General features: G+C 48.6%; 2 protein-coding genes across 4 annotated transcripts in view; one reads left to right on the top strand and one right to left on the bottom strand.

The window, feature by feature from the left end:
* Positions 1 to 7199, bottom strand: part of DENND1A (DENN domain containing 1A) — a 257523-nt gene extending 250324 nt beyond the window's left edge. For 2 of the 3 annotated variants that reach the window (XM_032232685.1, XM_032232686.1), the window contains exon 1: positions 6937 to 7127. In XM_032232685.1, the coding sequence (XP_032088576.1) occupies positions 6937 to 6953 (17 nt within the window). In that variant the 5' untranslated portion in view covers positions 6954 to 7127. Of the gene's footprint in view, positions 1 to 6936 lie in introns of all 3 variants that reach the window. The other variant, XM_032232687.1, reaches the window with a different exon arrangement.
* A 24343-nt stretch (positions 7200 to 31542) lies between these two features.
* Positions 31543 to 65775, top strand: LOC116519399 (LIM/homeobox protein Lhx2). The gene is made up of 5 exons (XM_032233252.1): positions 31543 to 32174; positions 34677 to 34882; positions 35214 to 35590; positions 48424 to 48629; positions 65062 to 65775. The coding sequence occupies exons 1-5, from the start codon at positions 32055 to 32057 to the stop codon at positions 65347 to 65349; spliced, it is 1197 nt and encodes a 398-aa protein (XP_032089143.1). The 5' UTR covers positions 31543 to 32054; the 3' UTR covers positions 65350 to 65775.
* The last annotated feature ends 4525 nt before the right edge of the window (positions 65776 to 70300 follow it).

The raw sequence follows: 70300 nt of genomic DNA, 5'->3' as shown, positions 1-70300 counted from the left end.
TGATTTAAATTGTGATTTAAATTGACTTGATTTACATCGTGATTTAAACCGACTTGATTTGCATCATGATTTAAAGCAACTTGATTTCAATCGACTTGATTTAAATCATGATTTCAATTCACTTGATTTAAATCGTGATTTAAATGGACTTGATTTGAATCGTGATTTCAATCAACTTGATTGAAATCGAGATTTAAACCGACTTGATTTACACCGTGATTTAAACCGACTTGATTTAAATCATGATTTCAATTGACTTGATTTACATCGTGATTTAAACCAGCTTGATTTACATCGTGATTTAAACCGACTTGATTTACATCATGATTTAAACCGACTTGATTTAAATCATGATTTAAACCGACTTGATTTAAATTGTGATTTAAAGGTTCCGGCTCCTTAAATCCCCAGTTCTTGGTTGATGCTTCCGTGAGAACGAAAAGCAGGATAATCCCTCCAACCCAGTGGTTCTCAACCTGTGGGTCGGGACCCCTTTGGGGGTCGAACGATCCTTTCACAGGGGTCACCTAAGGCCATCGGAAAACACATATTTTCGATTGTCTTAGGAACCGAGACACCAGTTTTATGGTTGGGGGTCACCACAACATGAGGAACTGTATTAAAGGGTCGCAGCATTGGGAAAGTTGAGAACCACGGCTCCAACCAATCAATCTTTCTCACTGAGATATTTTGAGAACTTGCTACCAACTTCAAAATTGCTAAGCAACCGATTCCTATCAGATTCCGGATAAATGTGTATATTGTACTCCAGGCAGCCTGACAGCAGGAAAGAAAATAAGACAGTAACACCTTTCACAACTAGCTGGCTGATTTTCAAGTAGAATTCCAAAACGCGCAAGGAAAAAATGTACATCCCTGACTCATATTGATTGCTTGTTAATTTCCCCAATCTTGAAAACGATTGATCACAATTAATGGCAGGCCAATTATCTGAATAAAGCAAAGCTTGCTGTAGTCCCACTCATTGCGCTGAAGATCTCACAAAGGGGTTACAATCCATTGGACACATAGGATAAAACACTATATTTTAAAAATAAAAATAGACTGTTCTTTAAAAGCCTGGCATAATTGTCAGTTGTCTTAGCAGAGCAGTAGACAATTTTCTGTTGTCTTACGGCAATCACTGCAACAGGAAAAAAAGTGTGTCTAGTCAAGGCTACGGTTTTCCCAGTTGCAATGGATGGCTGTGAAGGTTGGACCATAAGGAAGGCTGAGCACCAAAGAATGGAGGCCTTTGGACTCTGGTGCTGGAGAAGACTCCTGCATTGAGTCCCTTGGACTGCAAGGCCATCCAACCGGTCAGTCCTAGAGGAGATCAACCCTGACTGCTCTTTAGAAGGCCAGATCCTGAAGAGGAAACGCAAAGATTTTGGCCACCTGATGAGAAGGAAGAAGGACTCCCTGGAGAAGAGCCTCATGCTGGGAACGACGGAGGGCAAAAGAAGAAGAAGGGGACAGCAGAGAAAGAGATGGCTCGGTAGTGTCACCGAAGCAGCCGGCGTGAGCTTAAATGGACTCCAGAGGATGGTAGAGGACAGCAAGGCCTGGAGGAACATTGTCCATGGAGTTGCGATGAGTCGGACACGACTTCCCGACTAACTCCACCACACAATAGAAATGCAAAGGTTTTTTATATGGGACAACAGGACCCAGCTAAATGATGATTGCAAAATTCCACGCATCGCAATAAAATGATAAAAAGTAAACAATATTGGTGCCCCATGCAAGAGGGAGGACACATCAGGAAGCCACAAGTCACAAGGCTCTATCACCACCACCACCCCGCCTTTACAGATCTAGTATTATGGGATGGCGCCGATTGGGGAAAGCCGTTGACTACTCAAGCACTGGGGCCCAGCAACATCTGTCTATCAGGAAGGACGTTAGGAAGCACTACATAGCTAAAGGTTCCCCTCACACATATGTGCTAGTCGTTCCCGACTCTAGGCGGCAGTGATCATCTCTGTTTCAAAGCCAAAGAGCCAGCGCTGTCCGAAGACATCTCCGGGGTCATGTGACTGGCATGATTCAACGCCAAAGGCATTGAATCCCTTCCCACCAAAGGTGGTTCCTATTTTCCTACTCGCATTTTTGACGTGCTTTCGAACTGCTAGGTTGGCAGAAGCTGGGACAAGGAACGGGAGCTCTCTCTGTTACGCGGCGCTAGGGATTCGAACTGCTGAGCTGCCGACTTTTCTGATCGACAAGCTCAGTGTCTCAGCCACTGAGCCACTGCGTCCCTACCTATCGGGACCTTAGGAAGCACTCAATAGGTGGGGCAATCTTGACTTCTGGCTGAAAGGGCCCCAACAATCACGGAGGACGATGCTATTTCTGCAAGTTCCTCAAAGCAAGCTGTACCGTCCACAACTCCCAAACAGTCTTCAAGGGCAGATCCATCAAGAGGTATTTTACAGCAGTCTAACCACAAAAGTAGCAGGAAAGCCTCATCTGCAGTTCCCAACCTCCTGAAGTCTCCAATGGGAGAAATTAATCTGGAACAATTCCTCATCTTAAAACTGTTCTTTTAGTACAACGTAACAATGGCACGGGGGGGGGTGGTTAAGCGACACAACCCTTTTTCACACCTTTGCAGCATCCCCATGATCGTACGATCAAAATTCACGCCCTTGGCAACGGGATCCCTACTTACGACCTCTGCTGTGGTCCAAAAGGTCATGGGATCAAAATTCGGAAGCCTGGAAACTAGCATGTATTTATGACAGTTCCAACGTCCCTGGCAGCTCTCCAAGCCAGATAAGTTCTGTGACTGTAAATCCTCCCTTGAAAGACTTTGCTGGATGTGAATGAGCAGAATTCACAGCAAATTAATAATAGGGTTTTTTTTTTAAATAGCAATAGCAGTAGACTTATATACCGCTTCATAGGGCTTTCAGCCCTCTCTAAGCGGTTTACAGAGAGTCAGCATATTGCCCCCAACAATCCGGGTCCTCATTTTACCCACCTCGGAAGGATGGAAGGCTGAGTCAACCCTAAGCCGGTGAGATTTGAACCGCTGAACTGCTGATCTAGCAGTAGCCTGCAGTGCTGCATTTAACCATTGCGCCACCTCGGATAGATAAAAAGTTTGCCTGGATAAAAAGTTTGTGTCAGGCTCTTGGGAAGCCTCAATCAGAACACAATCCATTTTGACAAGTAAAAGCCATGGCATAGCCAGAATCCCTTAACAACTGCGTTACTACCTGATGATCCACGTAACAACAGTGGCAAGAAAGGTCGTAAAATGGGGCAAAACTCGTTCAACAAATGCTTCACTGAACAACAGAAATTTGGGGCTGAAATGTGGTCATAAGTCAAGGACTAGCTGTATTAGCTGTATTTAACCTTGGCAGAATTCAGCTACTGGCTAAGCCAAGGAACTGAATTTTACGATTCAACATTTACATCCACCAGACTAAACAAGGATTAAAAAACAGGCTCCTAGCAAAACATTTACAAGAAACCTGTCAGATTTTGTTGCATAAAAATCAAATCCAGAAAGCACAGACAGATAACTGATTCAGCTGGATTCATTTATATGCATAAGAATAGATTAATAAATGTACAATACCAACAGGTGATTCTTCCAAGTAAACACAAGACAGGAGAGTTACAGGCAAACACAAGCAGTTAGCTTCATTTCAGCAGACAGGCCCAGGCAGACTGCTAGTTTACTTCTCAGAGCAGCAGATTGCTTAAGTTTCTGTTTCAATTCCCTGCACAGAATCAGATCCGTTGAAGCTCCCATTGACTGACTTTGTTGCTATTGCCTATTCATTGGCTGTCCTTGTTCCCATGTGTCTCCCAGCCATGAATATTTTAACAAAACCAAGGTTCAAAAACAAAAAGTGGAAAGACACAATTGCCCCCAAAGGATATTTGTACAGAGATTTTCGCTGGGCTAACTTCTGTTCCAGGGGTGACAACCTGAGGTCTTTTCTGCACGAGAGAGAGAGTTTTTGCACAAATAGAAGGGGCACGAATCGAGGTGTCCACTCTTTGGAACAGAAGTTGCCTTCGGAGGTTGTGGGAGCTTCATCACTGGAGGATTTCAAGAAGAGACTGGACTGCCCTCTGTCAGAAATGGTGTAGGTTCTCCTGCTTGGGTAGCCTACAGGGTCCCTTCCAACCCACAAACACTAACCCCACCCCCATCTATCCATCTAATTATCTATCTATCCAGCTATCTATCTATCCATCAATCCATCTATTATCTATCTATCATCTATCCATCCATCCGTCTGTCTATTATCCATCCATTCTTCCATCCTTCCATCCATGTAATCTACCTGTCCATCCATCCATCCATCTAATCATCTATCTATCCATCCATCCATCTATTATCTATCTATCTATCTATCATCTATCCATCCGTCCATCCATCTCTCTATTATTCATCCTTCTATCCATCCATCCATCTATCTATCTCTTATCATCTATCTATCTATCTATCTATCTATCTATCTATCTATCTATCTATATCTATTTATCTATCTATCTTCTTGTGCCCACTGTCCTCCAACACCTCCCAAACTTGCCTTGGGCTCCTTCCCTTCCCAAAATCCCCACCCACTCCACCCTATTCTGCCCCAAACAAAGCTGGGAGAATAACAGAATAAGAGAGTCGGAAGGGACCTTGGAGGTCTTCTAGTCCAACCCGCTGCTCAAACAGAAGCCTGTACCCTTCTGGACAAATGGGTGTCCAGTCTCCAAGATTGGAGCACCCGCAACTCCTGAAGGCAAACCAAGCCCCCAATTAAAGAAATCTCTCCTTAGTTCTAGATTGCTTCTCTCCTTGGTTAGTTTCCACCCATTGCTTCTTGTCCTGCCCTCAGGTGCTTTGGAGAAGAGGTTTGATCCCCTCCTCTTTAGGGCAGCCCCTCAAATACTGGAATATTGCTATCCTGTCTCCGCTGGTCCTTCCTTTCTCTAGACTGGCCATGCCCAGTTCCTGCATCTGTCTGCACTCTGAAAGGTGCTTTTTCCCCAAGAGGCAACTGGACTGATTTTTTTTCCTTTGGGAGGGGGAGGGGGAGGAGGGGGTAGAGGATAGGTGGGAAAAGGAAGAGTGGGGAGGAGGGTGTGGAGGAGGAAGAATGGGGAAGAGGTGGTACAGGGAAGCGGAGGCTGTGTGGAGGAATGGAGAGGAGGGGAAGGAAGAGTGGGCAGGAAGAGGAGGTGGGAAAGGGGGGGAGGAGAAGAGGGGGAGGAGGAAGAGGGGGAGGGGGAAAGAAGGAGGAGGGAGGGCGAAGAGGAGGTGGGGAAGGTGACGAAGAGAAGTGGGCTGGAGGAGGAAGAGTGAGGAGGAGGTGGGGGAAGGAGGAGGAGGAGGAAGAGGGGAGAAAGAGGAGATGGGGAAGAGGAGGAGGAAGAGTGGGGAGGAGGTGGGAGAAGAAGAGGAGGAGGAGGGATGGAGGAGGAAGAGGTGGAGGAGGGGGAAAGGGGAGGAAGAGTGGGGAGGAGGAAGAAGAGGAGGAGGAGGGTGGGGAGGAGGAAGAGGAGGAAGAAGAGTGGGGGGAAGGAGGAAGAGGAGGAGGAGAGGTGGGGAGGAGAAAGAGGAACAGGAGGAGGAGGAGGAGGAAGAGTGGGGAGGAGGTGGGGGGAAGAAGAGGAGGAGGAAGAGGAGGATGGGTGGAGAGTGAGGGGGGAGGAAGGGGGAGAAGGAGAAGGAAGAGGAGGGGTGGGGGTGGGGAGGAGGAGGAAGGAGAAGAGGAGGAGGAAGGGAGAGTGGGGAGGAGGTGGGGGGAAGAAGAGGAGGAGGAAGAGGAGGATGGGTGGGGAGTGAGGGGGGGAGGAAGGGGGAGAAGGAGAAGGAAGAGGAGGGGTGGGGGTGGGGAGGAGGAGGAAGGAGAAGAGGAGGAGGAAGGGGGAAGGAGAAGTGGGGAGGAGGAGGAAGTTTCCCTTCTCCTCCCAGAAGCTCCACGTTCTTTCCTGCCCTCTTTCCGGAGAGCCCAGCGCTGCCCTCTCTCGGAGCGCGCGGGCGGCGAGGCTTCTGCTCCGGCCCGACCCCCGCGCGCCCTCCGAAGAGCCCGGGCCGACTTCGCCTGCCTAGGGACGCCCCCACAAGGGAGCCAGGCGGGCGGCCACCGCCTCGCAAAGAACCCCACCCCCCCCCCAAGGAGGAAGGGGGGGGGTGGCACCTAGAGCCAGCAAACGGAGGCAGGGAGGACAACCAAGTCGCAGCCCACCCCCTGCCCCATCATCCCCAGTCAGGACGGCTGGGAAGGATGGGGGCTGCAGTCCAACCCTTTCCATCGTCCCAAGGAAGAGGCGGCTGGGGATGATGGGAGCTGCAGTCCTCTCCATCATCCCCAAAGAAGGCGGGGAATTATAGGAGGTGCATTCCAGCCCACCCAATTGGTCCCCAATCAGAGGCGGTTGGGAATGATGGGGGCTGCAGTCCAGTTCGTGCCCCATCGTCCCCAGTCAGGGCAGCTGGGGATGATAGGGGCTGCCGTCCACCCCTCTCCATCCTCCCAAGAGGCAACTGGGGATGATAGGGGGTGCAGTCAAGCCCTCTCCATCGCCCCCAGTTAGGGCAGCTGGGGATGATGGGGGTTGCAGTCCAGCTCTCTCCACCCCCCGTTAGGGCAGCTGGGAATGATGGGGGTTGCAGTCCAGCCCTCTCCATCGCCCCAAGTAAGAGGTGGCTGGGGATGATAGGGGATGATAGGGGGTGCAGTCAAGCCCTCTCCATCGCCCCCCAGTTAGGGCAGATGGGAATGATGGGGGCTGCAGTCCAGCCCTCTCCATCGCCCCAAGTAAGAGGCGACTGGGGATGATGGGGGGCTGCAATCCAGCCGGCCAGCAAAGCTCTAACGTGGGACAGGCTCTTCCCCACACAGCCCCTCCCCCTGCGCCCCCCCGCGCTCTCCTTGCCTGGCGCGCCCTCCCCCTTCCCCGCCCCACACTCACTTAATGCGGGACCCCATGGCGTCGGAGGGGCCCGCATGGACCCCGGGCGGACCGGCGGGCGGGGGTCCCGGCTGGAAGGAGCGGGGGTCGTCACTCCATGCCCGTCCGGAGGACTCCGAAACTGAGGCGCGACCCGCGGACGGACAAGGCGAGCGGGCAGCGGAGGACCGGAAGCGCGCGCGGGGACTGCTGGGAAACGTAGTCTCGCCGCCGGAAGGCTCCCCCCTCACACATACATACACCATCCAGAGGGTCGTTAAACCCCCGCCCCCTCCCCAATACACACACACAGACCCACACTCCGCCGCCCGCCGGCCCGAGCCAAAGAGCGAGCGTTCCCCTGAGCGCGTGCAGAATGCTCTCCACGCTCCGCCTGGCCTCCGCCTGGCCGCCTCTCAGCTGTTTAAGAACTACAACTCCCGGCGTCCCCAGCCCCCCGGGGGTCGACAGCTCGATGGGAATTTGCCGTCCGGGCGCGCGTGGAAGGGGCGAGGGGAAGGGAAAGTGGGGGCGCTAGGGACGCTGGGAAGTGTAGTCTGCAGCCCCCCGCCCACCCACTTCGGGGAGTGGGCGGCAGGTAGGGGACGATGAGCGTTGTAGTACAAGGGCTGCGGGACCGCTGCAACTCTTTCCAAAGCTACAATTGTATCGTCGGTTTTATATCCCAGTTTTATATTGTTTCCAGTTCTTCATGTAACAAGGCCGAGAAGGGGAAAAGGAGGACTTTTAAGTGGAGTGGCAACTCACCTACTTAACAACGGCAAGGGGTTCCCTTAGCCACGGAGTCTCGCTTAGCAACGGAAATGGCTGGGCGCCACTGTGGTCGCAAGACAACGACTGGCTGCGGGTTTTCTACGAACAAATCCCATTTGGTTTCGGTTTGAATTTAGACCTAAGCTTGAACGTTGGGACAAAAAAAAAAGGAAGAGTGCATATATGAGAAAACAAGTATAAGTATGAATATAACATATATACATATAGAAAGAGGGCAGAGAAGAGTAACAAAGAGGATGAGGGGACTGGAGGCTAAAACATAGGAAGAACGGGTGCAGGATCTGTGTGTGATGAAAAGAAGGACCAGGGGAGACATGATAGCAGTCTTCCAATATCTCAGGGGCTGCCCCAAAGAAGATGGAGTCAAGCTATTCTCCAGGGCACCTGAGGGCAGAACAAGAAGCAATGGGTGGAAACTAATTAAGGAGAGAATCAACCTAGAACTAAGGAGAAATTTCCTGACAGTGAGAACAATTAACCAGTGGAACAGAAGTTGCCTCCAGAAGTTGTGAATGCTCCAACACTGGAAGTTTTTAAGAGGATGTTGGATAACCATTTGTCTGAAGTGCTATAGGGCTTCCTGCCTGAGCAGAGGGTTGGACTAGAAGACCTCCAAGGTCCTTTCTGTCATTCTATTCTATTTTATGATTAGGGGACTGGAGACTAAAACATATGAAGGATGGTTGCAGGAACTGGGTATGTCTAGTTTAATGAAAAGAAGGACTAAGGGTGATATGATAGCAGTGTTCCAATATCTCAGGGGCTGCCCCAAAGAAGAGGGAGTCAAGCTATTCTCCGAAGCACCTGAGGGCAGGACAAGAAGCAATGGGTGGAAACTAATCAAGGAGAGAAGCAACCTAGAACTAAGGAGAAACTTCCTGACAGAACAATGAATCGGTAGAACTCTTTGCCACCAGAAGCTGTGGATGCTCCAACACTGGAGTTTTTTTAAGAAGATATTGGAGAACCATTTGTCTGAAATAGTATAAGACTTCCTGCCTAGGCAGGGGGTTGGAGTAGAAGACCTCCAAGGTCCCTTCCAACTCTGTGATTCTATTCTAAGTGCTAACAATGAAAAGAAGGACCAGGGGCGACATGATTAGCACATCAAAATGAATTGGCCAAAATCTCAAACATGGGCTATTCTTGGCTTTCACAATGGTGCTTTTTAAAGAGGAGAAACAATAAGACATAGTTGTTATTTTTAATTCATTTTTTTTCCTGAATGCATTGCGATTAGCTGTGTTTGCAGAATAAATAAATAAACCATAGGTTTTCAAGCCACAAAGGATAAATTCACATTAACTTTAATCTGGCGTGTAAAAGGAGCCAACATTGGTCACACAATGTAAAAACATGGGGAGATTCTAGAAAGCGCAGGGAAAAGCAACCAGGATGATGAGGGGACTGGAGGCTCAAACATATGAAGAACGGTTGCAGGAACTTGGCCTAACTAGTCTATTGAAGAAAAGGACCAGGGGAGACAGGAGAGGATCTTCCAATATTTGAGCGTCTGCCACAGAGGAAGGGGCCAGGCTATTTTCCAAAGCACCCAAAGGCCAGACAAGGAATAATGGATGGGAACTAACCAAGGAGAAATTCAACCTGGAAATAAGGAGGAATTTCCTGACAGTGAAAACAATTACAGGTACGCCTCCACATACAACAATTCATTTAGTGACAGTTCAAAGTTATAACAGCACTGAAAAGGGGGATTTGTGACCATTTTCATACGTATGACCGTTGCAGCATTCCCAAGGTCATATGATCAAAATTCAGATGATTGGCATATCTCTGTTTCTCTCTGTGTGTGTTTCTCTCTCTGTTTCTCTCTCACCTTCTCTCTCTCTGTTTCTCCCTCCCACTCTCTCTGTTTCCCTGCCTCTTTCTGTTTCTCTCCTCTCTCTGTTTCTCTCTCCCTCCCCACTATCTCTCTGTTTCTTTCCCTCCTCTCTGTTTTCCCCTCCCTCTCTTTCTTTTTCCCTCCCTCCCTCTCTCTCTCTGTTTCTCCCTCCTCTCTCTGTTTCTCCCTCCCCCCTCTCTCCAGCTCTCGCTCTCTCTGTTTCTTTCTCTCCTCTCTCTCTCTGTTTCTCCCTCCTCTCTCTGTTTCTCCCTCCCCCCTCTCTCCAGCTCTCGCTCTCTCTGTTTCTTTCTCTCCTCTCTCTCTCTGTTTCTTCCTCCCTCTCTCTGTTTCTCCCTCCCCCTCTCTCTCCAGCTCTCTCTCTCTGTTTCTTTCTCTCTCTCTCTCTCTCTTTCTTTCTCTACTTCTCTCTCTCTACACACGCACACACACACACAGACACAATTAGCTCCATGACTCCCATTCTGCAATGTGCTAATTAAGATGAGTTTTTACGCATCATTTCTCTTAGAATAGCTTGTTAGCAAGGATATCCCCCCCCCCCGTAGAAGATATGATGAGGCAGCTGCCCCTCCCCCATTTGCTCCAGCCTGGAAAAGGGAGAAATGGGGAGGGGGGTTCTCTGGGGATGTAGGCAGTCTCCTGAGAAGCCAACATGCAGGGTCATGGTCCATGGTCCAGACTCAGCTGGGGGAGAGAGTGTCCGAGGGCAGAGAGAGGAACTGAAGGGAACCAGGGGCCAATGCTTGAATCCAGAAGATACCTCTTTGGGGTGGGGTGAGAAATCCGCTGGGGCTGTGCAAAGATGATGCTCCAGGCAGCTAGGGTCTTTTCAGCAGAGGACAAATGGCAGAGGTCCATGGCTGGGGCCCAGAACCCGGGGGCCGAACAAGGGGACGAGGCGAACAGTCCCTTTCTGCCCTGGTGCTCTCTGAGCTTGGTGGTTTTCTTGCCAACGTTTCGTGACCCAATTAAGTAATACCAACAGTGCTAGGAGGGAGTGGGGTGGGGGAGGAAGGAGAAAGGGAGGAGGAGGAGGACTGTGGGGTCCTTGGTGCTCTCTGAGCTTGGTGGTTTTCTTGCAGACGTTTCATGACCCAACTAGGGAACATCATCAATGCTAGAAGGAACTATATATAGAGCAAACTCCACGCCCTTCACAACCCCACAGTTCTCCTCCTCCTCCTCCTCCTCCTCCTCCATAAAGTCCACTCCCATCCAACACTGATGATGTAACCTAGTTGGGTCATGAAATGTCTGCAAGAAAACCACCAAGCTCAGAGAGCACCAAGGACCCCACAGTCCTCCTCCTCCTCCAGAAGAGGCTGGACAGCCATTTGTCTGAAATGGGATAGGGGTTGGACTAGAAGACCTCTGAGGTCCCTTCCAACTCTTATTCCGTTATGAGAACTGAAGAAACAAGAGTTTTGCAAGCTTGGGTTTCAGTTTTATCAGTAGAGAAGGAAAGACGAGGAAACAGAATAGCAGAGATGGAAAGGACCTGCTTGGAGGGTCTTCTCATCCAAGCCCCTGTCTCAAGTAGGAGACCTTACATCAAGGGTGGGATCCTACTGGTTTAATACCCAGTTCACTCAGCATGTGCTTCACACTCTGGTGCTTTGAAAAATAAGTTCAGCCCCTCAAATTTGGGGGTGTTGCTATCATCTCCCCCCCTAGTTCTAGATTAGCCAAACCCAAATCCTGCAACCGTTCTTCAGATGTTTTCATCTCCAGGCCTTTCATCCTCTTAGTTGCTCTTCTCTGCACTTTTTCCAAAGTCTCAACATCTTTTTTTGGTAATGTGGCAACCAAAACTGGATGCGGCACTCCAGGTGGGGGTTTCCTAAGGCTTTTTAATGCAGTACTAACACTTCTCTGCATGCTTCAGTCCCTAGTCTAACATGCAGAAAACCATTTCCGGTTTTTTTTGGAGTATAAGATGCACCGGAGTGTAAGACGCACCAAGAGGCAAGTATAAAAAAAAAGTTTTTGCACTCTGCAGACCTCCCCAAAATGGCCTGTTTTGCACAAAAATGCCCCCCCCCTTTTTTTTTTTCAAAAAAAGGGCATGAATAGCCTTTAGGAGGCTTGTAGAGTGCTCCTGCGGGGGAGCAAAAATGAGTAAAAACTGGCCCATTTTTCACAAAAACAGGCCCTTTTTTGTCAAAAAAAAAGAGGCATGCATAGCCTTTAGGAGACGTATAGACTGCTCCTGGGGGGTGGGAGTGGGGCAAAATTGTGCAATTAAACAGCCCATTTTTCACTCATTTCTGCCCTCCCAAGCCCCCAGGAACACTCTGCAAGGCTCCTAAAGGCTATGCACGGCCATTTTAGTGAAGGGGGCGGGGTTGAGGGAGGCCAAAAACGCTGTATTCAATGTATAAGACGTAACCCAAATGTTGAAGATGTGGTTCTCTCGATGCTACCTATTTCCATATATGGTGGACTTGCCAAAAGGTTAAGGCATTTTGGATAAAAATATGGTGGATTATGAAAAATATCTTTAAAAGAAGGATAAAGTTTATTCCTCAGTTATTTTTGCTAGGTATAAGTATTGACTTTACAGTGGTAGAGACTAACTTGATTCTGTACTTAATAACGGCAGCAAGACTGTTGGTGGCGCAATACTGGAAGAAGGAAGACCTGCCTACAACTCAAGAATGGACATTGAAAGTTACAAATGTAGCCGAGATGGCTAAAATATCGGCATATCTCAAAGATCACTCAAATGAGAGATATAAACGAGACTGGAGAAAATGGATTGACTATATACAAAATAAATATGGGACTAAGAAATTCCAGTTAGCCTATGCTTAAGATCAGGAATGATTTAAATTGTTTAACGTTAGCTTAGCAAGAAGAAGCTAAGATCAATGTAGAGATGTTATTAATTTTTTTTATTTCTTTTTTCTCAATAGATTTTAGACTATGTTTGTTAAAAATCTATACCATGTACGGGTTCTGGGAAGTCGGGGGGGGGAGGAGGTGGGGGGTCAGGGGGTAGGGTGGGGGGAGGGAGGGATAGATATTAGGCTAGACACGAGTGGTAGAGGGGGAGGGGAAGTAGGGTAGAGGGGGACGATGGAGGGAAGATAGAAAGTTGGAGGGTGGTGGAAGAAAGGTGTATGGAGAATGGAAGAGGTATATTAGGCTTTTATTTTCTGGGGTATTGTCGACAAGAGGAATTGATGCAATTATTGTTTAATACTGTATGGTGTATACATGTGAGTGTATGAAAATGAAAAATGAAAAATAAATATATATATACAAAAACAATGTATAAGACACACCCAGATTTCCAGATTTCCCTTTTTTGGGGGGGGAAAAAGGTACGTCTTATACTCTGAAAAATACAGTAAGTTTGCAAGTGTGTGGAATAGTCCCCAGCCCCAACCAAGCATGTGCGTACACACACACACACACACACACACACACACACACACACACACACACACCTTTTGGCCCACGATTGGAGCAGTCCCAGCTTGTTTCTTTCCACCTATGGCTAACAAGCCCCTGGCGTCCATAAGATAATATATTTCCCTTGAAGCACTGTGTATGACCTCTGCATGCCCGATTCACAAAAGAAAATAACACCCCCTTTCACACACACCCCTCCTCCTTCTCAGGCCTATGATCATCTGGACCGCCTCTGCAAAAAAAACCTTAACGAGGAGTGAAAGTCGCCCCCATCCGAAGAAAAGAGGGCTGGCTAATTGACCTAAAATGAACCCCCACACATACACACTTTACACCAGAAAGAGATTTAAATATTTTTTTTTAAAAAAATGCTTTTATTGTACAGTTTTCTTCATTTTACATCTCAGTTCCAGCTTTGCAACAACTTTCTACCGGTTTATATCCACAGTTTATCTAGATAATTCATTCGTCTAGATCAGAGGTAGGTTGCTCCCGATTCGGGAGAAGTCGTAGGGGTGGTGGTGAGAGGCTCCGCCCACTTGCCCAGAGACGCTTTTGCGCATGTGTGCACAAGCACGAGCAAAACAGTAGCACTGGGATTTGCAACCCACCTCTGATCTAGATTATCTAAAAAATATCTAGAACAATAACTACACAATGAATGTCCCCTGAAATAAGCACTTGGTCTTATTTTTGGGGAGGTCTTATTATTTTTGAGGTGCAGGAGCCGGTGAGCGTGGTCACGTCATGGCTGCTGCGGTGTTGCAATATTTTTGGGGAGGGCTTATTTTCAGAGGAAGGCTTATTTTAGCACATGTGCTCAAAAGCCCAATTGATCTTATTATCCAGGGAGGTCTTCTGTTCAGGGAAACAGGGTATTCTCTTTATTATAAGTTTCAGGTAATATCCCAGCATTGGAGTTTCTTTATCATTATCTCCCCATTTTTTTAAATAATATTATCAGAGTCTCTCATAAATCATCAGTGAATTTGAGCCTCTCGGCTCCCTGCCAGTGATTACAGGCGAGGGCAGGTACTAAAATCCAAGCTATAGGAAGGAAAATACATAAATTAGGCTACAATTTCCCCCATCCACCTGTCCCCCAAATCTTGCGACAAAATGTTATTAAAATTTTATAGCACACCCACCATCCAGGGACTTTGGGTAGTGGAAACAGAGTGGTCATTTAGGTGAGAGTAATCTCATTTCTGAAATGTGAAAAGAATATTTTTGTTATTCTCTGGAATAATGTACAAGGTCTCAGTTCATTAGCTTGGCATATAGGCATGTGTTGTCTCTCTATATGGATGGATGGATGGATGGATGGATGGATAGAAGATAGATAGATAGATGATAGATAGATAGATAGATAGATAGATAGATAGATAGATAGATAGATAGATAGATAGATAGATAGATAGATAGATGACAGAGTTAGATAGATTATAAATAGATAAGAATAATAAATAGATTAGAGAGAGATGATAGATTATAAATAGGTAAAATAATAATAAATAGATTGGATTGGATTGAATAGGATAGAATTGTATGCATGGATGGATGGACAAACAACTACATAAGAGATAGAGGGAAATATGATAGATTATAAATAAATAAGATAAACTACATTAGAGAGAGAGAGATTATGCATAGATAAGATAATAATAAATAGATTGGATTGGATTTGATTGAATAGGATAGAATTGGATGGATGGATGGATGGATGGATGGATGGGGAAATCTGGACCATCCTGTAGCCAGCAGTCACCAACTGGTGGTCCGTGAGAAAATGTTGGTGGCCTGCAGAAAAATTATTTGCATTGTTTATATTGCAATAAATCCGTGGTCCTCAAACTACGGCCCCTGGGACGGATATGTGCAATGGACGCTTGTGTTGCTGCAGAGAGTCTCCCCCTTTGGGGTCTTTTTGTGGGGGTCGGAGGGGGGCAGAAATTCCAACTTGGGGTCTGCTTCAGCCTCCTAGTGGGGGGCTTTGGGAAGGCTGGAGGGAAGAGCCGCTGGTGGCGAAGAGCCGAAGGGCCTCGTTCCAGTGGGACGGCATCATGGCCTGGAACTGGCTGACCATCTCAGCCCACTGAGCCTCCAGGCGCCGGCACCTGGCCTTGCACTCCCGCAGGTCTTCCCTCTGCTTGGAAAGCCTATGCTCCTAGTCCTCAGTGAGGTACTTCTGCTGAGCCTTACTCTCGGCCAGATCCCATTTGAACTGAGCTGTTTTGCCAACTCTTTCTCCTGGCGGCTGCTCAGCTCCAGCAATGGCTTCCTGTTGGGGCCCTAAGGAGCCTGGGTGAACAGGCGAGGAGGGGCTGGGAGGGGTGAGTAGAGGCTGTTGAGGCGCTCCTCAATGTGAGTGACATGAGTTGGCCACGCCCACCCAGTCACATGACCACCTAGCCACACCCACTCAACCAGTCATTAGGCAGATCATATTAGTGGTCCACGGGATTTAAAATTATGAATTTAGTGGTCCCTGAGGTCCAAAAGCTTGGGGGGCCCTCCTGTAAACCCAGGACCCCTGCTTCAAAGACAGCTGGGAAAGGGGAGAGCTCGGAGGGGCCCAATTGGTTTTAGAAAGCCCCCAACATTGGGAAGCTCCACAAAACTGAGCACAAGTATCTCGATTGTGTGTTTTGCATGATCTCTCTCTCTCTCTCTCTCCTGCCCTCTCTTTGCCATCTCCCAGCTACCCTTCTTCCATCAGGCGGAGTGGATTCTGGATCAAGAGTAATCTTTTGACCGCCCCACCTGGAAGGGGTCCTTGGTGCTCTCTTGCAGAAGTTACATGAGCAAAGTTTTGTTATCAGTGCTAGAAGGGAGAGGGAGGGAGGGAGGGAGGGAGAAGTCCACATCTTTGTAACACTGATGATGTTAGCTAGTTTGGTTCATGAAACATCTGCAAGAAAACAACCAAGTTCAGAGAGCAACAAGGACTCTCCAGTCCTTCTCCTCCACCACCCCATTCCTTCTAGCACTGATGATGTTACCTAGTTGGGTCATGAAATATCTGCAGGAAAACTACCAACCTGAGAGAGCACCATCTACTCCTCAGTCGTCATCCTCCTCCTCTTCTTCCTCCTGCTCCTGCTCCTCCTTTTCTTCCTCCATCTCTTCTTCCTCCACCTCTTCCTCCTCTCCTCCTCCTCTTCCTCCTCCTCTTCTTTCTCCTCCTCCTCCTCCTCCTCCTCCATCTTCCTCTTCCTCCTCCTCCTGCTCCACTTTCTCCTCCTCCCACCCCTTCCCTTCTAGCATTGATGATGTTACCTAGTTGGGTCATGAAACATCCGCAAGAAAACCACCAGGCCCAGAAAGCACCAAGGACCCTTCGTTTCAACCCAAAGCTACAAATATTCTCCTTTATTGCCACCCCATCTGTACTGGGGGGGTTTCCTCTTGTCCCTCCCCAAGCGACACTTAGGACCCCCAGGATTAATGCTGGAGAAAAACACCCCTAGCTTCCTAGGTGCCTTCTCTCAACCGCCAGGGAGGCTGTCCTGCCCAGAATCAAATGGGCATTTTGGGGGTGGGCAAGGCGGCTGCCTCGGAGGGCAGGCGGGTGCAGGCAGCCTCGGGGGCTCCAGCTGAGTGTGCCTTTATTTAATGAGTGCCGTTTTGCTGACAGATTCATTATTTGTGTTTGGTTGCTTCAAGTCAAAACTGATTAGTTACACTTACGGCTGCAAAGATGTAATGATTTTATTGTTTATCTTCAATTTATTTTGATTAACATCTTGGTTTGTTTCATTGCCAGCGCAATTAGGTGTAGTGTAACAGTGATGGCTTTAATTTTGTTGAAATTAAGATGAATAAGTGATGGAGTATGGCACTTTGTTTAACAAATAAATCACAGTTAAGAGGATTGTATTAGTAATAAACAAAAGAGGGAGGGGGAGAGGGAGGGAGCAGGTCTCATTTAAGTGCAAGGGTCTGTTCACTTAGAGCATGCCAAAAATTAGGGAGGGAGTGGAGGGTGGGCTGGAATTTTTAAGAGAAACACCATTTAAATACAGCTTTCTTTCTCTTTCTTTTTCTCTCTTCTTTCCTTCCTCCTTTCTTTTCCTTCCTTCTTTCTTGCTTTCCTTCCTTTCTTTCTCCCCCTCTCTCTCCCTCTCTCCTTCCCTCCCTCCCTCCCTTTCTTTATTTTTTTCTCTTTCTTCCTCCTTTCTTCCTCCTTTCTTTTCCTTCTTTCTTTCTTTCCTTCCTTCTTCCCTCCCTTTATCTTTCTTTCTTGCTTGCTTGCTTTCCTTCCTTTCTCCCTCCCCTCTCTCCCTCTCTCCCTCCTTCCTTCCTTCCTTCCTTCCTTCCTTCCTTCCTAGAAGGTTAAAAGAGAAAAGGACTTTTAAAAAAATCATTCCACAATTTGCAAAGAAACTTAAATAAAGGGGAAAGATGGGGCGAGGGATGAACTTAATTCTAGGATAGGATGGGACAGTATACGTCAGACAAGGGTGAGAGGGAAGAGGAAAGAAAGGAAGGAAGGATGGAGAGGGAAGGGAAGGAAGGAAAAGAAGGAAGGAAGGAAGGAAGGAAGGAAGGAAGGAAGGAAGGAAGGAAGGAAAATATCCTGGTGTGAATTAAGGGACGCAGGGAGGGAAGAAGGAAGGAAGAAGATGAGAATGAGAGGAAGGAAGGAAGGAAGGAAGGAAGGAAGGAAGGAAGGATTCAATGTCTTTTAATTCACAAGCAGTTCTCAAGTATGTGAGCAGATCCCCCAAATAATACAATTTCAGTGTTTTGACCCAGAAAACACATTTCAGATCTGAAGGTGCTGTCGTGTCCTGTGACAGCACCCTCGCAAAAGTTTGAGGTGCAAGTAGAGGGCAAATCTACCAAACCTAAGAGGCCAGCTTTTGCTCCAAAGCCAAAGGGAAAGAGAAATCTATTGCTCCGAACTCAGAATCTGGAGGGAATTTCGTTCATTGTCCAAAAAGGGGGAGCCCCTTCCCCCTCATTTTATGCCTGCTTTGCTAAGCAGGGAAGGGTTGACCCCAAATTGAGCACAGAAGCTCACTTCCCTGTATTCACCCCTGACTGAGCCCCGAATTTGATCTCGTTTTGGCTTCCACGAAATCTATCTATCTTCTCTCTCAACTACCCATCCATCCATCCATCCATCCATCCATCTATCATCTATCTATATCTCTATGTATTATCTATCTATCTGTATCTATCATCTATCTATCTATTATCTATCTATCTATTATCTATCTATTTATTATCTATCTATTATCCATCCATCTATCTATCTATCTATCTATCTATCTATCTATCTATCTATCTATCTATCTATCTATATTATTTATCTATCTATCCATCCATCCATCTATTCATTCATCGATCTATCATCTATCTATATCTCTACCTATTATCTATCTATCCATCTATCCATCCATCTAATTATCTATATCATCCATCCATCCATCTAATTATCTATCCATCCATCTATTATCTATCTAGCTATCTAGCTATTATCTATCAATCCATCCATCCTTCCATCCATCCATCTATCTATATCTCTATGTATTATCCATCAATCTGTATCTATCTATCATCTATCTATTATCTATCTATCTATCTATATCTATCTATCTATCTATCTATCTATCTATCTATCATCTATCTATCATCTATCGATCGATCGATCGATCCATCCATCCATCCATCCATCCATCCCTCCATCTATAGCCGTCTCAGCCGCCAAATCTCCCTGGATCAAGCAGTGACTGTCCCTGCCTGTCTGCACTTGGATTCCGATAATGAGATAGACTGCCGCTCATTATGGAAGCTCATTAGCTGATAACGGCTGTCCTTCATGAAGGGGAGCGTGGAGGATGAGGATGATGTAAGCCCTTAAGCCCACCCTAATTAAGCCCCACTGTCTTTGGTGGGGGAGCGAGGACGGGGTTGGCAGGTTGAGATCCGCGCAGGAAGGGAAGGGAAAAAAGAAAGGAAGGGAAAGAAAGGAGGGAGGGAAGGAGAGAGAGGAGAAGGGAAAGAGGGAGAAGGAAGGAAGGAAAGAAGGAAAGGAAAGCAGAAAGGAGAAGGGAAACACAGAAAAGGAAGTGAGGGGAGGCGGGAGTAAGGAAGGATTCCCATATTTCGCTGGCCGTGATGATGGAGAGGTGGAAGCCAGCTAATAACCTCAGCTTCCGGAAGGGGCTCTTCCCCTGTCCCGGCCCGGCCCGGCTCAGCGCTTCCCCGGGCGCAACTTCCACGCCGCGTCTCCAAAAGCGCCGGCGGCGGGGGGCAGGCTTGCGCGTCCCCGTCCGGAGCCTCCGCGCGTCCCCTTGCCAGCGCGCCGTGCCCGGGCGCAGGGGCACCGCTCCTCCTCGACTGAGCCGCTGGGCGTCTCCGCGGAGCGCCAGGCAGGTAAGGCGACGGCGGCGGCGGCAGGGGGGCAGCGTCCAGGTGCGCGCTCTTAGGATGCTGGCTCAAGGGGCGTGGAAGCGGGGCGGGGGCGCCTCGGCCGCCGCCCCAAACGGCTGGCTTCCCCGGCCGAGGCGACGAGCGGCGGGACTCCGCGCTTCCTCCTCCTCCTCTCGGTAGGTATCTCGGCGCGGAGGTGGGTGGGTCTGGTTCCATTCGTTCCTTGGGTCTCCTTCACTTCCTTGCCTCTCCCCCCGCCCCAGCGGGAGGGGCAACGACTGTGTAACGACTGGGGGGCAAGCCCGTCGGCGGAGTCTTCCCTTCCATTGTCATGATTTTGCGGAGCGCCTCGTTGCGCGCCCCGGCGCCCCATCCAGAGGATCCTGGATGTCCCCGTCAAAAGATTTTTTTTTTTTACCGCTCATTCGCAGTTTATTCGAATTTGGTTTAAGATCGCTCCTCGGGTTCCCTCTGCGTCTCTCCTCGAAAGGTGGGGGAGGAAAGCGGAGACCCCTAACCTCCCCCCCCCCACACACACACACCTCGCGCCCTCCGTCCGATCCCTCTGGAAACGGGACTTGGTGAGCAGCGAAGGATGGGAGTTCTCCTCTTGCGCCCGTTGCGCTCCTGCGTTTGATTCCTTTTCTTTGGAGTGCTATAAAATTCTCTTTCCGGCTGCGCAACCATTTCTCGCTGGTTTTTTTTTTTAAAGTCCTCCAGTCCTTCGGATTATTTGTCCAGAAAGGCCGGGCCCGGGAGGGGTCCTAAAAGGGTATCCCCCTCTCTCCGTTTTCCCGTCCCTAATATTAGGGGAGGGCGCGTATTTCTGCCCTCGACGAAGAGCTAAAAGTAAATCTCCCTTTGTCGACCAATTCAGATCAATCGCCCCCCACTCCCGCCCCCGCTTTCTTCAGGCACCCCCCCCCCGCCGAATCCATCCACCCAACGATACTTTTTTTTTCCGCTTTGGAAAGGACGGATCCGTCACGAGGCTGCGCGTTCTCCCCAAGGCTTCCTTCTTGGTCTCGGGGTGTGGGGGCGCCGAGACTTCGCTTCGGAGCTCCGCCAGCGCTTTGCGGAGAGGCGTGAGGGGAGAGCCCTCTCTGACGCGCGAGTTGCCCTTGGGTTTTTCCGGAAGAGTTCTGGGGGGGGGGGCTATGTAGAAAGCCACTTCCCCCCCCTTCGCGGGAGAAAGGTGGCGGGCGGGGGGGAGGAGAAAAAAAGACAGGCGGTGGGGAGGTCTTTTCAATATGGAAGGGGAGCCTTTCTTGGGTCTGGCTGTCCCTTGTAAGAAACTAGGGTGCTCTGGAATCTTTAGCTTTGCGCTGTAGAGATGAGCAGAAGTCAAGAAGGAAAGTGGCAGATTACAAGGTTCGGGCAAGGGGAGGGGAGGCAGGAAGCTCACTAATGGGGGGTGTTGCAGTCGAGAGGTTCCCTAAACCTCTCAATCAATCAATCAGAATAGAACTGGAAGGGATCTTGGAGGTCTTCTAGTCCAACCCCCTGCTCAAGCGGGAGACCTTAGACCATTTCAATCAACCAATCAGAATAAAGTTGGAAGGGACCTTGGAGGTCTTCTAGTCCAACAGGGGGCCAGGAGGGAGATGGGCCGATGGAAGCGGCTAGGGCTGTGCGCCCTCAACCGGATCTTCGTGGGTGTTTGCAGCACCTTTACACGCGGTGCTGAGTTTCTTCCCGCCCGACCGGCAACTTCGCTAAAACCGGCCTGGGTGTGGTGGAGGGGACAAGCAGGGCGCGGCGGTACTCCGGATCCAGAGGCATGCAGGGCGAAAGCTGTCGGCCCACTTGGGGCGCAGAAGGGAGAGAGCGCAAATGTTGGTTTAAAGTAAAGCTTCACCTGGCACCTAGGTATGTGCTGGTCGTTCCCGACTCTAGGGGGTGGTGCTCATCTCTGTTTCAAAGCCGAAGAGCCAGCGCTGTCTGAAGACGTCTCCGTGGTCATGTGGCCGGTATGACTCAGCACGGAACACTGTTCCCTTCCCACCAAAGGTGGCCCCTATTTTTCTACTTACATTTTTACGCGCTTTCGAACTGCTAGGTTGGCAGAAGCTGGGACAAGTAATGGGTGCTCATTCCGTTACGCGGCGCTAGGGATTCGAACCGCCGAACAGCCAACTTTTCTGATCGACTAGCTCAGCGTCTTAGCCACTGAACCATAGCGTCCCTTTTTAAACATTGGTCACCCCCCCAAAAAAAAGACGGAGTGAGGGGTCGATCCCACGTCCTTCTTCTTGTAAGACGCATAACCCTAGCGTGGCGTTTTCCTTTTCTCCGGGGAGCGGGGAGCGTTACACCAGCGCGTCCCGTTAGATAAGAGTTGCATAAACCTTCCCTTGGATGGGCGGTTGGGAGTAAGAGCCGCGGCCCCGGCGCGCTTGGGAGAAAAACGCTGCCTGAGCCCGGCAGGGGAGGTGCACCTCTCGCCTTCTCGCGCCGTCCCGTTTCGCAAACGCCGTTCCCGGTTCGGATCTCCGCAAATCATTGTCTTCGTTTGAAGAAACCCACCTAGGGCAGAGAAAGAGCTCCTTCTCTCTCTGCTCTGGGGGGTGGGTGTCACAAGCGGACGCCTTGAGTCCCACCCTCTCTGCCAAGACGTCCCTCACACCCCCACTGCCAGAAACCCCCTTGTCCGGTCTCCAGCCAGCCTGCGCTGTCCAGGCGGGTTGCAAAGCCCCCCTCCGCGGCCCCAGGAAAGGAGAGAGAGAGAGAGAGAGAGAGGATAGAAAGAAAGAAAGAAAGAAAGAAAGAAAGAAAGAAAGAAAGAAAGAAAGAGTGCTAGAGAGAGAAAAGAAAGAGAGATAGTGAGAGTGAGAGAGTTAAGTGAGAGAGAAAGAGAGAAAGAGAGAGAGAAAAGACAGTAAGAGTGTGAGAGAGAGAGTGAGAGAGAGAGAGAGGAGAGAGAGAAAGAAAGGCAGAAAGTGTGTGTCTGTGTGTGTGTGTGTGTGTGTGTGTGAGAGAGAGAGAGAGAGAGAGAGAGAGAGAAAAGACAGTAAGAGTGTGTGAGAGAGAGAGAGGAGAGAAAGACAGGCAGAAAGTGTGTGTGTGTGTGTGTGAGAGAGAGAGAGAGAGAGAGAGAGAGAGAGAGAGAGAGAGATTCTAATAGCCAACCGTCTTTGTCTTTCCTCCCTCGGGATGTGTCCCGCCTCCTCCTTTCTCCCTTTCTGCCGGATGGGCCTTTGGTCTTCCTCCGTGGGCAAAAGACGACGGATTGTGAATCTACCCAATCGCTAATTGCAGCTCACCACGGGAAGGGGAGCCTCTGCTTTGTTTCCCTGCAACTGGCCCTTGCGCGGGATCCTAAGCTCGGCAAGACCACGCCATCCCCACCCCCGCCGGTCGAAAAGAGGAATGGGCTACTTGATCCATTTCTTCGCCCGGCTCCTCAGCCACAGAACAGGCGAGAGAACTCGGCCGGTTGTCGTCGTCCCTCCTTCATTAAGATGGGGGGGGGGAGGGGCTGGAACCCAGCCCGAAGCAGGAGAGGCCCTTTGGGTTCCGGAGCCAAGCTCGCCCCCCTCCAGCCCCCCGCCCTTTTCCTTTTAACCCGCTGGCCTGCTCTTCCAGTGGCAAAAGTAGCTTTTCCAAGCAAAACGAATAAGCTTTCAGGCTTTGGGTCCTGTTTTAAGAGGGAGGGCTTTCACGCGGAACTTTGAGGGGGGCGGAGGGAGCGTCGAGGGGGAGGCGGGGGGAGCGGCGAAAAGAATTGTCCTGGAAATCCGGGAGGGAAAAGAGAAAGAAAAGGTTGAAAGGTTTTTTTTAGCACATTCTCCAGTGGTTAAATGCAGCACTGCAGGCTACTGCTAGATCAGCAGGTCAGCGGTTCAAATCTCACCCGCTCAGGGTTGACTCAGCCTTCCATCCTTCCGAGGTGGGTAAAATGAGGACCCAGATTGTTGGGGGCAATATGCTGACTCTCTGTAAACCGCTTAGAGAGGCCTGAAAGGCCTATGAAGCGGTATATAAGTCTACTGCTATATCCTGTAACCCTTAGGGGGGCGTGGGGGGGAGAAACAAGATTCTTTGGCAGGCGAGATGTCGATTTGTTCTCTCTGTCAACCCCCCCCCCCCGTCTTTAAGCCGAAGGCTTATGGGGAGCCCTCAAACAGCAAGGAGGGGAGAGAAACACCCGTTCCCCTTTTCAACCCGCCTAAAAAAAATCAAGGAAGGGAAAGTCCCCCCTCACAATCCAGTGGCAACGAGTTCCATAGTTCCACCGGCTTCCTTTCAACTTCCCGACCTGCCTAGGGACCCGCAACATCTTGTTAGACGCTCATCCTCGCATTTACAACCTTTTCAGGGTTGGAAAGGAAAGTCGAAGTCAGATCGTAACCCCAGACACAGTTTCCATTCATGACTGTTTCACTCAGTAACGGAATTGCTGGTTTCAATTGGGGTCACTAAACGGGGGACTCCCTAGCCCCTCTTCCTAAAAGAGGACAGGCTGAAATAGTCTTATATGGTAAGCAGAAATTGCGTACTTCAATATCTCAGCTGGCCAGTTGGTTTCAGTCTCATTGCTTTGCGGGTAAGCGAAACTGACCAGAATATGAGCACAACGAGCTTTGTTATTGCTGTTGTTGTTAATTGCGAAGTTGTGTCCGACCCATTACAACCCCATGGACAACGTTCCTCCAGGCCTTTCTATCCTCTCCCATCCTCTGGAGTCCATTTAAGCTCCGGTGACTCCATCCAGCCACCTCCTTCTCTGCCGTCCCCTTCTTCTTTTGCCCTCCATCCTTCCCAGAATGAGGCTCTTCTCCAGGGAGTCCTTCTTCCTTCTCATCAGGTGGCCAAAGCCTTTGAGTTTCCTCTTCAGGATCTGGCCTTCTAAAGAGCAGTCAGGGTTGATCTCCTCTAGGACTGACCGGTTGGGTCGCCTTGCAGTCCAAGGGACTCGCAGGAGTCTTCTCCAGCACCAGAGTCCAAAGGCCTCCATTCCTTGGCGCTCAGCCTTCCTTATGGTCCAACTTTCACAGCCGTCCATTGCAACTGGGGAAACCACAGCCTTGACTAGACGCACTTTTTTTCCTGTTGCAGTGATTGCCGTAAGACAACAGAAAATTGTCTACTGCTCTGCTAAGACAACTGACAATTATGCCAGGCTTTTAAAGAACAGTCTTTTTTATTTTTAAAATATAGTGTTTTATCCTATGTGTCCAATGGATTGTAACCCCTTTGTGAGATCTTCAGCGCCCTGGCAGGGTGATGTCTCTGCTTTTTAGTAGGCTATCTAGATTTGCCATCGGTTTTCTCCCGGGGAGCAAGCCTCTTTTAATTTCTTGGCTGCAACCTCTAGTCTGGTCTAAAGCTTTCCGCACATCTGGCCCAGCCACTGCAGGTCCTCCACCAGAGAAGGAAATCCAGGGGAGAGGCGGTGTAGGGGGGGTGGGAGGTGGGAGGGAATGGGAAGGTTCATTATTTAGTAGTTTTCTGCGAAAGGGTGGACTAATTAAAAGCATGATCTTAAGTGATTCCGACGTCGCGTTCTCCAGCCGGGCAGAGTTAGGGAAGGGGTGATCCGAAGGCAGCTCCAGCTTATTATTTACAAATAAAACACAAATAAAATCGAAAGGAAGGAGTGGGGGGGAGGCGAGGGAAGAGGCCGCCAATTATTAGCTCATCTCAGGTTCCTGAAAGCGAATTAATAGTCCGCTGAAGAGAAAGGGGGGAGGGGCTCTCTTCATTCCCCCTCCCTTACCAAATGAGGAGGGGGCGAAGTGAACGACCCCCTTTCTCTCTAAGGAACCGCTTTTAAAAATTTGTTGTTATGACCGATTAAGGAAGAATTCTAGTCCTGGTTAAGAAAATTATAGACAGACCCCCTCCTCTAACCAGTCCCTCTTTCGGGGCCGGGGGGGGGGGTTGAAAAGATTACACCCCCCCCCTTTCGAATCTCAACCTCTCTGGGACAGATTGACGGAAAATGAAGGGTTCACGTCCTAGGAAAATAAAGACCCCCTTCCAGGCGCTACGCTACGGAATTGGGGGGTCTCCCTGCAGCGTCTCCCCCCCCGCAGGGCTTCGTAGATCCTGCTCCGGATGGGCGGGCGGGACGCGGCCTCGGTTCTCCGTTTCTCTAGACCGCCCCCAGAACAGACGGAGGGAGCATTTGAAACCCCCCAATTAGCCGCCCGCCCGCCTTCCCTCGGTGGATCCTTCCTTTTGTCCTGGCGGTTGGCGGGCTGTTGGGGCGGCAGATGGCGGTGGCCCGGCCGGCAGACGCTCACCTGTCTCCTCCCCAGAGAAGGACAGGTGGATGGGAGGGGCGCCTCCTTCTGGGATGGAGAAGCCCCCTCCCTCCCTTGGAAGGGAGACGCCAGAAGGTTGAGGGAAGCCGCGGCGGGAGTTTTCTTCTTCTTCTTATTATTATTTAAGTCTTTTCCTCTCGTTTGTAGCGCTCTACTCCCGTTTCTTCTTCCCCCAACAAGGCCGGGGAGCCTTGCCCCGTAAGGTGGCCCTGCGCATCCCACGTTCGCGAGGAGGAGGGGGAGCAGGGCTGCCTTAACGCCTGGCCCTGATGGGCCCTTGCCCGCGGGCCCCACGAGCATAGGGGCCCCATCCTAATCTGTGCAGGTTAAATCCTTCAATGCACTTAGGATACACCTTTGTGTCCTATAAATACAGCGACTAAGTATTATTGTGTTTTCCCAGACTAGGTGGCTCAGTGGCTAAGACGCTGAGCTTGTCGATCAGAAAGCTCGGCAGTTCGAATCCTTAGGACAGGTCTCCTGGGTGAGCAGGAGGGTTGGTCTAGATGACCTCCGCGGGCCCTTCCAACTCTGTTACTGTTAAGAGGTTCAAATGTTTATCGTGGTGGCTTCACGGCACGTTTTTAAGGTCTCAGCATCCGATTTTGTCGGAAGTGCCAATACAATGAATATATATGTTTCCTTTTATCGACTTTTTATCCTCACGTTCCTGAAGCCCGAGACCTCCACCCACACGCACCCTCACCCCCGGCCCAGTCCGTCTCTTAGGCACCTAAGACCCCGCAGCTCCAGCACCGAGGCTAAGAGAAGCGCCCCCCCCACCTCCCAAAGCTCCCTTGTCTACAAGCGGAGATCCGCTATTCCGAACGTGGGAACGTGCCAATCTTAACGCCTATGGGCCTGGTGGGCCCTTGCCCGTGGGCCCCCGTACTCATCTGTATACGTTAACCCTTCAATGCCCCTTGTATCCTATAAACACAGCAACGTATCTATTACATTCGACAACATTGTTAAAAAATGAATACTAAGCATGCAGGTTATATGTTGAATTTTGTCGACTATTTACATTTTGATTTCTGGGAGTGGTTGTCGTGCCCCCCCCCAGTACACTTGCTTTGCCCGGGGGGGTCATAATGCTGTTAAGACGGTCCTGGGGGGAGGGGGCGTCGAGCGAGGGGAAACGGAGCCTCCGGAATGGGATCAATGATAACCCCGGCGCTTTAAATCAATCCAATTACCGACCGCAGAGAGACGGCGAGCCGGGCGAAATCGTTAGTCCAGATGAAGCCCGGGATGGGGGTGAACAATGCGGGGGGTTGTCTTGACCGGTCCGGCCTTCCCCGCACAGCCCCCTGGCCCTTGCTCCAGGAAACCCCGGGAAAATCGGAGCGGAGGTCGGTCGGTCGGAGGTTATATGTATCCTATCAGGCTCAAGGTTGATTCAGCCTTCCGTCCTTCTAAGGTGGGTCAAATGAGGACCCAGATTGTTGGGGGCAAGAGGCCGACTCTGTAAACCGCTTAGAGAGGGCTGTAAAAGCACTGTGAAGTGGTATATAAGTCTAAGTGCTATTGCTATAGTCCTTCCTTCCTTCCTTCCTTCCTTCCTTCCCTCCTTCCCATAGCTGTGCCCACTGCCAGCAGTTCCATCCTGACTGGCTCAAGGTTGATTCAGCCTTCCGTCCTTCCAAGGTGGGTCAAATGAGGACCCAAATTGTTGGGGGCAAGAGGCCGACTCTGTAAACCGCTTAGAGAGGGCTGTAAACGCACTGTGAAGTGGTATATAAATCTAAGTGCTATGGCTATATTCCTTCCTTCCTTCCTTCCTTCCTTCCTTCCTTCCTTCCTTCCTTCTCATAGCTCTGCCCACTGCCAGCAGTTCGATCCTGACTGGTTCAAGGTTGACTCAGCCTTCCGTTCTTCCGAGGTGGGTCAAATGAGGATTGTTGGGGCAAGAGGCCAGCTCTGTAAACTGCTTAGAGAGGACTTTAAAAACACTATAAAACGGAATATGTCTAAGTGCTATTGCTAAATGCTAGCCTGCCTGCCTGCCTGCCTGCCTGCCTGCCTGCCTGCCTGCCTGCCTTCCTTCCTTCCTTCCTTCCTTCCTTCCTTCCTTCCTTCCCTCCCTCCCTCCCTCCCTTCCACAACTCTGCCCACTGCCAGCAGTTCCATCCTGACTGGCTCAAAGTTGACTCAGCCTTCCGTCCTTCCGAGGTGGGTCAAATGTTGTTGGGGGCAAGAGGCCGACTCTGTAAACCGCTTAGAGAGGGCTGTAAAAGCACTGCGAAGCGGTGTATAACTCTAAGTGCCATTGCTATACAGCAGCCACTTCCCCCGACCCACCTCCCCAGGAGACGCTTTCTGGGGCGCCCTTGCCCTGCCCCACATGGTTTTTTCCGGTGCCCCGCCCCCCAACAAGAAAGAGCACTTCTCCAGCACTTCTTCTCGGGATGGGGGAGATGGGGTGGGGGTCGTTGCACTGACTCTCACAGCCCCCCCCATCCAAGATTGTTTGGTGGAGATGCGAAGGACTGACCAGGAAAAACGCCCCACCCCCAAGGTTAAAAGCTGATTCCTTTGGGGGATACACAGAAAAGGAACCCGGAAAGAATCCGGAATCACTCCCGTTTCCAGTTACTCCGGCAGTGCGGCGGCCTCCCTGGGTAAGGGACCACGGGGAAGCAGATGAGTAGCTGGGGGGGGGGGTGTCTCTTGATGACACTCCCTGGAATGGCAACAAGGAGATCCAGCCAGCTAGGAAGCTCCGAGTTGTGTCGGTCGTTGCTTCTTTCCCTTCTAGTCTCTCTCTCTCTCTCTTTCCCGCTCTTCTCTCTTCGTCCAACTCGATGTAAGCTCCGCCCAATAGGAAGAGAGGGCGGGGCCTCCTCCCACAGAGTGTTTGGGGGGGGGAGGCTTTCGCTCTTCAGTGGAAACCGGTCGCTGGCTTCTCTCCCCCTGGATCGGAACCAAACAGGCCACCGTCTCTTGGCCTCCTTCCTGGATCTGTCTCTCCCCCCCCCCCAAGGAGAAGGGGAGGGGTAGGGCTGTCTTAACGCCTGGGCCTGATGGGCCCTTGCCCGTGGCCCCCACGAGTAGAAGTGCCCCCCATACTAATCTGTGTAGGCTAACCCTTCAATGCACCTTGTATCCTGTAAATACAGCAACATATTTATTACATTTTACTGCATTTTTAAAAATTAATACTAGCATGCCAATTACATGTTTTATTTTTATCGACCATTTGCATTTTTATTCTTGTGAGTAGTTGTTGAGTAGTTTGGTGGCTCAGTGGCTAAGATGCTCAGCTTGTGGATCAGAAAGGTCCGCGGTTCGAATCCCTAAGGGAGTGAGCTCCCATTACTTGTCCCAGCTTCTGCCAACCTAACAGCTCGAAAGCATGTAAAAATGCAAGTAGGAAGTAGGAAGGAAGGAAGGAAAGGAGGGAAGAAATAAATAAAGAAAGAAGGAAGGAAGGAAAGAAGTGAGAATGGAGGGAGGGAGGAAAGAAAGAAGCAAGGAGGGAAGAAATAAATAAATAAATAAAGAAGGAAGGAAAGAAGTGAGAATGGAGGGAGGGAGGAAAGAAAGAAGCAAGCAAGGAAGGAAAAAAACGTAGGAAGGAAGGAAAGGAGGGGAGAAAAAAAATAAAAGAAGGGAAGGGAACAGTTCCTTCTGTGTTTAGTCATGCATAGCCAAGGAGACAACTTCGGACAGCGCTGGCTCTTCGGCTTTGAAGCTGAGCACCGCCCCCTAGAGTCGTTAACGACTAGCACATATGTCCGAGGGGAACCTTTATCTGTACCTATCCTATAAACACAGTAACATATTTATTACATTTTACTGCATATTTTAAAAATTAATACTAATTTAAAAACATACTAATCTGTGTATGTTAACCGTTCAATGCACCTTGTATCCTATAAACACAGCAACCTATTTATTACATTTTACGGCATTTAAAAAAGTTAATACTAACATGCAAATATGTGTTTACTTTTATCAACCGTTTACATTTTGATTCCTGGGAGTAGTTGTCCTATAGGGCAGTGGTCTCCAACCTTGGCAACTTTAAGACTTGTGGACTTCAACTCCCAGAGTTCCTCAGCCAGCAAAGCTGCCTGAGGAACTCTGGGAGTTGAAGTCCACAGGTCTTAAAGTTGCCAAGGTTGGAGACCACTGCTATAGGGCTCACAGTAGACCGCTTTGCCCCGGGGCGGGGGCCATAATGCTGTTAAGACGGCCCTGGGAGCGGGCGGGGAATCTGGGGTGCATGTTTCTCACTGAATGTCTGTGCCTAGGGGTGGGTTGGGGGGAATAAGGGGGCAGGGGCCCAGCCCCCCCTTTTTTAAAATGCGCAAAAAGAGGCTTTAGAAAGCAAAAAAAGGAGACAATTCTTTTAAATCCGGCTTCGAATACTGATGGTGGGGAGGGAAAGTGGGACGGACACACGGACACACACAAACCCATAACGATGGGCGGGACTGGGGTCCCTCCTTCTTTCCCCCCTCCCCCCAGGCTGTCCTCGCCCTCAACCCCCCTCCCCCAAAAAGCCACCTTGCCCTGGTTCACCCAATGCTTTCCATTCCCCAAAGCTGTGCCAATGCAGGGCCAGCTTCCTAAGGGGGGGGGGCTGATGTGTGCGCGTCCGTCCCCCCCAGAGGGCCAGAAAAGGCTCTCGGCCCCCACCGCCTTCGGAACGATAGAACTGGAGCGGTCTTTCGATGGCCACGCCCCCTTCACTGGGGGGGGGTTCCTTCTTTCCTACATTTTCTTTCTTTCCTTCTTTCCTGCCTCCCTCCTTTCCTCCCTCTCTTGTTCCCTCTCTCCTTTCTTTCTTTCCTCCCTCCCTCCATTACTTCCTTTTTTCCTGCCTCCCTGCCTCTCTCTTCTTTCTTTCTTTCTTTCCTTCCTCCTTTCCCATATTCCTTTCTACGATCTCTTTCTTTCCTTCTTCTTTCCTTCTTTCCTGCCTCCCTCCCTTCCTTCCTTTCTTCCTCCCTCTCCTTTTTATTTCTTTCTTTCCTCCTTTCTTCCTATATTCTCTTTCCTTCCTTCCTTCTTCCCTGCCTCCCTGCCTCTCTCCCTTCTTTCTTTCTTTCCTCCCTCGTCGTTCCCTTCCTTCCTACATTCTTTCCTTCCTTCCTTCCTTCTTTCTTTCTTCCCTCCCTCTTTGCCACTCTCACTTCTTTCCTTCCTTCCTTCCTTCTTTTCTTCCTTTCTTCTTTATTTCTTTCTTCCCACCTTTCCTTCCTTCCTACCTACGTTCTCTTTCCTTCTTTGCTTGCTTCTTTCTGTCCTCCCTCCCTGCCACTCTCACTTCTTTCCTTCCTTCTTTCCTTCCTTCTTTATTTCTTTCTTCCCTCCTTTCCTTCCTTCCTTCCTACGTTCTCTTTCCTTCCTCCCTCCCTTCCTTCTTTTCGAGAGTCCACTTATTCTTTCCCCCCGCAGTTGCCTCTCGCTGACTTAGTCTCCAAAGGAGGTGAGAAGGCGACTTTCCCACCCGAGGGGGACGGGAGTCTGCCTCATTCTTTGCGGGCAGAAAGGAAGCAAAAGGGGGCGTGTGTGTGGGGGGGGGGCGGACAGGGACCAATGAACCTCCTGAGAGAGATCGGAGGGGAGGACGTCTCTGCGAAGAACAATTTCCTCGCCGGCGATGCCCGAGTGGCGAGGGAGCGAGCGGTGGTAGCAAAGTGGCTTCCTGGACGGCGCGGTCCGTCCGACTAAGGCGAGGACGGTTCCCCAGGCGGCGGGGGAGCCTTCGCCCTTCCCGGGCCGAGCCGGCGACCGACGAGCACATGGTGGACGGAGCCGGGCGGGCGGGGAGCAGCCAATGGGCGCCCTGCCCGACGTGATGTCAGAGCGGCGCTAGAAAAGGCGCGGAGCCTTGCGCGGGCTGGGACTGCGGCGGCTTCTGCCCGGAACGCGGCTCCTCCTCCCGGTCCTCCCCCTCCTCCAGCCTCGCGTTCCCGCCCCCCTGCCTCGGTCCCCGAAGCGGCAGCCGGGCTCAGCAGCTGCCGTCGCCACCGCCGCCACTTCCGCGCCTGACGGAGAAAGAGGAGGAGGAGGAGGCGCAGCGGCGGCCCTGCTCCCGGTTGCCTCCCTCCTTGCGCGGATCCGGCCCTTTCCGCTCGCCGCAGCGCCTAGGCCTCTTCCACCACCGGAGCCGTCCCGAGCACCACCGGGAGAAGCGGAGGCGGCCGCCCGTACCTCGTCCGCCGTCCGTGCGCCCGGTCCGGCGGGCGGGCCTGGAGCCCGCGATGCTTTGAGCCCGGCCGTGCCACCCCTCGTTTCTCCGCCGGCCTGGAAACAGAAGCCAGCCGGAGGAGGAAGAGGAGGCGAGACGGGGCGGCCGGACGGGCCGGGGAATGGCACCGCCTCGCCTCCGGTAACCGGGGAGCCAGAAGCGGCGATCGCGGGGAGCGGCGGAGAGGCGCGGGGCCTCCGGCGCGGCCATGCTTTTCCACAGCTTAGCCGGCTCCGAGATGCAGGGCGTCATCGACGAGATGGACCGGCGGAGCAAAGGAGAGGCGCCCGCCATCACTTCGGTCATCGACCGTGGTGAAACCGAAACGGTAGGGCTCGCGGCGGCGGCGGCAGGCCCAGAGCCCCACTTTGTGGCGGGGAAAGACGCCGGGCTAGGGGCTCGGCTTCTCGGCCCCCAGTCGCGGACCCAAAAGCTCCCGAGAAGGCACCTCCAACGAAATACGGACCCTTGCGGGATTTGGGTAGGGGGGAAGGGAGGAAAAAGGGTCGCGGAGCCGCGGAACTGGGAGCGATTCAATCTGGAAAATTTCCAGCCGAAGCGAAGCCGTTGTTCCTCGCAGACTTTAAGCGGAAGAAGCTCGGTTTTTAAGAACCCAAATCCTACCCCCTAAAAGTCATTTTTGATTAACGATTATATTTTTCTGCTCCTCTCTCTAGTTATATCCCCCCCACCGCCTGAAAGACATAAAATTAAGTCAATTCAGGTGGATAACTAAGGCAAAGTTAGCCCACCTTCTTCAACCCAGCCAGAAAAGTGACTTGGCGAGAGAGAGGCTTTATTTTTTAATTACGATGCTTTAAAAATTTCATTTACAATCGCCCACCTCCCCAAATCTAAGTCTCTTGTCTATCTACGGGCTTTGCTTCCTTCCCCCCCCCCAATTTGCTTTGAATGTGTTTGCTTAACTAAGTGGCCTCGGTCGGCAACATTTTAATAGGGGGATTAGCATTTATCGAGGGGTTTTTTTTTTTTTGCGCTGGTTTATTTCCCACTTCTTGAAATCCTTTGCTTTCGGGGGTTTGAATTAGAGAAATGAACATTACCCGGTAAAGCGCCTTCCAGCCGTGTATAATATTTTTAAATAGTGGCGAAAAAAATAACAATAGCATTGTCAACAATAATCTGTGTATAAATAAATGCATGGTGTGAAATGCTATTTAATTGGGGACATTATTTCGAAGTTGAACGAAAAGGGGCCTTTTTCAAATATTTTTCATCCGCGTTGTCTTATTTTTCTTCGACATTTCTTGGCACACAGGAGTCGGGAAAGAGAAGAGAACAGTTTTCCCCGTTTTTCTTTTCTTTTTTGTTTTACTGTTATTATTGTTGTTGCTATAATTCCCCCCCCCCCCATGAGTCTGCTATTTTTTGCCCTTAGCATTTTTTTCCCCTGCAGAGATGCTTTGAAGAGAGAACCCAAGAAATCTATTCACTTATTTTTGCAGAGTTCCGAGCTTGGGCTTCTAACTATTCCGGCAGGAATTAAATAATAGGACAACCAGCTCCCCGCTTCCAAATATTAAAATCTATTTTCAAAAGATTTCCCCACTTTCTCATTTCAAATTAGAGGAACAGTTGTTGTTTTTTTGGCAGGAAAAATAAAATTAATCCGATGCTTAGGGATCTCTATTTAAAAAAATCCCCGTCTCTTCCATTTCTAATTAAAATAATTATTTGTCCTATTTAAAAAAGAAAGATGACAGAAGAAGGGAATTTTCCTCCCCCAATACCTGCCGAAATGGGGTTGGATAAATTAAAATTTTACATTTTAAAATATTTTTATAAGAAAGAGGGGGGAAAAAAGATCCTTCGACCAGCTTGGTTATTTAGGCAGAAGGAGGAAAAAAATCCACCTCGAATAAATTCAAACTTAAACTCCGCGGAAGCTTCCAGTATGGAAGGAACTCCAAGTGAGTTCGCTCGGGGCAAATTTCCGCTGAAGTCGGTTAGAATCTCAGGCAGGGCTGATTGTAGCCAGATGTTTTGCGCTTCTTCGGAAGTGATGCCTGCTTAGCTTCTGTCGTGGAAACGCGCAAAAACACGGGCTTGGCTCTGTACGAAGCGCCCTTCCCTTCCTTCCACTCCTACCCGCTTAAATTTTCTTCATTTTTTCCTTTAAAACAACAACAACGGCAGCAGCAACAATGGGGAAATCTCCGAGGAGTAACGCGAGCGGCCGTTATTTTGTTAGCAGGAGAATATTTATTAGATTGGTGTGTGTGTTTTTTAAAAAAGGAAATATTACTAATTTTTGCTTTCTTCAAAGAGTTGAAAAGGGAGTTCCGAGCGAGATGAAACTGTCACTTTTAGGATTTGCACCCCTATTTATTTTACTGGGTTTTTTTTTAAAAAAAATCCCAACCCCGCACCCCCACCGTTTCGCTTTTCCCGACGCGTCCCCCCTTCCCCCTTTTCGGTGGCACAGTCCGTTACGGCGAGATACGCGCAGAGAGAAACAGAGTGGGTTCAAGACAACGCCGCTAACTCGAGCCCCGAATTCACACACACAGACACACCCCAGTTTCGGCTTCGTAGACACGCAGAAAGGCTGAATTCCCCCTAAAACTGGAGCGAGGATTTTTACAGCTACCCGGATCTGAAAACGCGGCCTCTTCTGCCCAGCTCTGACCTGACCTGGGTTGTGAGAAGAGAGCCAGGGAAGATGGAGAAAAGATTTAGGGGCTCTCGGGCCCCACCCACCCCTCGCCCGGTTTAGGCATTTCCAGGCAAGGCTTCCCGGGCCGGACAGGTGAAGCGAACAGCGTTGGCGTTCGCGGTAAACGCGGCTTTTTCTCCCCTCTTTCCGCAGCACGCTATGCCGTCGGTCAGCAGCGAACGGGCCGCCCTGTGCGCCGGCTGCGGGGGAAAGATTTCGGACCGCTACTACCTCCTGGCGGTGGACAAGCAGTGGCACATGCGTTGTCTGAAGTGTTGCGAGTGTAAACTGAACCTGGAATCGGAGCTCACCTGCTTCAGCAAAGACGGCAGCATCTACTGCAAGGAAGACTACTACAGGTAAGGAGCTTGGGAAGGGGAAGGGGACGGGGCAGGTCTGGCCTGCGGGGACGGGACGGGAGAGCGGGCTGGAAGCTCCCCGGCTCGGTCTTCATAAAGACATACCTGCCGGCTCACCTGGCCCAGCAGCCGGCTTGTGGGGGGCGCCTTCCGAAAGGGGGGGGGCTGGGAGAGAGCGAGGGGCAGGGTCATTTCCCGCGTGGTGGAGGGCACTTCCCTTTCTTACCCCCCCAAAGAAAGGCAGGGAGGAACTGTGCACCTGTTCAGGTGAAGGCCTCAAAGGTTTCTCTCCTTTTTGTGTCTCTCTCTCTTCCCTCTCTCTGGCTGGCAGGAGGTTCTCGGTGCAGCGCTGCGCTCGCTGCCACTTGGGCATCTCCGCCTCGGAGATGGTGATGCGCGCCCGGGACTCGGTTTACCACCTGAACTGCTTCACCTGCTCCACCTGCGCCAAGATGCTCACCACCGGCGACCACTTCGGCATGAAGGACGGGCTGGTTTACTGCCGCCTGCACTTCGAGGCGCTGCTGCGGGATGAGTATCAGCTGCACTTCAACCATGCCGAGGGGGTGGCCGGCAAGGGCCCCGCTCTGGGGGCCGCCGCCCCGCTGGGCCTGCCCTATTACAACGGCGTGGGCACCGTGCAGAAGGGGCGGCCCAGGAAACGGAAGAGCCCGGGACCCGGCGCCGAGCTGGCTGCCTACAACGCAGGTAAAAAAAGAGGGGGGAAAAACCGTGCGCTGCGCCCTCCCGGTTTTGCAAACAGGATCCGCTTTTGCGCCAGGCTTCGTTTGGCGAGGAAGGCGCCGTCGCGCGTCCGGGACACCCCCGTTTGTCGACTTGGCGGCTTGGGGAGAACAAGCCTGTTGGAGTTTTTTTCGCGGGGGGGGGGGACCCGGGCACCTCCTCGTCGTCATCCCCTGCTCTGCGCCTGGGCCTTGAACTCGCCCTGAAATTGCGCGCTTCGGCAAGGACGCCTTTAACAGCATTATGGGGTCCCCGGGAAAGTAGTGTTACTACTGGGGTCCCTACGACAACTACTCCCAGGAATAAAAATGTGAAAATTAAACATATAATTGGCACGTTAGTCAGTGGCTCAGACGGCTGGGCTTGTCAATCAGAAAGGTCGGCGGTTCGAATCCCTAGCCCCTCGTAACGGAGTGAGCTCCCGTGACTTGTCCCAGCTTCTGCCAAGGTGGCAGTTCGAAATGCATGTAAGAATGCAAGTAGAAAAATAGGGACCACCTTTGGTGGGATGGGAACAGCGTTCCGTGCAAGTCATGCCGGCCACATGACCACGGAGACTCTCCGGACAGCCTTTGAAACGGAGATGAACACCCCCCCTCCCCTGGAGTCGGGAACGAATAGCACGTATGTGCGAGGGGAACCTTTACCTTTACCTATTACTTTTTTAAAAAAAATATAGTTAAATGTAATGAATACATTGCTGTATTTATAGGATACAAGGTGCATTGAAGGGTTAACATACACAGATTAGTCTGGGGCCCCTCTGCTCGTCATGCCCACATGCGTTAAGACAGCCCTGGGCCTGGGACGTTCCCACGTTCGGAACAGCGGATCTCCGCTTATTCGAGGGAGTTTTGAGACAGGATCCCTTCTCTCAGCTTGGGCGCTAAAGCTGCGGGGTCTTCGCTGCTTTAGAGACGGGCTGGGCCGCGGGCGGGGGCGCTGGGGTGGAGATCCCGGGCTTCAGGGACGTGAGGAAAGTCGCGTTTCCTGCACGTCGGGATCGGGGTTGACCTTGGCCGCGCTATCGCGGGGCCGAGCGGAGAGGTTTCCCCTGCTTTTCCCCGGGGTGGCTCGCGGGGAATTTCGGGCTGTGCAATTGGGGTGTGCAATTCATCCGTGTGTCGTGCGCGTAGGGTTGGAGACTATTTTGGGGGGCACAGGAGCGTCACCCGGAGTTTCTTAGCTAAGAAAGGACAGGTGTTATTATGATTTTTTTTCCTGTTGCGGATCCGGCACGGTTGAAGGCGTCTGAACCTCGGCGAGAATGCGTGTCTTATTGGCAGAGGGAATGTATTGAGGAGGGGGATCCGGTGCCGAATATTAGGAGGGGAGTGGGGAGTAAGGAATTATTTGTTTTCTTTCGTCCCCTGGAAATCAACCCCTTTTCTAAGCAGTTGCTCCCTCGCCCCGCACCTGGGAAAGTTTATTCTTCGGCAACCGGCCGCCAACCTTCTACCCCCCCCCGCCCCAAACGTAGTAAAGTTGGGACAGGGAGGGCGAAATAGAGAGCAGAGTGAGGTGCGTGCTGTTAGGTGAAAGCCCCCTACCCCAATTGCAAACCCGGGGAAGGAATTAAAGCACTTTCTTTGATTGCGCCCGTATCCGAACGCGAGTCGCATCTTGGTTCTATCATTTTCCCCGGCAATTTGGGGGCTCGAACTGAGGGTCGCGGGGGTGGGGCAGGAGAGGAGGAAGGGGAAGGGGAGAGGTTGGATGGGAGACTGATGCAGCTGAAGAACGGGAGAGTGGACCGGGCCGTTTTTGTTGGCCAGGCTAAAGGCGCGCGGGAGCCGTTTTCCTGGACGCGAATCGAGTCTGACAGGCGGAAAAACGGCTTCGGAGGGGGGCCCGGATTTCAAAAGGATTGTCCCCCCCCCACCTCCTCCGTTGTCCCAAACGGTTTGCGCGGGGGCTCCCCTCCTCTGCATTTGGGAACTTTTCTTTCTTTCTTTCTTTCTTTCTTTCTTTCTTTCTTTCTTTCTTTCTTTCTTTCTTTCTTTCTTTCTTTTTCTTTCTTTCTCTCTCTTCTCTTTCTTTCCCTTGCTTTCTTCTTTTTTCTTTTTCTTTCTCTCTCTTTCTTTTGTTCTCTCTTTTTCTTTCTCCCTCTCTTTTCTTTCTTTCCCTCACTCTTCTTTCTTTTTTCTTTCTCTTTCTCTCTTTCTTTCTTTCCCTTGCTCTCTTCTTTTTTCTTTCTCTCTCTCTCTCTCTCTCTCTCTCTCTTTTGTTCTCTCTTTTTCTTTCTCTCTTTTTTATTTCTTTCTTTCCTTCACTCTTCTTTCTTTCTTTTTTCTTTCTCTTTCTCTCTCTTTCTCTCTCTCTCTCTCTCTCTCTTTCTTTCTCTCTCTCTCTATTTATTTCCTTGTTGGGGGGAATTCAGAGCCATCTCTTCTTTCCCATTGTTTTATTTTTTTTAAAAAAATCCTCAAAAAAACCCTTTCTCAAATCGCAGCAAACTCCCCCAGGAAGAACAGAAATTCAGAGACATACCCCCTCCCCTGTTTTCCTCATCCAATGGAAAACGGCCCTCCTTCCCCTCCCCACTTTTCTAGGGTTGCACCCCCCCCCCAAAATCTCCCCCCCTCCTGGGCTTCTTTCTTGTGGGGGGGGGGTAGAAGAGCCTTGCCGGCCTATTGAGAAAACTCCCACTCCCCCTTTATCCAGAAAGGACAAGGAAAGCTTTCCCCAAATCTACCATTTCACTTGAGTTCCTTCAAGTGACCTATTATTCCTCATTTGATTTGTCCCAATTCGAACCAACTTGGCTACAGAATACATTAAAGTAAGTGTATGTGTGTGAGACACACACACACACACACACACAGAAAGAGAGACAGAGACAGAGAGGTTGGGCTGTTTCTCTACAGCAGTGGTTCCCAAACTTGGCAACTTTAAGACTTGTGGACTTCAACTCCCAGAATTCTCCAGCCAGCATACCTCTAGCCCTCTCTTGGACAGAAACTCTGGGGAGCTACTGAGAAGTGGGGAAGTCGTGGTAGGTCATATAAAGCCCAAGGGGGAAGTCCCATCTCACAGGGTAAGAAGATTCATAACAGAAAGAAATAGAAGAAGGATAGAATAAAAGAGCTGGAAGGGGGCCTTAGAGGTCTTCTAGCCCAATCCCCAGCTCAAGCAGGAGACCCTACACCAATTGTGGACAAATATCTTAAAGGTGTTTTTTTTAGGAACTTACCGGTACTTGTTATTTTCTTTTGAAGACATTTTGCTTCTCATCCAAGAAGCTTCTTCAACTCTCTGGATAGTGGAGAATGGAAGGATTTATATTCCTTCCAGACAGCTGGTCATTTGCATCCTTTTTTTAGAGGGTCCTTGAGGCACTTGGAGGTTTACCAGTAGGAATAAAAAAAAAATCCTTCCATTGTTGAGTCCTTATATTCAAATAGGAATATCAATCCTTTCATAGCCCACCATCATCCTGTCTGAACTGAAGAAGCTTCTTGGATGAGAAGCAAAATGTCTTTAAAAAAAGGAAAAAAAAACGTAAAGTCCAATTGTCTCCTGAAAAAGCACCTTTGGGACAACCATGACCTGGGGCAGGGGGTCACCAACCTTTCTGAGCTCAGGGACCACTAAATTCATAATTTTAAATCTCACAGACCATTAATGTGAATTTTTAAAAAAGATAAATACGATTTAGTGCAATATAGGTAAAGGTCCCCATCACCCATATGTGCTAGTCGTTCCTGACTCTAGGGGGCGGTGCTCATCTCTGTTTCAAAGCTGAAGAGCCAGCACTGCCCGAAGACGTCTCCGTGGTCATGACTCAATGCCGAAGGCGCACGGAACGCTCTTCCCTTCCCACCAAAGGTAGTTCCTATTTTTCTACTTGCATTTATTTACGTGCTTTCGAACTGCTAGGTTGGAAGAAGCTGGGATAAGTCACAGGAGTTCACCCTGTTATGCGGCGCCAGGGATTCGAACCGCCGAACTGCTGATTATTTTGATGGACAAGCTTCAGTGTCATAGCCACTGTGCCACCTTTAGGGCAATATAAAAAAAAATGCAAATAATTTTTCTGCGGACCACCAAAACTTTCTCACGAATAGCATCCCACGCACCACTTTTTTGGTGACCACTGACCTGGAGGACGGAGAATCTCTATGGACTTCCAGACAAATTCTTGAAACTCTAAAGCGTTGGAGTAGCTACAACTTCTGAAGGCACGCCAATTCTGAGTCAGAAGTCTCTTTATAGGGACCGCTCGGTTTTTGGCCGCCAGGAAATATTCTCCTGATTGGTGGGGGGGGGGGAAAGGAGGCCTCCCCGGTGATTCTAGCACTTGGCTGTGTTCTGACCCAGCTTAGCAGAAGCAAGAAACGGAAAAAAACCACTTTATTTACCTCTTGGGAATTAATGACATTCACACCCCGAAAAGTCCAGGCAATAGTCCTTCAAGAAGTTAACGGCAGTAACAGACCTTGTCAGTTCCTTGCTATTATTGCAAGTATCCCCCCCACCCCCCCAAAAGGCTGCAAATTAAGTTCTGACAAGCAGCCTTTGGATGCACGAAACACCATGAGCAAAATCTTCAGAAATCTGAACTGTTGTCTTCTACGACCACCATTCCCCTTTCCTTCTATTTATTCCCCAGCCAGGGAGGGACCATTCTGTGTCCTAGTGTGTTTTGCTTCCCGAATTGACTCCTTGTCCTCCGTTGTTCTCCTCTCCAAACAGCTCTGTGCATCCGTGAGCCGAGGTGGTGCAGTGGTTAGGGTGCAGTACTGCAGGCCACTTCAGCTGACTGTTATCTGCAGTTCAGCGGTTCTAATCTCACTGGCTCAAGGTTGACTCAGCCTTCCATCCTTCCGAGGTGGGTGAAATGAGGACCCAGACTGTGGGGTCGATATGCTGACTCTGTAAACCGCTTAGAGAGGGCTGAAAGCCCTATGAAGCGGTATATAAGTCTAACTGCTATTGCTATTGCTATTGCATCTGGGAACAGGCGCCAGCTGTCCCCCCTCCCCATTTATCTCAGCCTCCAAAGGCAGCTGCCTCTCCGATGGCTGGGAAATGTCGGGCAACCCTGGCTCTTATCTCTGCGTCCAACACTGAGCATCCATCAGAACCTTCCCCGGGCTCCAGAACTGGCCCATGTTCTTCGCCAGTCTCCTCATTGTCTGAGTCTGCCGCCAGCTCTGCTAGCAGCTGGCAGGCCACAACAGGCTGGTAGATCCTTGAGAGAGATTCTAGATTGATGGTGGCGGTGGGAAATTGAATCTCATAGGTCGCTTTTCCTCAATTGCACCAAAGCTGCTCCCTTTAGGGTGAGCCTGGAAGTGTTGGGGTTGTTTTCTTAACTCCCCTCCCCTCCCCATGTGAAGGCTCAAGTGATTGACAGTGGCATTTCAATGGTTTGGTGTTTGAGACCTATTTTTCTGGCCCCCAATGTAGAAGCACCCCCCCCCCCCAAACTCCCTGGAAGACTGTGGCCCACCCCTCCTAAGCAATTTTGTCAGGGTAAGTCTACAGCCAGGCAGCTAGGAGTGAATGTCCAGTCCTGGACATTGGGAGACTAACTTATCCTAGGGCCCATGGAGGTTAGAGAGCCACTCTAGCTATGGGCGTGGCGGGACGGGGTCTGGTTGCCTAAAGAGACACACCGTTTGCATAGAAAGAAGCCCTTTCCCACACGGGTCTCACCCTCACGGCATCTTCATGGCCAAAAAGGGCTCTGCATAGTGGAAGAGGCTATATAGGAACATATAGCCTCTGTATCCAGGTGCACTAGCACTGATAATGTTACCTAGTTGGGTCATGAAATGTTTGCAAACAAGCCACTAAGCTCAGAGAGCACCAAGGGCTCTACAGTCCTCCTCCTCCTCCTCCTTCTCCTGCTCCTCCCAGCAAACCCCACTCTCCCTTCTAGCACTGATGAATGATGTTACTTAGTTGAGTCATGGAATGTCTGCAAGATAATTACCAAGCTCAGAGAGCACCAAGGACCCCACAGTCCTCCTCCTCTTCCTCTTTCTCTTCCTCCTCCCACTCTTCTTTCTCCTGCTCTTCCTCTCCTCCCCTTCCTCCTCCTCCTCTTCTTCTTCTTCTTCCCCCTCTTCCTCCTCCTCCTCTTCTTTCTCCTCCTCCTCCTCCTCCTCCTCCTCCTCCTCCTCCTCCTCCTCCTCCTCCTCCCAGCAAACCCCACTCCCTTCTAGCACTGATGATGTTACTTAGTTGGGTCATGAAACGCCTGCAAGATAACCACCAAGCTCAGAGAGCACCAAGGACCCCTCATTTCAACCCCGAGCTACAAATATTCTCCTGTATTGGTATCCAAAAGGGGATGCAGTGGCTTGGTGGCTAAGACGCCGAGCTTGTCGATCAGAAAAATCGGCGGTTCAGCGGTTCGAACCCCGAGCACCGCGTAACAGAGGGAGCTCCCGTGACTCGTCCCAGCTTCTGCCAACCAAGCAGTTCGAAAGCACATTTAAAAAATGCAAGTAGAAAAATAGGAGCCGCCTTTGGTGGGAAGGGAACAGCATTCCGTGTGCCTTCGGCATTGAGTCATGCAGGCCACATGACCACAGAGACGTCTTCGGACAGCGCTGGCTCTTCGGCTTTGAAACGGAGATGAGCAGCGCCCCCTAGAGTCGTAAACAACTAGCACATATGTGTGTGAGGGGAACCTTGCCCTTTGCAGGTGAGTGAGGGGAGAGAATCCATATCGGATTTGTAATGTCCTGCCCCGATGCTCACCAGGTGCGGCAAGAACTGGGAAGTCCACTCTGCTGGCTTGGTGCTGATTGTATCGTCTTCTGGAAGGACTGTGTGAATAGGTATGAAATAGGTGTCCATGCAACCTGATGTTTATCTCACATCTGTTAGGAGATCTACTTGCTTAAGAATTGAAAGCAGAAGCAGCACATTAATTTAGAGAAGAGGTGACTTTTGGGGTTTATCGTTGTGAATGGATGTGAGGGGGGAAAGTATTTATGCCAGCTGAAGGAGGCAACGTTGCCCATTTGCTACTCAGCCCATCCTTCCAACGTTTTTAGTTAAATATTTCTCGTTCGGCTCATGGCCTTCGGTTTATCGATCTTCCTGGACTTGTAAAATCTTGATTGGGTGCCGCCAAGAGTCCTTACCCGCATCCTTAAGATTTTGCATGACCTTTTCCTTCTTTAAAATATGGAATACCGGAGTTGGGAGGGACCCTGCAGGTCATCTAGTCCAACCCCCTGCTCAAGTGGGAGACCGTGCACCATTTCTGACAGATGGCAGTCTCTTCTTGAAAGCTTCCAGGGATGAAGCTCCAAAACTCCCGTTCCATGGGTGCATTGTCCTCACTGTCGAGAAAATTCCTCCTTATTTCCAGGTTGAATCTCTCCTTGGTCAGTTTCCATCCATTATTCCTTGTCTGGCTTTGGAAAATGTGTAGCTTGACTCCCCTCCTCTCTGTGACATTTGAGGGATCAGTCCTAATGACACCACGTTTGGAGAAGCTGCAGAGGTTTGCTTTATTTAACTTTTAGAAGCAGCCACTATCTTTGTTCTCCCGCGCTGTTAACGGGCGATATTTTAATGTTACGCTTGGTGTTTGCTCTCGATTGCTAAAGACCCTGTATTAACACTAGGATAAGTCACGGTGACCTGACTAGAAGTTAGAACAGAGGTAGAAATAAGAAATGGGGGGGGGGAATATTAGCATATATAATTTTTAACTAATAGAATATAAGCAGTAATCAGATGGAAAGATTAGAGGTTAAATGATGGTATTACTATGTTTGCTTAAATAATATAATCAATGGAACAGAAGTTGCCTCCAGAAGTTGTGAATGCTCCAACACTGGAAGTCTTTAAGAAGATGTTGGATAGCCATTTGTCTGGAATGGTATAGGGTTTCCTGCCTAGGCAGGGGGTTAGATTAGAAGACCTCCAAGGTCACTTCCAACTCTGCTATTGTATTATTGCAATAATATACATGTACATGTACATTTTAATGCCAATGGTTTTATTACAATAGGCATTAAAATGCACATGTATATTAATGCTAGGATTATACATGTTTGATTAATGTAACATTAATCCAAGGTGGCTCAGTGGCTAAGATGCTGAACTTGTTGATCAGAAAGGTCGGCAGTTTGGCGGTTCAAATCCCTAGCGCCACGAAATGGAGTGAGCTCCCGTGACTTGTCCCAGCTTCTGCCAACCTAGCAGTTCGAAAGCACATAAAAATGCAAGTAGGAAAATAGGAACCACCTTTGGGGGGAAGGGAACAGTGTCCCATGTGCCTTTGGCATTGAATCATGCCGGCCACATGACCACGGAGATGTCTTCGGAGAGCGAAGGCCCTTCGGCTTTGAAATGGAGATGAGCACCGGCCCCCTAAAGTCAGGAACGACTAGCACATAAGTGCGAGGGGAACTTTTATCTTTTTATGTATGCTTAAATAATATTACCATTGGCGTTAAAATGGCACATTGATATATTGAATAACTACTTTAAAACAAACATGTATATTAATACTAGGGTTATATAAGTTTGATTAGTTTCATCCTCTCTCTCTCTCTCTCTCTCTCTCTCTCTCTCTCTTTCTCTCTCTCTCTCTCTCTCTCTCTCTCTCACACACACACACACACACACACTGGAAAATTCACTGTGTCTCTCAAGTGCCATACCGTCCCCAGGGAGTGTTTAGGAACATTGCGTGACACAGTGGCGTCAGCTGCCTGCGGGTCAAATAAAACTCTTGATTTCAGCCACCGACAAAGATCAACTTAACTAATCTGGCACCAAATTGGCGTCCATGCAGACCCTCTGCGCTGGGGGGTGGGGGTGTGTGGTCTGCCTAATTTCTTTCCCCCCTCCCCCAGCTCATGCTTTACGCCAAACAAAACACCTCAAATAATGCTCTCCTAAGTAAAGAAGCTGCTGTGGAGGTTTGCTTTAGCTGGCTGCAAGAAATTGCCTTCGTTCATGGATAACTTTAAATTGGGGTTTTCCTAAATGTGAGCTGGAAAGAAGAAAAAAAAGGGTGAATTAATTTTCTGGTTTTTGTCCGCTTTTCGATCAAGAGGGCAAGCTTTGGCACAGAGCTCCTGAGCATTTATGAAAAGTTGTGTCCGGAGGTTGTGTACAACGATCAAACAACTTTCAGGCAACTGTTGGTTATTTATGGCAAGGTGAAGGTAAAGGCGTATGGGAAGCGGTGGCTTAGTAGCTAAGACGCTGTGCTTGTTGATCAGAAAGGTCAGCAGTTCGGCGGTTCGAATCCCTAGTGCCACTTAATGGAGTGAGCTCCCATTACTTGTCCCAGCTTTTGCCAACCTAACAGTTCGAAAGCATAAAAAAAATGCAAGTAGAAAAATAGGAACCACCTTTGATAGGAAGGTAACAGTGTTCCGTGCGCCTTCGGCATTGAGTCATGCCAGCCACATGACCACGGAGAGTCTTCGGACAGCGCTGGCTCTTCGGCTTTGAAAGGGAGATGAGCACCACCCCCTAGAGTCAGGAACGACTAGCACAGATGTGGGAGGGGGAACCTTTACCATTTTAAAGGCAAAGGTGAGGTGTAAGAAAGGATGACTTAAAAGGATCACTTTAATGGGCCACACTGTGGCCATCCCTGGGCCACCCTGTTCTTTTCATATCACGGCTCCGAATATTTGGGGTCTCTTTTTCTCAATGAGGCCTGGGACCTTGCAAGAAATCTGAGCTTTGCCTCTTGCATTCACCACGGCCTCTCTCTCTCTGCGATCACCTCAGATTACGTCCTAAAAAACATTACTCGCTTTTTATTGTTATTGATGCTGCTTGTGAGCAAGGATGGAGCCCATTCGGAAGTGGTGTGCTGTGCATGATGGGTTGCTTTTACCAAGCTGTTGGTGAGGTTTTTTTTTTTTTTCCATTTCTGCCCAGTCTGGAAATATTCTGGTATTTTTGCAGCGCTTGAGCCCCCCCTGAAGGGCAACTGGTTGATTTTGACTCCTGAATTTGGGATCCAGATTTAATTCAGAATTTCCAAATTTCTGATCTGCACTTGACTTAACTGCACCAGTTTTCAGGTCCCTGTCAGAAGTAGATCAGATAATCGGATGAAGGACAATTTTAAAAGCTTGCGCAGATACGTTGAGACAGTGGGATCGATAATTCACGCATTAGAACACCCATGAGAGATATTTCTCTCTCTCTCCCTCCCTCCCTCCCTCTCTCTCTCTCTCTCTCTTTTCCTGAGGTTTTAGTCCTTTTGGTAGAACGAGTAAATAATTATCAAGGGAGGTGAATCCAATGAAGCTCTGCATGGGGTTTCCCCTTTCCTCCCGTTCAAAAATCTGGAACACAGACAGGAAGTTGTAGAAAATTTAGTTCTGATCACATCACATCCCAAAAGAACAGGATTTCTTCCTCTCTGCTACCCCTGAAAAGGCAAATGTGCATGGCAGTTTTTAAAAGGCGTATATGCCTTTTTTTCAATAGATATTAAGGAAGTTGGCTAAGACGTTGTGCTTGTCAATCAGAAAGGTCGGCAGTTTGGCGGTTCGAATCCCTAGCACCGCATAACAGAGTGAGCTCCCATGACTTGTCCCAGCTTCTGCCAACCTAGCAGTTCAAAAGTAATGCAAGTAGAAAAATAGGAACCACCTTTGGTGGGAAGGGAATAGCATTGCGTGGGCCTTCGGCATTGAGTCATGCCGGCCACATGACCATGGAGACTTCTTTGGACAGTGCTGGCTCTTTGGCTTTGAAGAGGAGAGGCGCACCGTCCCCTAGAGTCGGGAATGACTAGCACAGATGTGCGACGGAACCTTTATCCTTACAGTAGTTATTGCATATCTTAATTTAAACTTGCTTTGGAAAAGGAAGAGCTTCTAGTTAATGGCCGACACCATCCTTTTAATTCTTGGCAAGGGGTTTCTTGGTTCTTGGGGTTTAACTGTGTTTAGTTACTGGAGAAGGGGACTGGGAGAGAGGAAATAAACTCAAATTTATTTATTTGAGTTTTATGCATTTATTTTTAAAAGAGCTTTGGATTTTTAACAGCCTGGAAAGACGGAGAGAAACGTACTTTGAAAGTTTTCTGCCTGGGCCTCTGGGCGCAGCTCAAACCTTCTGCTCTATTCTTCCCTCAAATTATAGGTCAACTTTTCCATCAGGTGGGGACGTCCTCCCCCTACCCTCACCCTCAGGGCTTCCCCCTCCCTCCCTTTAAGCAGTCTTTTACTTAGTTAATGGGCTGCTTTCTCATCCTGCAGAGGGGAACTCAAAGAAGGGAGGTTTTGAATGAGTTTTTTTTTCTCCCTATTGAGGCTGGAGTGGAGTTGGGAGTTTGCAGCTGTGCCATGCCGCTGAACAAGCTGAAGTGCGTTAAAACATTTCTTTTCTTTTCTTTATTTTTTTGGCAAAGCCATTCTTTTCTTCTCCTGGGGGTCTGGAAAGGGAGCGCCAAGTGTAAGATTGGCATGAGGCTCTTTCTCTCTCTCTCTCTCTCTCTCTCTCTCTCTCTCTCTCTCTCTCTCTCTCTCTCTGTGTGTGTGTGTGTGTGTGAGAGAGAGAGAGAGAGAGAGAGAGGGAGAGAGAGAGAGAGAGAGAACACAACCGAAGATACAAATACATGCAAACAGTGGCAGAAAGCAAGAGCCCTCTGTCCAACTTCAGCCCATCCCCACTCAACCCCCACTCCCAGCTCACTTTGTAAAGGAAGCGAAGGTGAAGCTGTGTGTATGTGGGGTGGGGTGTCTCACAGGCAGAGATCCGTGCACAAGCGACAGGATTATATCATGCATGTCGGAATCTGGGTTTAAATGCCATCTAACGTGGGTGAAATCCAGCAGGTTCTGACAGGTTCTGGAGAACCGGTAGCAGAAATTTTTAGTAGTTCGGAGAACCGGTAGTGGAAATGTTGAGTAGTTCTGAGAACTGGTAGTGGAAATTTTGAGTAATTTGGAGAACTGGTAGTGGAAATTTTGAATAGTTTGGAGAACCGGCAGCGGAAATTTTGAGTAGTTCTGAGAACCGGTAGTAGAAATTTTGAGTAGTTTGGAGAACTGGTAGCAGAAATTTTGAGTAGTTTGGAGAACTGGTAGTGGAAATTTTGAATAGTTTGGAGAACCGGCAGCGGAAATTTTGAGTAGTTTGGAGAACCGGTAGTGGAAATTTTTAGTAGTTTGGAGAACCGGTAGCGGAAATTTTGAGTAGTTTGGAGAACTCACCATCTCCTGATGATTGGCCCAAAGTCATCCACCTGGCTTTCTTACCTAAAAGGGAGACTAGAACTCACAGCCTCCTGGTAATTGGCCCAGAGACATCTAGCCGGCTTTCATGCCTAAAGTGGGACTAGAACTCACAAGCTCCTGGTGATTATCCCAAAATCATCCACCTGGCTTTCTTACCTAAAGTGGGACTAGAACTCACAAGCTGCTGGTGATTGTCCCAGAGTCATTCACCTGGCTTTTCTACCTAAGGCAGGACTAGAACTCACAGGCTCCTGGTGATTGTCCCAAAGTCATTCGCCTGGCTTTCTTACCTAATGTGGGGCTAGAACTCACAGCCTCCTGGTGATTGGCCCAGAGACATCCCCCTGGCTTTCTTGCCTAAGGCAGGAACTAGAACTCACAGTCTCCTGGTTTTTTAGCTTCACCATTTGACCAAATTGCTAAGTCCCTTCTGGGCTGGGTGCTGAGTGGTGCCATGGATGGTTGTGCCCAAATCTTTTCCTGATGGTCTCTCTTGATTGCTGGGGGCGGGGGCGGAAGGACATTCTGGGAGCCCAGACAGGGGGGTCTTCCCGCCTGCCTGGACATTGTGCTGACTGCTTCTTTTCCACCTTGGTGCCCTCTTAGCCCTGAGTTGCAATGAGAATGACGGCAGCCCTCTGGATCGAGACCAGCATTACCCCAGCAATCAAAAGACCAAACGTATGCGGACTTCCTTCAAACATCACCAGCTGCGGACAATGAAATCCTATTTTGCAATTAACCACAACCCGGATGCCAAGGACTTGAAGCAGCTTGCGCAAAAAACGGGTTTAACCAAGAGAGTGCTCCAGGTAAGTGATTATTACTATTTTTTTGAGGGACTCAAACCGAGCTGTTCTGACCCAGGCTTCCTTCAAAAGCACGAAGCAGAGTCTTGGTCCCAATTTACACGGCTGTGAATTCCTTTCATTCACAGTCAGCGAGGCTTAGTAAAACAGTCTTTCCGAGGAATGTTTATCCACACGAACCTTATCTCATTTGGAGAGCTGCCAAGTAACTAGTTTGCAAACGCAGGGCAAGGCAAAACTTGGCACAGAGTCTCTTATAGTCACAAACAGAACTTTCCACTCTTGAAATGACCGAAGGAATGAATTGTTTCCTGCAAAAGCCCCCTCCTCGTTCACTCCTCTTTTGTTTGCCATGGGAGGGGCCAATCACCTCCAAGGCTTTACTCCCAAGTCGACCCTGCTTTCTTAGTTGTTCTTGTCTTCTGGCAGCTCTGCACATGTGCACACTGGGAACAGGCTCCAGCTGTTCCTCTGCCTCTCTGCTCTCTAGCTCCCTTTCTGCCTCTGGCACAGAGCCCTCATCTGAGCTTTCTTCAGTCCCCAGGACTGGCCCATGTTCCTCCCCAGCCTCCTCACTGTCCGACTCTGCTGCCCGCTCTGATGGCACAACAGGAGTAGCGGTCTTTGGCGAGTTGCAGCCGTGTTTCTCAACCCCGAAGGGTGAAGATGAGAGAACGTCAACTCCTGGAATTCCATGCTTGGCTGGAGAAATCTGGGAGTTGAAGTCTCAGAGATAAAAGTCCCAACCAAAGTTGGCCTCTGCTCTAAGGCCCGGGAGGATGGACAGGGGGGATATGACGGAAAGATTGGCCTTCGGTTATCTCTGTCTCACCTGTCCAATGTTGGAGGGGGAAAACAGCCATTGTCCTCACAGATGGAGCCCTTGATGTGATGAGCAAAGGGTTGTCCTACCTGAGGACTTTTGGTTGGTCAACTTTCTTCTCTTGTGCTCTTGAAGGCTGTGCATTGTTGTTGTGGCAAAACCAGGACTTCCTTAACGCGACGTTAACAGGATAACAGAGTTGGAAGAGACCTTGGAGGTCTTCTAGGCCAGGGGTCACCAACGTTTCGGACCTCAGGGACCACTCAATTCATAATTTTAAATCCCGTGGACCACCGATATGAATTTTTTTAAAAAGATAAATAGTATTTAGTGCCATATTTAAAAAATGCAAATAATTTTTCTGCAGACCACCAAAATTTTCTCGTGGTCCATCAGTGGCCCACAGACCCACACCTGCTGTCAGGTTTCCTAAAAATGTCCTAATTGATTCATGAGTCCTGAGCCAAGTTTCAATACAAAACTAGTATTTATTAGGAGCACCATTAGTCAGATCTGAGCTTCGTTTTACCCCTGTCCTCCCCTCAGTCTGTGTCATAAATCACATTCCCCAATGAGGCGCACCCCTCCCAAACCTACTGCAGTAATCTAAGATCCGACTCTAGCCAAAGTGTGCATGGAGTGCGCTCCTCCCCGCCCCTTCCCTCACCATGACAACTTTAGGAGTTGACACCTGCTCAGACAGGAAACCCTATCCTCGCTTTCAGTGGTGGGATTCAAATAATTTAACAACCGGTTCTCTGCCCTAATGACCTGCTGGGTAGGCAGGGCTCGGTGATCATGTGACTGTGTGGGTGTGACCAACTCTACGTCACTCACGTCGATGGGCGCTTCGCCTTAGCTGTTACAATGTAATCAGGGTTAACCGGAGAGGCAGTTTCTGTGAGCAGGGCAGCAAAGATGAGGCTAGAAACAACACCAGGATGTTTCCTTCCTGCCTTCCTTGCAGGATTAGCCCTGTAAAGTGGGAAAAAAACAAAAGGAGATTTCTTCCAACAACCGGTTCTCCGAACTGTTTAGAAAGTTGCCAACCGGTTCTCCTGGATAGGTGCGAAATGGCTGAATCCCACCACTGGTGTCGTCTTCTCCTCTTCTGGTGAAAATCAACAGCTTTGGCCTCTGACTAACATCAGAAGGTCTGTGTATCTATGTTACACATATTTTTCAGACCCAAGATTAAACTGGTTACATCTGCCCATTGCACTGAGCTCTGGTTTCATTAAACTGTGATTTGCTGAATTGCCTTCCTTGGCTGAATTCACGTGGTTGACAGTTCAAGGATGGTTTTTAAGTTTATATGGTTTATGAGTCACTTTTGGCTGAGATCAAGCGTAGTTTACAAGTTGTTTCATCTGGGCTTAGCAGATTCCCTGAACCTAGTCAGTCATCATGGTTTATAAATCAGGATTAAATGTTACGTGAATGAGGGCAGATGCGGCTTGCTGGACAAGCTATGGCTAAACCAACTTCTGCAGAACGTGAACAGGGCCATAAAATGGTCAGCTGGCCTGAATGTTTTCTTAATTCTCTTTGAAAAGAAGCATGGAAGAAACTTTGTAGATTTGTAGAATTGTTCCACGTTTGTTCCAGATAACAGGAACCCCCCCCCCCAAAATAAACCACCCAACCTCAATGGATTTAAATTTAATTTTGATCAGCCATCACAAAGAACTTTCAGCCATAAAAAAGCTGCTCAACCTGGAGAAGAAAAGAACATTGCTGGAGATGTTAACATAAGACCTCTTTCCTGATGTCCTGTGGCTGGTTTTCTCTAGTTTTTGCGGTGTTTGGGGAAGGATGGAGGATCCCCGGCATATTCTCAAAAGCCAGTGTGCCTGTTTTGCTCAGGAAAACATTTTTATTTATTTTTTTGTATTTTTTTTGGCTAGCAACTATGTCAGGGATGGAGAACCTTTTCGGCACCAAGGGCCAAAAAGGAGTGCACCCACGCACTCATCGGGGCCGCAACTTGGAAGAGGAGCGGCCCAGGGGGAATGCCCGCACCAGGAAAGGAACTTCTGATTTCTGGTGCGTGCACGCGCACCAGTCAGCTACCGTGTTTTCCCAAAAATAAGACAGGGTCTTATTTTCTTTTGAACCCCCCCAAAATAAGCGCTTGGCCTTATTTTTGGGGAGGTCGTATTATTTTTGAGGTGCAGGAGGCAGTGAGCATGGTCACTTCACAGCTGCTGCTGTGTTGCAATATTTTCAGGCAGGGCTTATTTTTAGGGGAGGGCTTATTTTCAGCCCATGCGCTCAAAAGCTCGATTGGGCTTATTATCTGGGGAGGTCTTATTTTCAGGGAAACAGGGTAGTCTTCCAGATACCAGCACGCATGCGTACGCCAGAAATTGGAAGATCAGCTCTTTCAGTTTCCGGCACTGCCGCGCGCATGCACAACAGAAACACAGAAGAGGAATGGGCAATGGTGCGCGTGCCAGGTGACATGGCTCTGCATGCCACTTCGGGCAAGCGTGCCACAGGTTTGCCATCCTGGATCTAAGTTGATGGAAATGATGAAGTTGTCCAGGAACAAGCGACCACTGGATGTTAAACCAGACTCTTGTCAAAAGGGATATATTCTCTTGAATTCTGAAATGTTTGGATCTGACCAACGATGGTGAATCCTGGAAAGAGGAGAACTTCAAAACATTAATGGTGATGGAGAAATGGGGAAGTTCCTGCCCATGGCTTCTGCAAGTGATAATTTTGGAGGAAGGTCTATAAATACTGTAGCTGCCATCTTGGCCCCCTAGTCCCTCAAAGACAAAGATTTCCAAATCCAGTCTGGATTTGGGTTAAAGAAATCCCAACAGAATTTGGACGTTTAACACTCAATTTCTTCTTGGCGCTGTACAAAGGAAGTTGTTTCAGCTGGGTGTGCCTAAATTAATCTGCTCACAGAAGAAGCCGTAAACCTCAAGAGGTTTTTTTGGGGGTGGGCAGAGCAACCCACTTGAGATTGAGAAATGGTATGAGAAGCAGGGGGTTGGACTAGAAGACCTCCAAGGTCCCTTCCAACTCTGTTATTCTGTTGTTACTCTGAGATCTTCTTCAAAGGAAGGTCATCAACTCCCTTGCAATAAGCTACAGTTTGATGAATCGTCTTTGTACACTAATGAGTTGTTGTAGGCTGGCTTCCCATCATATGTCAACCAGAAAAAGTTTGTGGCTTACAACTTCACTCGGTGTGTGTGTGTGTGTGTGTGTGTCAGTAGAGACCTTCTGTGGCAGTGTCCACAGCTTCCTTTGTTATATTATATATGTATGTATGTATGTATGTATGTATGTATGCATGCATGCATGCATAGTGGGATTCACTTAGGTTTATCACCGGTTTGCAACTGTGAGAATGCACGCATGCTTGCGTTGTGTGCGTATGCACCTCGTGTACGCAGCCAGCACGCGGCTTCAAAAATGAGGCTACATAGGATATTTTGGAGTTGGGGTTCGGCGCTACCAGTTGGGTGAACCGGTCCAAGCCGGCTGAATACCACCTCTTGTATGTATGTATGTATGTATGTATGTATGTATGTATGTACCCTGTTTCTCTGAAAATAAGACCTCCCCATATAATAAGTCCAATGGGGCATCTGAGCTCATGCACTAAAATAATCCCTCCCAAAAAATAAGCCCTCCCCAAAAATATTGCAACACAGCAGCAGCCACGAGGTGACCACGCTCGCCGCCTCCTGCACTTCAAAAATAATAAGACCTCCCCCCAAAATAAGACCAAGTGCTTATTTCAGGGGTCAAAAGAAAATAAAACCCTGTCTTATGTTCGGGGAAACATGGTATGTATGTACGTATGTTTTATTTGTAGTTTTTCCTTTCACATCACACATATTTTGTGGGCAGTGTTGACTGGGCCAATATCCTTTTTACAAAATGCTAACAGTAATAATACCATTAAATCCTAATCTTCCAACTTCAACAATACTGTTCTCTCTTTATGGTTCTTTCTCGCTTTTTTCAGAAATTCGTTTAAACATCGAGAATGTTTCTTTATACAATACGTTTGTGGTCCTCTGCTGAATCTTTCATATTTTACTATTTTAAGAATTTAACGGATTTAACAGATTACTTAATTCCATCATAATTCCAATATCCCAAAATATCTAAAAACACTCATAAGGCCAATGATTAACAAAATGTAATCGGTCCCGGGATTATATCTCAAAGTCCCCCAAATTTCCTCTTTTGTAATACTGGAAACTGGGATCTTCCGAGAACTCGGATTGTGTCAGATCTTGTTCTTTCTCTGTAGGGTGCATTGGTAGTCCTGGTCATCGATCAGGTGGCTTTAGAAAGCAATATTTCTTGGACCACGTTTCCCTGTGCTCCGTCAGTCAGTCCCTAGTCAACTCACAACTGGACTACTGTAATGCACTCTACACAGGGCAGCCCCTGGGCAGCCCCTGAAGAGCATACAGAAGGTGCAGCTGGTGCAGAGTGTGGCAGCAGCATGGGTAATGGCCCCTGTAACACCACTGTTCTGCGGGCTGGGTTCAATTCAAGATGTTGGGGATCCATTTTAAATCCCTTCCTGGATGGGGGAGACAAGTAAAAAAAAAGGATAGCCATTGAGGTGTCGAAGCGGGCAAGAGACAATGGGTAGATCTTTCTTTCTTTCTTTCTTTCTTTCTTTCTTTCTTTCTTTCTTTCTTTCTTTCTTTCTTTCTTGTTGTTTTGACTTGTTTTTCCTTCTACCCCTCTTCATTCAAAGCATAGCAACTAAAGTATGAAGCGGGCAAGAGATTATGGATGGATGATTCCTGTTTCCGATTCTTTTTTAAAAAATGTTTTTATTTTTTATTACAAATTTTGACATATTTTATAAACAAAGTGTTATCCGGGTCTATTCTTTTACATCCTCTCATATATGTAATCCATTTTACATTATAGTTCTGTTTCCAATTTCAGCCATATTATTTTCTTTCCATATTTGTTTTATCTTAAACTTATTTTCTTAATACATAAGCAATATCACTAATTGCCCCTTCAAGGTGAAACCAAATTATCATTTTATATTTGGTCTACTTTACTGTAAGGAACATACATCCTCAAGTTCAGTTTTAACACAGAGAACGTTTAACTTAATTAATTATCCACAATTAACAATGTTGCTATAATTCCCTTACATCTTAATTGACCGTTAACAATATTAATACAATTCTCTTTAATCTACTAATATGTTCCTTCGTTCCCTTCCTCCTCCTCTGAACATTTCCTCTTGGTCTCTCAAAGATTCCACTTCTTATTAATTTTCTTCTTTTCTCCCATTCTCCTAGTTTTTTTTCCTTTTTCTTATTTTTATAATTATTGTATCTTTTCTTCAGAGTCTTTTTTCTCACTTTTAATTTTATTGTTCTAGTAGTTTTCCCCAGGGTTTTTCCTAGTCTCTTATTACTATTTCCTTCTTTGCTGTTTGATTGTTTCTTTCTGTGGGGGGGGGACACATTCCCCCTTGTCTACCCTTTTTGTGCCACTCTGAATCCCAGCGAAATCATCTATCTGTTTTTGACTCTTGATTTGAACTGTCTTCTTCTATATCGTCCTCTCCATTCTTTATTTTCCTCTCTCTTTCTTTTTGTAGGCAGGTGACACAACTGGAAATTAGACGGGAAAGAAAGAAAAAAAACTTTATAATACAGGGTGACATGATTAAAAGCTAGAAGGAGAGATAGAAATAAAGGGAATATCAATGTATTACATTTCTAGTTGATAAAACGAAAGTAAGAATGAGAAACAGGTGGAATAATCGCATCATGATAGACGGTAATCCAATATAGATGTGTATGGGAATTTCATAAGTTGATTGAATATATAATCATGTTTAATTTGGCTAGTTTTGTTTGTACTGGAATATATGGTGCCCAGGTGCCACACTGCTCGCAGGTTGATTTGACACTTTTATTAAAAAATGAAAAAAAAAACTGTGGAAAAAAATGGCAGGGGTTCAGGCTACTTGAGGGGGCCGTCTCATCCCACTGGGATTGGCCCGTCCCACTGGCGCCGGCAGAGGAGGCGCAATGAGGGTCCAGTCCAGCCCGATTATCCCAGCCGGCAGAGTCCAGGAAGAGGGCCTCCTCTGCTGTGGCTCCTGCCCTCGGGAGTGTCTCGCCTCCTCCCCTGTGAGGTTGGCCCCAACCCTCCTATCCTTTCGTCAGGGCCCAAAGAACTGGTTCTGCCAGTCAGCTTGGGACCCCAGTGGGGGACTAGGGCAATGGAGCGGGTGGAATAATAGCAGATCCCATCTCTTGCCCTCCACCCACGCCCTCCCCACGTGTCTTTGGTTTTAAGATTTGTTTTAAACTTTTGATGTTTTAACTGATGTGTAACACTAAGGCACCCAGAGTTACCCTACAGTAAGATGGGGGAGAGGCAATAAATTAGATAGATAGATAGATAGATAGATAGATAGATAGATAGATAGATAGATATGGACGGACGGATGGACAGATGAATAGATAGATAGATAGATAGATAGATAGATAGATAGATAGATAGATACATACATACATACATACATACATACATACATACATAGATAAAGATGGACACATGGTTACATCAATAGATCAATAGATAGCAGATAGATAGATAGATAGATAGATAGATAGATAGATAGATAGATAGATAGATAGATATGGATGGACAGACAGATGGACAGATGAATAGATAGGTAGATAGAAAGATAGATGGATAGATAGATAGATAAATAGATAGATAGATGATAGATAGATGATAGATAGACAGACAGGGATGGATGGAGATAGATAGATAGATGGATAGATAGATATGGATGGATGGATGGATGGATAGATAGATAGATAGAAAGAGAAAGGGATGGATGGATGGATGGATGGATGGATGGATGGATAGATAGATAGATAGATAGATAGATAGATAGATAGATAGATAGATAGATAGATAGATAAGTACATACATACAACTGCAAGAAGAGGTTTGCTGTCATGGCTACCAATCTCCATCATAGTTGGAGTTATCATCTGTGAGCTTCTAAGCAAAATGGGAAAGTGTCCATGCCAGACTCCATCTTTCCATCTAAGGTCCCTGTTTGTCATTCAGGAGATGCATTGTGAGTTGCCGTCCCACTTTTCCCCTTCTGCTTCCACGTTCTCGGATCTCTGACAGACATCAGCTCAACACATCTAAGGCAGAAGAACCACAATTGCTAAATGTTTGTCCATCAAGCCAAGATTGAACACTTTTAGCAGCCCAGCTGGAGGTTGGGGAGCTGATCACCCTGAAATCTTGCATTTAGGATATTATTAGAAAAAGCCGAGGTGGCGCAGTGGTTAAATGCAGCACTGCAGGCTACTGCTAGATCAGCAGTTCAGCGGTTCAAATCTCACCGGCTCAGGGTTGACTCAGCCTTCCATCCTTCCGAGGTGGGTAAAATGAGGACCCGGATTGTTGGGGGCAATATGCTGACTCTCTGTAAACCGCTTAGAGAGGGCTGAAAGCCCTATGAAGCGGTATATAAGTCTACTGCTATTATTATTATTTCAGTTCAATTTCACTCCATCCAGCCACCTCCTTCTCTCTTTTCTTCTTCTTCTTCTTCTTCTTCTTCTTCTTCTTCTTCTTCTTCTTCTTCTTCTTCTTCTTCTTCTTCTTCTTCTTCTTCTTCTTCTTCTTCTCCTTCTCCTCCTCCTCCTCCTCCTCCTCCTCCTCCTTCCTCTTTCTCTTCCTCTTCTTCTTCCTCCTCCTCCCCCCTTCTATTTTCCCCTCTTCTCCACTATTCCTTCTCCCTCTCTTTACATTTTTTGATTGTTGTTGTTAGTTGCAATGTTGTGTCCGACCCATCACGACCCCATGGACCACGTTCCTCCAGGCCTTCCTGGTCTCTACCATCCTCTGAAGTCCATTTAAGCTCATGCCGGCTGCTTCGGTGACTCCAACCAGCCACCTCCTTCTCTGTCGTCCCCTTCTTCTTTGGCCCTCCATCGTTCCCAGCATGAGGCTCTTCTCCAGGGAGTCCTTCTTCCTTCTCATTAGGTGGCCAAAGTCTTTGAGTTTCCTCTTCAGGATCTGGCCTTCTAAAGAGCAGTCAGGGTTGATCTCCTCTAGGACTGACAGGTTGGATGGCCTCGCAGTCCAAGGGACTCGCAGGAGTCTTCTCCAGCACCAGAGTTCAAAGGCCTCCATTCTTTGGTGCTCAGCCTTCCTTATGATCCAAACTTCACAGCCATCTATTTAACAAATAACAGATTAAGAGAGTTTGAAGGGACCTTGTAGGTCATCTAGTCCAACCCCCCATCCAGGCAGGAGACCCTACACCATTTCTGACAAATGTCAGACCAGTCTCTTCCTGAAAGTTTCCAGTGATGAAGCTCCCACAACCTCTGAAGGCAACTTCTGTTCCATGGGTTGATTGTTCCCACTGTCGGAAAATTCCTCCTTATTTCTAGGTTGAATCTCTCCTTGGTGGGTTTCCATTCATTTTTTATTGCAATTGGCCTTGACTAGATGCACTTTTGATTGGCAGGGTGATGCCTCTGCTTTTTAGTCTGCTGTCTAGATTTGCCATAGCTTCCCCACCCAGGAACAAGCGCCTTTTAATTTCTTGGCTGCCGTCCCCATCTGCGGTGATCTTGGAGCCCAGAAGAATAAAATCTGTCACTGCCTCCATTTCTTCCCCCATCGATTTGCCAGGAATTGAGAGGGACGGATGCCATGATCTTAGTTTTATGGGTTAGATTTTCCTAATTTTTAATTTCATCATTCCAGACCTGACACCTAATTTTGCAAAGGGGCCCCTGGAAGAAAATATGACCTAACAATGCCAAATCCGTTTGCCAAGGCAGACTGCTGCATTGAACTCCTCTCTCAGTCACTGCTTGGTTCCCCTGCCTCAGTTTCCCCCTGAGGAATAAGGTAGCACAGGAAATTTCCACTCTTGCAAAAAAAAAGGAGAGAGAGAGAGAGAGAGAGAGAGAGTTGTTCCTTTAAGAAACAAATGCAGAATTCTGCTTTTTTCCTCTTTTCCTTTTTGCATTGCACTTTTTGCTGGAAAGATATGCAACTCAAAAGGAGATTGTTTATAGGACTAATTTATCTCCTTCTTATAATGAACTTCTGAGTTTGCTTTTCTATTGCAAAGAAAATCCAGGAAGAACCTATGTTAGCCCCTTTTCTGATGCTGAAAAAAAAAGGAATCTGTTTTCCACAAAATAAGACCTCCCCGAATAATCAGCCCAAATGGGCTTTGGAGCGCCTGTGCTAAAATAAGCCCTCCCCCCAAATAAGCCCTCCCCCCCAAAAATAAGCCCTCCCCCAAAACATTGCAACACAGCAGCAGCCGTGAGGTGACCACGCTCTCCGCCTCCTATACCTCAAAAATAATGAGACCTCCCCGAAAATAAGGCCAAGTGCTTATTTTGGGGGTCCAAAGAAAATAAGACCCTGTCTTCTTGTTGTTAATTTTAATTTAATTTTTAAAATTTTATTGTAAATATCAATTGGGTTTGTTTTTTTTTGATACTTTATTTAAGGTCCCTTTTAATTTTTGTAATATGTGTTTTCTTTTATGTTGTACGCCTCCCTGAGTCCTTGGGAGAAGGGCGGCATATAAATACGATAAAACTGGAAACCTAGAACCTTATTTTTGGGGAAACTCGGTATGAAAATCATCTTTTTTTTTTCTGCCATCCTGGCGCTGTCTTGCCAAATTTCTCTTCTGACCAGCTGTGTTATCCTACTAGGAAAAAAGTGGAATTTTCTGCAGTATTTTCTGCAGAATTTTCTCCTATAAACAAACAAAAAATCCAATATATCCAATAAACAAGCCAAGAATTCATTCATCCCTAACATTCTTTTATTGCACCCTGGAAAACAGAGAACCTGTCATAATTTCCATGTAGTCAAAGCAGGGGGGGGGGCGGATTTCTTCTTCTGTTTCAATGCCTTCCTGAATCCCCTACCGACACTCTGTGACTGACGACCTTTCATTGAGTGACTTTTCAAAGTTACGACGACCCGGGGGAAAAATGTCACTAAGGACCGTTTTCCATACTTACGACCGGCTGAGTCCTGTGATGGCACGCGAGCCGTGGCCAAGGTCAACCCCACTGCTCATGGGGTGTGCACCTCCTGCCGGCCAGCTGTTTTGTTGGGAGATGTGCACCCATGCGCGGGGTGTGTGTATGCATGCATGCCCCCCACCCCCTGCTTTGGTGCTACATTGGCATTACATTATGGTTTTCAGCATGTGCACACGCTTCCTTTCGTCATCCGAGGAAAAAAAGATTCGCCATCACTGCTGTTGTCCACGGGGACCAAAATTCAGGCACTTGGCAAATTGACTCGTATTTATGACCGTGCGCAGCCTCCGGGGGGGTCACGTGATCCCCTTTTGCGACCTTCTGACAAGCAACGTCGATGAGGGGGGGAGTGGGTGGAAGTGTGGGTTCACTTAATGGCCGTGTTACTAATTGAACAACCACCATGACTCACTTAAGAATGGCGGCAAGCAGGGTGGTAAAATGAAGCGATCTGACTGAACGCCTCGCTTAGCAATGGAAATTTGGGGTTCACTTGTGGTCGTAAGTTGAGGACCACCTGTATTTATTTTAAAAAATCCCTACACGACTTCACACAAATGGGTATCCAATCTCTGTGACTCTTGGGGTTACCTTAGATTAAAATAACAGAGGTGGAAGGGGCCTTGGAGGTCTTCTAGTCCAACCCCCTGCTTAGGCAGGAGACTCTACCACACTTCAGATAAATGGATATCCAATCTCTTCTTTAAAACTTCCAGTGTTGGAGCATTCACAACTTCTGGAGGCAAGTTGTTCCACTAATTAATTGTTCTCACTGTCAGGAAATTCCTCCTTAGTTCTAAGTTGCTTCTCTCCTTGATTAGTTTCCACCCATCGCTTCTTGTCCTGCCCTCAGGTGCCCTGGAGAATAGCTAGACTGCCTCTTCTTTGGGGCAGCCCCTGAGATATTGGAAGACTGCTATCATGTCTCCCCTAGTCCTTCTTTTCATCAAACTAGGAGGTGGGCAGAAGATAAATGTAACATCTAAACAAAAGAAAGATTTGTTCTACAGATGGCACTTGCCACCAACAAGAATGGGAAAAAGGTTCCCAAATAGCTCACCAGAGTGCTGGAAATGTAAACAGGCACAGGGAACCTACTATCATATGTGGTGGACGTGTCCATCGGCAAAAAGATATTGGGCAAAGATAAAAGGGTGGCTAGAAGAGATGATAACACAACAAATAGATCTAAATCCAGAACTATTCTTATTAGGTATAGGTAAAGGTAAAAGTTCCCCTTGCACATAGGTGCTAGTCGTTCCTGACTCTAGGGGGCGCTGCTCATCTCCGTTTCAAAGCCGAAGACCCAGCGCTGTCCGAAGACGTCTCTGTGGTCATGTGGCCAGCATGACTCAATGCCAAAGGCACATGGAACGCTGTTCCCTTCCCACCAAAGCTGGTTTCTATTTTTCTACTTGCATTTTTGACCTGCTTTCAAACTGCTAGGTTGGCAGATGCTGGGACAAGTCACGGGAGCTCACTCCATTACGCGGCACTGGGGATTTGAACCGTTGAACAGCCGACCTTTCTGATCCACAAGCTAGTGTCTTAGCCATTGAGCCACTGCTACTTATTAGATATACTACCAGGGAAATACAATAAAAGAATCCTATGCTTAATGTTACATGTGATGACAGCAGTTAGGATTATGTATGCACAAAATTGGAAAAAACGGAAGTATACCTACAGATGAAATGGTAATAAAGAAAATATTAGAATCTGCCGAACTGGACAGGTTAACGATGGAACATAAAGACAAAGGGGAAACAGAGTATTACTCAACATGGGACTTGTGGTACCAATGGCTGGAAAACAGGTGCAAAGAGTAGAAACGTAATCATGAGAGAAGATCAAGAAACTAGAGATAAATACCAGTATATCAATATATATAAGAATATATACTGTAAGCAATGTTAATATGGGAATGCACGTGATTATGGATTAAAATATAGAAAATGTTGGGGGGAAAAGAAAGGGAGATTTGTTGGGAGACTACTAGAAATCCCCAAGCTTTGGGATAAATAGGGAAATAAATAAATAAGAGAAATATCTGAACGGAGGCAGTTAAAAAAAAACAGATTTATATCATGGCCAAGAAAATGTTATGAATGTTTCTTGAGCTCACCTTGAGAAAGAAAAAGTTTCCAACCTTTTTGCTGTTGTTAGTTGTGAAGTCATGTCCTACCCATAGCAACCCCATGGACAACATTCCTCCAGGCCTTCGTGTCCTCTCCCATCCTCTGGAGTCCATTTAAGCTCCGGTGACTCCATCCAGCCACCTCCTTCTCTGCCGTCCCCTTCTTCTTTTGCCCTCCATCGTTCCCAGAATGAGGCTCTTCTCCAGGGAGTCCTTCTTCCTTCTCACTAGGTGGCCAAAGGATTGGAGTTTCCTCTTCAGGATCTGGCCTTCTAAAGAGCAGTCAGGGTTGATCTCCTCTAGGACTGACCGGTTGGATGGCCTTGCCGTCCAAGGGACTCACAGGAGTCTTCTCCAGCACCAGAGTTCAAAGGCCTCCATTCTTTGGCGCTCAGCCTTCCTTATGGTCCAACCTTCACAGTCATCCATTGCAAGAAATAAAATAAAAAATCCAATGAAATTCTCCAGAGATCCAGTCAATTCCACTATGTCAACTTCCTCAACTCTCAGGGGTGTCTTCCTGATGTTGGGGTGATGTCTCCCAGAATTCCCGATCAAGATGGCCCCAGGAACTTTGAGAGGTAGTTCCTCCATCCTCTGTGGAGATCCACCAGGTTTAAAGAAGGCTTTTTCAGGATACCGATGAGACCACAGTTACTCAGGGAAATTGATGCATTGGTAGTGATGAGGTTTTTGAAGAAGTTAAGACTTCAAAACAAGTAAATAAGTAGCTGAAGAAGCTTCTTGGATGAGAACTGGGCATGGCTAGTCTAGCGAAGAGAAGGACCAGGGGAGACAAGAGAGCAGCCTTCCAATATTTGAGGGGCTGCCACACAGAGGAAGGGGTGAAGCTATTTTCCAAAGTTCCTGAAGGCCAGACAAGGAATAATGGATGGAAACTGAAGAAGGAGAGATTCAACCTAGAACTAAGGAGGAATTTTCTGACAGTGAGAACAATCAACCCATGGAACAGAAGTTGCCTTCAGAAGTTGTGGGAGCTTTCATTGGAGGCTTTCAAGAAGAGATTGGATTGCCATTTGTCGGAAATGGTGTAGGGTCTCCTGCTTGGGCAGGGGGAGGGGGTTGGACTAGATCAGTGGTCCCCAACCTTTTTATCGCCGCGGACCAGTCAGCCTGTGATAATTTTACCGTGGCCCGCTGAGCGCGCACAGGGGTGGGGGGGCGTTGTTCGCGACGACACATTGATTGTTTATATATCATATATATTTCATTTATATATCATAAAATGTTAGATGTTGCATTGTTTTCAATATGAATTTGTAAATATATGCCAAATAGATTGCAATCGCTTTCTGGACTTCCTTTAAATTTGCAGGTAAATGTTGCAATAGATATATAGCTCCCATCAGATTGATGATCACCCAAAAATGTTATTCATTGAATTCACTGTGAATCCTTTCTTAGTAAGTGCATTCAAGCCAGCCTACTACTAGCTGGTAGCCTCTCTGTCCATTCACCAAATTATCTGGGACAGGGGTGTCAGAGTGACATCGAAAATGTCAAGGTAATAGCCATGACTATGAAATTAAAAGCCTATTTATTCTTTTATTTGCATCACATAAAAACCAAGATGGTTCCCATCTTGAATTTTTCTAAATACATCCTACATACAACCATGATGCAGGAGTTTTCATTCAGCAAGAAAAAGGAACCGGTGACTTGAGCCAAGTCAACATCTGGAAATCTTATCCCAGTCATATCCAACCTAGCTTATTTTTTGAGATCACCTCAAGGCGAGCTGGAGCGGGACGCCCTGCGCCACGAGTTGGAGAGCTTGGAGAGGCTGAGCGCGCAACTTGGAGAGCTGCGTCTCCGCCGCCTGGAGCCCGAGCTGGCCCGGCGGCAGCAGCAGCTGGAGGGGCTGAGGGCCGACTGCGCTGCTCTGGAGGCGCTGCTGGAGCAGCTCCTGGCCGAGCACGAAGGGCTGCAGGAAGCGCGCAAGCAGCGGCCGGCCGCGCTGCTGTCTGCCCCGCGTGTCCTCCGGGCCGGGCGCTCCGAGAAGCGGCAGTTGGCCTCCGACTACGCGCTGGTGCTGAGCTGGAGCTGCGCGCAGAGCCTGGAGCGATACGAGGCCGAGTTGCGGGCGCTGCAGGAGCTGGAAGGGGGCCGCCTGGGCCAACAGGACCTGCGCAAGCTGCGCGCGCAGAACCAGGAGAGCCGCCGGCGCCTCGAGGAGCTGTGGCACCGCTGCCGGGAGCTTTGCGCGCTGGGCGAGCGGCTGGAAGAGGAGCGGCTGGCGCAGCAGAAGAGCCACGGCGCCCAGCTGCAGCGATCATGGCTGCGCGGCCCGGTGCCAGGTACTCCACGGCCCGGCACCGGGCCGCGGACCGGGGGTTGGGGACCACTGGACTAGATGACCTACAGGGTCCCTTCCAACTCTGTTAATCAGTTAATCTGTTTTCAAAGAGAAAGTAGAACATTCTGGTGGCCTCTTGGGGAAAAAAGCACTTTCTGGACAAGTAAATAAGTAACAGATGAATAAAATAATTTGTATGTTGACCACATATCTTGCATTTAACAAAACTGTTAAAAAAAACAGGCATAAGTCACGTTTTTCAATGGTGGTGTAACTTGGGACGGTCACTAAATGTGGTAAGTTAAGGACTGTCTGTAGTGCTGGAAGTCCATGCATGATATGCCAAACTCTAAATAAATCAAGGCCATCGCCTGGCCAATCAATCTGTATTGGGAATGAAGCAGAGTTTACATCTTTTAAAGCAGGAGGGTTCCCCAGCCCCCAAACCCATGGCCCGACACTGGTCTGTGGCATTTCTCCATGGAACTGGTCCCTGGTGCCCAAAAGGTTGGGGGGGGCACTGTTTTAAAGATTGCACCCATCTACCTACCTTGCATTTATTCATTTGTTCTTTCCTTCCTTCTTTCCCTGTTTCTCATTCCCATCTCCTCCCGTCTCTCCTTCCTTCCCTGTTTTCATTCCCATTCCTTCCTTCCTTCTCATTCCCATCTCCTTCCCTCTTTCTCTCCTTCCCTCCTTCCTTTCCTGCTTTTTATTCCCACCTCCTTCCTTCCTTGCTTTCATTCCCATCTCCTTCCTTTCTTCTCTCTTCCCCTTCTTCCTTTCCTGCTTTTATTCTTCCTTTTCTTCCTTCCTTCCAACCTCCTTCCTTCTTTGCTTTCATTCCCATCTCCTTCCTTCCTTCCTTCTCATTCCCATCTCCTTCCTTCTCTCTTCCCCTCCTTCCTTTCCTTCCTTCCTTCTTTCCTTCCCTTCTTCTCTCCTCCCCTACTTCCTTCTTTGCTTCTTCTTCCCATCTCCTTCCTTCCTTCTTTCCTTTCCTCCTTCCTTTCCTGCTTTTTATCCTTCCTTCCTTCCTTCCTTCCTTCCTTCCCGTCCAACGCTTCTAGGTCTGGTTTCAGAACGCCCGGGCCAAATTCCGACGGAACCTCTTACGCCAAGAGAACACGGGAGTGGACAAGGCATCCGATCCGGCCCTCCAGGCCGGCACCCCCTCCGGACCCGCTTCGGAGATCTCCAACACATCCCTGAGCCCCTCCAGGACGCCCACCACCCTCACAGACTTGACGAATCCTAGCATGCCTTCCGTGACGTCAGTCCTGAGCTCCGTGTCTGGCGGCTTGGATGTCCACGAATCCCGCAGCCCTTCACAGACGACGCTGACCAATCTTTTCTGATGACCACTCGATTCCCGGGGTGGCCGGGTGGGTGGCCGGGTGGGCGTTGTCTCCTTCTGAAGGAAAGGAATTATCCTTTCGTCCAATTCCAAATGGATTTTTATTTTTATTTTTTAAAAACACACACAGACACACACAAACAAACTCGGGACGTTCCCACCACTGGGCTGGAGATCCGCCGGGTCAAATCCAGCTGGGGTCTGAAAGCCACCGTGGATATTGGAGGAGTGTGACTTGGAATGACAGCTGCCCACACAACATTTGTGTGTCGATGTACAGTTTTATGGACCGGGCCAGGGAAATGGCAATTAATTTAAGTTGGCTGAAGCTTGTGTGATTTTTTCAAAGACTGCCACGTGCCTTATTTACTCTCCATTCCTTTGTTTTTTCTCTCTCTCTCTCTGTATATTTATGACCACGTCTGAGACCACGCAAACTTCAAAAAAAAAGGGGGGGAGGGGGGAAGGGGAGGGGGAGAGAAGTGAAAAAAAATGTGAATACGAGTTTTGCTACTTTAAATTAAGTCCTCAACCTTTTCGACTGGTCCTTCCGATGTTTTAGAATCGAACACTCGGGAAGGGGGAAAAAAGAAGTGACACGTTTCTTCCGCTGTCAAAATTTGTAAAAAAAAAGGAAGAAGAAGAAGAAAAAAATCTAACCAGTAATAAAGCCACTTAACGGAAAACTACCTCCACATTAGTTGCCCTTGCAATGAAAGATGAGGGAACCCGGATTTGGGGAAGGAGGAAGAAGAGGTGGAGGAGGAGGAGAAGGAAAAGGGGATGAAGAAGGAATGGTTGAAAAGAAGAAGGAAGGGAGGAGGAGGAGAGGAAGGAATGGTGGAAAGGGGGAGGAGGAGGAGAGGAAGGAATAGTGGAATGGGGAGGAGAGGAAGGAAGATTGGAAAAGGGAGGAGGAAGAAGAAGAGGAGGAGGAGGAAGGGACAGTGAAAAGGGAGGAGGAAGAAGAGGAGGAGGAAAAGGGGGAGAGGAAGGAATGGTGGAAAGGGGGTGGAGGAGGAGGAGGAAGGAATGATGGAAAGGGGGAGAAGGAGGAAGGTTGAAAAGGGGGAGGAGGAGGAGAGGAATGGTGGAAAGGGTGGAGGAAGAAGGAGGAGGAGGAGGAGAAGAAAAGGGAATGGTGGAAAGGGGGAGGAGGAAAGGAAGGAAAGTTGGAATGGGGGGAGGAGGAGAGGAATGGTGGAAAGGGCGGAGGAAGGAGGAGGAGGAGGAGAAGGAGAGAAAGGAATGGTGGAAAGGGGGTGGAGGAGGAGGAGGAAGGAATGATGGAAAGGGGGAGAAGGAGGAAGGTTGAAAAGGGGGAGGAGGAGGAGAGGAATGGTGGAAAGGGCGGAGGAAGGAGGAGGAGGAAGGAATGATGGAAAGGGGGAGAAGGAGGAAGGTTGAAAAGGGGGAGGAGGAGGAGAGGAATGGTGGAAAGGGTGGAGGAAGAAGGAGGAGGAGGAGGAGGAGAAAGGGAATGGTGGAAAGGGGGAGGAGGAAAGGAAGGAAAGTTGGAATGGGGGGAGGAGGAGAGGAATGGTGGAAAGGGCGGAGGAAGGAGGAGGAGGAGGAGAAGGAGAGAAAGGAATGGTGGAAAGGGGGTGGAGGAGGAGGAGGAAGGAATGATGGAAAGGGGGAGAAGGAGGAAGGTTGAAAAGGGGGAGGAGGAGGAGAGGAATGGTGGAAAGGGCGGAGGAAGGAGGAGGAGGAAGGAATGATGGAAAGGGGGAGAAGGAGGAAGGTTGAAAAGGGGGAGGAGGAGGAGAGGAATGGTGGAAAGGGTGGAGGAAGAAGGAGGAGGAGGAGGAGGAGAAAAGGGAATGGTGGAAAGGGGGAGGAGGAAAGGAAGGAAAGTTGGAATGGGGGGAGGAGGAGAGGAATGGTGGAAAGGGCGGAGGAAGGAGGAGGAGGAGGAGAAGGAGAGAAAGGAATGGTGGAAAGGGGGTGGAGGAGGAGGAGGAAGGAATGATGGAAAGGGGGAGAAGGAGGAAGGTTGAAAGGGGGAGGAGGAGGAGAGGAATGGTGGAAAGGCGGAGGAAGGAGGAGGAGGAAGGAATTATGGAAAGGGGGAGAAGGAGGAAGGTTGAAAAGGGGGAGGAGGAGGAGAGGAATGGTGGAAAGGGCAGAGGAAGGAGGAGGAGGAGGAGGAGAAAAGGGAATGGTGGAAAGGGGGAGGAGGAAAGGAAGGAAAGTTGGAAGGGGGAGGAGGAGGAGAGGAATGGTGGAAAGGGCGGAGGAAGGAGGAGGAGGAGAAGGAGAAGAAGGAATGGTGGAATGGGGAGGAGGAGAGGAAGGAAAGTTGGAAAGTGGGAGGAGGAAGAGAGGAATGGTGGAAAGGGCGAAGGAAGGAGGAGAAGGAGAAGAGGAAGGAATGGTAGAAAGGGAAAGGAAATGTTAACCCTTTCCCAACTCCCTGTTGCCCTTCGTATCCCTGGACTACAACTCCCATCAGGCTAGGCAAACACCCAAAGCCAAACCTACCTCCCTCCTCAATCCTTCAAGGCTTTTCCTGTAATTCCAGGACCATGCCCAACATGGGAAGGTAATTTGGGTAACCTAGAACCTCCTTAGAAGAGAACTGGTGTCCTTGTTTTTCTCTGCTGGTGGAAAAAAGGGGGAAGAACGACTTCTAGTTTCCCCAAAACTATCTCTCAAGGTTTCTTACTTCTTCCGACCCAGAATCTCTACCCTCCTGAGTAGATTCAATAGCAATTTTACTACAAGGTTATGTTTCGGTTGAGTTTTGGCCCTCAAAATATCCTTGATCAACCTGTGAGTAAGTTTCTACGGAGATTCTCAGCCGTCCAGGTCACGGTTGACCCAAAGGTGCTTTTTCCCAAAAGGCCACTGGACTGGATTTTCCTTGAAGAGGTTTCGCTTCTCACTCGAGAAGCTTCTTCAATTCTGATCCTAAGAAGCTTCTTCGCTCAGAACTGAAGAAGCTCCTTGGGCGAGAAGCGAAACCGCTTCAAGTGAAAAGAGAGAAAGTCTTTTGAAGAAGCCCCTTTGGGAGACAGAGGAAGCTCTTCCTCAAGAGGAGATTGGGGGAAGGTTGAAAAAAACTGATTGGCCAATGGAGCTGATCGTATTTTGAGGTGCAAAGGCTATTTGAAGGGTGAGAAATCGACTGGATGGTCGATTGAGGGACACATAAGGGTTGTGTTTGACCTGAGGTGTGTGTGACCAGGGGCGTGGCCGGGTGGGTGTGGCCAGCTCAACATCACTTGTGTCAGGGGGCACCTGAGGTGGCCAAGTGACTTCCCTCAAACCCTCCCTCACTCTCATTATAATCTTTTTCCTTCCTTCCTTCCTTCCTTCCTTCCTTCCTTCCTTCCTTCCCTTCCACCCTCTTTTCCTCCTTCCTTCATCAACTTCCTTCTCATTCCCATCTCCTTCCTTCCTTCCCTTCCACCCTCTTTTCCTCCTTCCTTCCTCTCCATCACCTTCCTTTCTTCTCCTCATTCCCATCTCCTTCCTTCTTTCCATCCTTCCTTCCTTTTCTTCTTTTTCCTTCCTTGCTCTCTTCCCATCTTTCATTCTTTTTCGTGGTCTTTCCTCGTTCCCTTTCTCCTTATCTGTCCCTTCTTGGATGCTCAAATACAAAATGGGGAAACATTTCTCCTTTTGTTTTTAGTTCTTCTCTCCTCTATCCTCTCTCCTCTTTTCCACTTCCCTCTCCTTCCCTCTCTCCTACTCCTCTACTCATCCATTTCCTTCTCTCCTTTCCCCATCTACTTCCTTCTCCTCCCTTTTCCTCTTCTCCACTCCCCTTCTCTCTCCTCTTCTCCACTTCCCTCTCCTTCCCTCTCTCCTACTCCTCTACTCATCCATTTCCTTCTCTTCTTTCCCCATCTACTTCCTTCTCCTCCCTTTTCCTCTTCTCCACTCCCCTTCTCTCTCCTCTTCTCCACTTCCCTCTCCTTCCCTCTCTCCTACTCCTCTACTCATCCATTTCCTTCTCTTCTTTCCCCATCTACTTCCTTCTCCTCCCTTTTCCTCTTCTCCACTCCCCTTCTCTCTCCTCTTCTCCACTTCCCTCTCCTTCCCTCTCTCCTACTCCTCTACTCATCCATTTCCTTCTCTTCTTTCCCATCACCTTCCTTCTCATTCCATCTCCTTCCTTCCTTCCCTTTCATCCTCTTTTCCTTCTTCCTTCCTCCCCATCACCTTCCTTCTCATTCCCATCTCCTTCCTTCCTTCCTTCCTTTTCACCCTCTTTTCCTCCTTCCTTCCTCTCCATCACCTTCCATTCTTCTCCTCATTCCCATCTCCTTCCTTCTTTCCATCCTTCCTTCCTTTTCTTCTTTTTCCTTCCTTGCTCTCTTCCCATCTTTCATTCTTTTTCGTTGTCTTTCCTCGTTCCCTTTCTCCTTACCTGTCCCTTCTTGGATGCTCAAATACAAAATGGGGAAACATTTCTCCTTTTGTTTTTAGTTCTTCTCTCCTCTCTCCTCTTCTCCACTTCCCTCTCCTTCCCTCTCTCCTACTCCTCTACTCATCCATTTCCTTCTCTCCTTTCCCCGTCTACTTCCTTCTCCTCCCTTTTCCTCTTCTCCACTCCCCTCTTCTCTCTCCTCTTCTCCACTTCCCTCTCCTTCCCTCTCTCCTACTCCTCTACTCATCCATTTCCTTCTCTCCTTTCCCCATCTACTTCCTTCTCCTCCCTTTTCCTCTTCTCCTCTCCCCTCTTCTCTCTCCTCTTCTCCACTTCCCTCTCCTTCCCTTTCTCCTACTCCTCTACTCATCCATTTCCTTCTCTTCTTTCCCCATCTACTTCCTTCTCCTCCCATTTCCTCTTCTCCTCTCGCCTCTTCCCTCTCCTCGACTTCTCTCTCCTTCCCTCTCTCCTACTCCTCTACTCTCATCCATTTCCTTCTCTCCTTTCCCCGTCTGCTTCCTTCTCCTCCCTTTTCCTCTTCTCCTCTCCCCTCTTCTCTCTTCTCCACTTC

The sequence above is a fragment of the Thamnophis elegans genome, chromosome 16, assembly GCF_009769535.1.
Source record: "Thamnophis elegans isolate rThaEle1 chromosome 16, rThaEle1.pri, whole genome shotgun sequence".
Classification (NCBI taxonomy): domain Eukaryota; kingdom Metazoa; phylum Chordata; class Lepidosauria; order Squamata; family Colubridae; genus Thamnophis; species Thamnophis elegans.
The sequence above is the reverse complement of the archived record's forward strand: the minus strand, read 5'-3'. Positions and strand labels throughout refer to the sequence as shown.

Excerpts from the sequence above, each read along its gene's own strand:
- LOC116519399 (XM_032233252.1), top strand. The coding sequence starts at position 32,055 with ATGCTTTTCCACAGCTTAGCCGGCTCCGAGATGCAGGGCGTCATCGAC. Across the intron at positions 32,175-34,676 it reads ACCGTGGTGAAACCGAAACG|CACGCTATGCCGTCGGTCAG; the intron begins GTAGGGCTCGCG and ends CTCTTTCCGCAG. Across the intron at positions 35,591-48,423 it reads GCTGGCTGCCTACAACGCAG|CCCTGAGTTGCAATGAGAAT; the intron begins GTAAAAAAAGAG and ends GTGCCCTCTTAG.